Consider the following 72089-nt stretch of genomic DNA (forward strand, 5'->3'; position numbering starts at 1 on the left):
CATCACGATGGGCCGCATACACGGGCCTAATATACATCACCATGGGCCACGACCCATGGGCCTTGAATACATCACAATAGGCTACAACCCATAGGCCTCAATATACATCATAATGGGTCGTAACCCATGGGCCTCAATATACATCAAGTGGGCAGCATCAATGGTCGCACCAATGGGCCTCATATACAACGAGTGAACCGCATCAATGGGCCTCATACACGTCAAGTGGGCCACATCACATGCGCTGCACTAATGGGCCTCATATGCATCAAGGTGGGTCTTAATGGATGGGCCACAAATACATCAAGGTGGGCTCATGGATGGGCCACAAATACATCAAGGTGGCCTCATGGATGGGCCATAAATACATCAAGGTGGACCACCGTTTTAGGTGAACTATCTACACCATTCATCTGTTTTAGAGATCATTTTAGAACATTACCAAAATAAAAAAAGAATCATATCGGAAGATAATCTGGACCGCACTCCAAATAGCATCGAAGATGATGATTAGAAGATCATCTGGACCATAGCACAAATAACAGTGGAGATAATGATTTTCACCGTTAAAACTCCACAAGACCCACCATAGTGTTTATTTTCCCTCCAATCTGTGCATATGGTCACAAAGACTTGAATTAAGTGGAAAAACAAATATCATATTGATCCAAAGCTTCTATGCACCCAAAAGGGTTTCAAGGGTAGCCGTTCAATCCCCCACTGTTTACTATAGTGTGGTCCACCTTATAGATCTGCCTCATTTTTAATCTCAAGCCTTAAGACGAGCTCACCAAATGGGATGGATGGTTTGGATGCAACACATGCATCAGCGAGCCCCACAGAATTACTGACCAAATACAGCAACAATAGCTACTGGGTTAACTGGCCACCACGCCAAATACATGGATGGTAGGAATATAACACCGATCTCATGGTGGGGTCCACACGTGTGGCCCACCAATTAAATGGACGGTGTGCAGAACACATCACGGTATGCCCCGTACCACACCATCCAGATGGACAGTGTGGATATACAACGAGGTGGGTCCCACATATATACAACGAGGTGCATCCCACAGAATTGCAGCATCAAAACGGCAGCTATATAGCTGCACTGGCCAAGCTGGTTCCAGGCAGGTGGGTCTCACATGGGGCCCACCATAAATGCTATTATATTATAATATTACACACACACACACACACATATATCAACGTCCAACATCCAGGAACGCTGGATGGACGGCCTGGATGTAAAGCACATCCATAAGGTGGGTCCCACCGTCCACGGACGATGAGGAAGGCATAAATATCAAGGTGGGTCCACGTGGTGGCCCACCAAAGTTTGAATCAAGCTAGTATTTATTTTCCCTACTCGTCCAGGCCGGCTTGAAAACGAGCAGCAAAGTGCGGCCGGACGATGGCTGCAATGTGGGCCCCGATTTTCGCAGTAAGGTGGGTCCATTTATGGACAGCGGGTTGGTCTAAATGGGCAGCGTGGATAAAATGCATACATCATCAGGTGGGCCATCAATAGGGAAAAAGGGAGATAGAGGGAGAGAGGCACATAATGATGGAGGGAGCTCCGCCACTATGAGCTCCGTTCTATAATACAATACATACAGCAAGATGGGTCCCAAATACATGTGGGCCCTACATCAAAGTCAAGATCTAGTGATAAAAACACCCACCTTTGATCATGGACTTCTCCTTCCACCAATGCGTTCTAGAGCTCCAAGGGATGCATTTCAATGGTTAAGATGATCTTTGGAGGGTGGGATTAGATGGTAGGAAGGTGGGCCACACCAGCTCTCTCCCATGGAGCTTAGACGTTTCTCTTAGGAGCTTGCTTGAAAATGGAGAAATGAGAGAGAGAGAGAGCGGGGGGGAGGATGGAATGTAAAGAGAGAGAGGGGGATGGGTGTGAGTGGAGTGGTGGAGAGTAAGTGATGGGTGTGCTTGATAGGTAAGGGTTGTAAGAGAGAGAGAGAGAGAGAGAGAGAGTTAACTTTGGGGATGGTGTTGTACTTGACATTTGATGTGTGATGTGTACTTGATGATGGGATATATTCTCCTATGATTTGCAACGCACGGTGTTTTCCTCAAACTGAACACGGGCCCACATCTCCTGGCCTGGATATCACCTCAGCACGCGAGACGCGGGGACGGCGCGGTCGCAAGGATACAAGTCTTGGGTCGAGCTGACTCTTAAATACGAGATACGACTCAGGGTTGTGCACAACTGCAATCTACGCATTGCGGGTCGCGGGAATTCGACCGGGAGGACCGCGGAAGCCTACGAAACGATACGGGTTAGGATACGGGTCTCATACGACCTACCTTGAAGAGAGACCCAACCACAATCGACAGTTCGACTCTAGAAGATCGGCCTCAACCTTCTAATCTGAACATCGGCCTCGACCTTCCAATACAGAGGTCGGCCTCGGCCTTCCGATATAGAGGTAGGCCTTGGCCGCCTGTCTCGTTCTTCTCGGATCCCGACCACTCAGAAATCTTATCAGAGGGATCTCTCCATGATCTTCGTCAAGGATCTTGGAAGATAACTGTGACACGGTCGGGGGGAGATTCCTTCCTTAATACGCACCTTCCATGCAGAGGTATTACCAAACACGTCACTAGCACGAGAAATGTTATAAATAAGAGCCTCACCTACTGTGAAAGCTACGTTGAAATACACACCATAAATCCTATGTTCTACAAGACCCAATTTGCCTGCCCTAAGTTTGGCATCGGAGGGCACCCTATTGCAACGAGGGTCGTCATTATTGTTTCCTTTACTAAGGGCCTATTTGATTTTTCAAATTCATTGTAAATGCCCTGTAAATACCTACTTATTACAATTTCACCCCGTTTGGAAATAGGCAGGTACTTTTGCTTGGGAAAACGGTTCAAAAGGATTAACTTAAATTTGTGGGCCTTACCATGATGTATATGAGATATCCGTGTTGTCCATTTGCTTTACTATGACATTTTGAGGCATAAGCTGAAAAATGAGGTAGATCCAACGTTGAAGTGGCCCACACCAAAGTCAACAGTAGCCCTAAGAAGTTTTTAACGGTGGGTGTTTGATTCCCTTTTTCCTATGTAGTCCACTTAAACTTTAAATCTGGGTCATTTTTTGGCTCATGACCTAAATTCAGTTGGCATAACGGATGGATGGTATGGATAATCCACATACATCACGGTGGGCCTCACAAATATTTGGCAGGATCCTCAATTTCAGCTTTGAGAAAAGTAAGAGCCAAATCAATCATAGAAAATGATGTCGTAATTATACATGAAAAACATTATTACCTATTTACAATGTAATTAGGTTTACTTTAGAAAATCAAACAGGCTAAGTGAATGGTAGTACGAGGAGTACGCGGGGATATCAGCATGAGAGTATTGTCTACCTGAGATTTGGACCCGCATTATTTAGTACTAGAGGGGTCACTACTGAATTCGAATCCCACTGAACCCCCGTATTACAGTTCAGATTCATACAAACCTCTCTAGCGACCCTTCCGGTACAAGATCTCGGTACGGATTGGAGCTGAAAAAGCTCAGTGGGCCTCACTACGATGTATGTGTTTTATTCACGTAATTATCCATTTGGATCATTATTTTATGCATGGGCCCAAAAGTAAAGTAGATCCAAATCTCAGGTGGACCACAGTAAAAGAAACGGTGCTGATTGTGATGTTTATTTGCCATCCAACATGTGAATGAGACCACACATACTTAGATTAAGGATAAACACGGATATGAACTCTAAATTCAAAACACAACCACATCCATAGCTCAAGTGGTAGACGGAGTGAAAGATCTTGTTTCAATACTGAGGTCTTGCAATCGATCCCTCGTGGATTAGCTAACACTAAAAGTGGGCCCCACCATGATGTATGTTTTGTATCCACGCCCATCCATCCATCTAGAAAGATCATTTTAAGGTAAGATCCAAAAAAATGAGTCACATCCAAAGCTCCAGAGGACCCCACCACAGAAAACAGTGAAGAGAGTGACACTTCAGTAGCTAGTCTCGCTACTCAACCTGTCCGTATCTGATCCGCGTCCGTTCAATCACCGTCGTTCCTTTGGGGTGGTGTGCATTTTGATATGCTTCATTTCTTTATAATACCCGTCAATGAGATGTAAAAATTAATGGACGCATGCATCAAGTCCTTTTTTCTTGTGCAGTAGTGAAGATGGCGCGGATTAGGTACTAACCCCATTAGGAAATCTGGACGGGCTGAGGCTCCAAGGGCTACTTAGGGGCCACCTTTGATGTATAAATTTTATCCACACTGTTCATTAAATTTTTTTGATATCATTATAGATTATAGAACCAAAAATAAGGCAGATCCAAAGTTCAAGTACACCACACCACAGTAAGCAGCAGTGCTTAGTACGCCCACCATTGGAACCTTATTTGGGTCCACCGTGCCATTTATTTTTCATCCAACCTGTTGATATGGTCATATACACCTGAATGAAGCCATCTTGATCCAAAACTTCCATGGTACATAAGAATTTTTCAACTGTAGGAATTTAATCCTCACTTATGGTCCATTTGAACATTGGATATTCCCTGTTATTGGGATTATAATGTAAAATGCTATGGTATTGGGATTATAATGTAAAATGATATGGTAAAATGGATAGACCGCGTGGATAAATTTCATACATCGCGGTGGCCTTCGAGCCTCCGCCTCTCCCGAGCTCCGAACAGCAGGGGTAGTACCTAATCCGCGGCCGTGAACAGATGAAAGAGTAACCTGTGGCAGCAAGTTATACGCAAACTTGTTGTGCACACAATACCTTCTACCATACGAGATACGACTTATCAAAGAGTATAGCTGATGTCAGATGTCTTCTGTCTTGAATAATGTACAACTTATAAAAGAGGGAAGTGGATTGTCTGGTGTACCACACACCAGCGATATAGCTGCTGCAGGTACGTGTTGTGCAAAGACGAGCACAGACACTCCTTAAGCTCCGAGTTCTACCAACGGTTTAAAGGAGATCAAAGTTACGTGGCCCCACAGTGAAGTATTTATTATATTTACACCGTTCATCTATTTTTAGAGATCATTTTAGAGCATTATTCAAAAAAATAAATCATAACCAAAGATCATCTGTACCACAATACAAAAAGTAGCGGAGAAAATGATTCTCACCGTTAAACAATTCATAGGGCCCACCATAATGTTTATTTTCCATCCAATCTGGTAATAAGGTCACAAAGACATGAATGAAAAAGAAAAATAAATTTCATATTGATCTAGAACTTCTGTAACTCTAAAAAGGATTTCAATGATAGACGTTCAATCCCCCTCTACTTTTTGAAGTGTAGCTTATTTGATAGTTATACTTATCTTATTTTTCGTCTCAAGCCTTAAGCCGAGCAAGCCAAATGGTTGGATGGTTTGGCTATAACACATACTTAAGACGAGCCCGCCAAATGGATGGACGGTTTGTATACAACACATATGTTATATCCAAACTGTCCATCCATTTCGCAGGCTCATCTTAACGCTTGAGACAAAAAATAAGACAAGTATAACTATCAAGCAGGCTACACTGCAAAAAGTATAGGGGCATTGAACGTCTACCATCGAAACCCTTGTTTTTCCTTTTCATTCAGGTCTTAGTGACCTTACGAACAGATTGGATGGAAAATAAATGTTATGGTGGGCCTATGAATGTTTTAAGGGTGAAAATCATTACCTCTGTTGCTATTTGTAGTGTAGTCCAGCTGAGCTTTGTATATGATTCATTTTTTGGATAATGCTCTAGAATGATCTCTAAAAATAGATGAACGGTGTAGATATAATAAATACATCATTGTGGGGCCCATGTAATTTTGATCTCCGTTGAAGCGTTCGTACAACTTAGAGCTCAAGGAGCATCAACGCTCGTCTTCACACAACATGTGCCTACAACAGCTATATAGCTGGTGTGTGGTACACCAGCCAATCTGCTTCCATTAAAGAGGGAAGCGGATGGAAGTGGAGTGGCTGGTGTGTTGATGTCACCAAGTTATGTGGGTCCCATCACAAGGTGTGATTTATATCCCAACTGTTCATCCACTTGGTGAGCTGGTCATAAGGCTTGGGATGAAAAGTAATACACATGAAAAAATCAAATGGACCACATTGTAAAAAGCAGCAGAGGATTGAACACCTGCCATTGAAATCCTCTTGGAGTCACAAATTTTGAATCAATATGATATTTGTTTTTTCTCTTCATCCATAGATGTATAACCTTATTACCGGATTGGATTGAAAGCAAACGATACAGTAAGCCCTATGAATGTTTTAATGGTGAGAATCATTGTGCCACTGCTATTTGTGGTGTGGCCCACTTGAGAGTTAGAAATTATTCATTTATTTGATCAAGATCTAAAATGATCTCACCAAACGTATGAACGGTGTAGATATGATAAATACATCATTGCAGGCACATGCAACTTTTATCTACTTTAAACCCTTGGGATAACTAGTAGCTTGAGGAGCGTCAACGCTACACGTACCCTGGTGTGTGATATACCAGCCAGCCCGGCACACATCACTAATCTGACTGATGTGTTCGCGTCACCAAGTTATGTGGGTCCCATCACAAGGTTTGTGTTATATCTAAACCGTTCATCCATTTCGTGAGTTCGTCTTAAGACTTGTTCCAAAAAATAAAACAGATCCAAAGATCAAGTAGACCACACTATAACAAGTAGTGGGGGTTTGAACGTCTACCATTGAGATACTCTTGAGGATCACAAAAGTCTATGACATTATGAATATATTGAATAGAAAATAAATATTATATAAACAGGATAAATGTTCTAACAGTGAGAATCATCATCATACTGCTATTTATGGTGTGATTCACTTGAACTTTGGATATGACTTACTTTTGAGCTCATATCCCAAAATAATCTCGACAAATGGATGAATGGTAAATAATGTATTATTGTGGGGCATGTAAGTTTGATATCTTTAAACCATTTAGGCAACTGGTACACACATTAGCCAGTGGCGTGTGGTACACCAATACTCTTCCATCAAATAGTACAGATGATGTGAGATGTCTTCTGTGTGTCTTGAATGATGTGATAGACATCTCAAGATTAGCTGGTGTACCACAAACCACTATTATGACATTGACACAACCAAGCTATGTAGTCCCATCACGAGGAATGTGTCACATCCCAACAGTAAAATGTGAGCCCTAAAATAAGATAGATTTAAATATTAAGTGGACATTACTACAAGAAAAGGAGACTTTAGCCTCGGCTCAAAATCATGGCTAAAAAGGCTAAAAATTGAGGCTAAAGCCTTTAGCCTCAGTTTTACCTCAATTATTCAAATCGAGGTTGGAATCACCATGGCTAAAGGCTTTAGCCCCAGTTTTAGCAACCGAGGCTAAGATGGCTTTTATAGCCTTGGTTCTTCAAGGGATATTAAAAGAACTTTTTTAGCTTCAGTTTTCTCGAAATGAGGCTAAATCAAAATTTTAACCTCAGTTGCCTTTAACCGAAGCTAAATCTATTTTTAACCTCGGTTCTTAACAACCAAGGCTAAAGCATTTAGCCGCAAGGGTTGTGGCCACAGTTTGGATAACTAAAGCAAAATCGAGGCTAAATTTTTTATTTAGTTTAGTTATAAACTATGGTTAAAAATATTTTCTTTTTTAAAATATTTGTTTAAAAAGAATCATAAAAGCACAATACCAATAGAGCAGTTAACAGTCTATTTAAGTCTTTCAAAATACTGAAGGCACAAATAACACCAAGCATAAAAATACAATACCAACAAAATAGTAAACCATCTATTTAAACTAACAAAAAAGACAAATAACACAAAGCATCAAGTTCTGCTTCCTGTTGCTTTCTACACTAGTTTGAGAGCAGCCTTGTGCTGTAGATCTTGAGAGCAGATCAGATAACTGCCCTATAGACATTTTCTGATTTCCCCCACCTTAGTCTTTGCTAACATTTCCCTCTAGATACAAACAAACGTTCCTCACCATTGCACCCATCTGCTTCAGTCTATTTTCTTGTTGCATGCTTAATGTCGTGTTCGACTGCAACCTAAAACAAAAGAAATAATTCAGAAAATGAGATCCATGGTAGTTATGCCTATGCACTGTATGTTTTTTACATGTGAAACCATCTGCTAAGAAACGCGAATGGTGAAGCATCTTACGCTCATCGATAAAACGCCAGACCACAATCTCAAACACAAGACCATGATTTGAAGTGGATTCCACTTTACATACCTATACCTTAAGAGTCCAAAGCAAGCAAGTGGGACCCACTTCCATTGCTACCATATGTTGCTGTGATGGTGATAAGAAGACTCACGTTCAGAAAACTCCCAATGAGTGTGTTTCACAACAGATAGTTCATGTATGTTTATCCATTTAATACTAATGCCTCCAATCAAGGATCTGACCACGATGTGAAGTGGCACTTGATCCTAACAAAGTCAAAGAAAGTGGGGCATACTTTGATTCAAATCCAATCCTCACTGGATGGTGATAAGCTAAATCCACAACATGTTTTTAGGTGTCCCAAAGTATAATTCCGCTAAATGAATGTCTAATGGTAATACCTCCAGGAATTCAGCTTCTGCCTCGAGATCTGACTCCTTAGATTAGGGCATTTCAAGCCCATACGCATACACGTCTCTCACAATTGAGAAACTTTGGATAATATATCTTCCTCTTCTTCTCCATTTCTTTATCCAGCTTTAGCCTATTTGCTGCACATGCTGAGCTATTGACTTTCTGTTGATACGCTATCACTGCCTTCGTACAAATTCCTACCAAGCTAATCATGCCATATCATTAGTAGATTTCTGACGTTCAACTTCTTCAGCTATATAATCCGTCTGCATTTGAAAAGAAGTCATAGATAAAACATCTTGTATAGCTAAAGATTTACCTAAAATTCTTCATTGTGAAAGTAATTGATTGGAAATGAAAACAAACAATCAAATATACAGATATAATTTTGCAAATAACTACACCATCCATCATTGAAAAAAGTCAAGTTTAAATGCTTGAATACTACAGGTACCTGATGAGGGATTCTAATTTACACTCAGCATATAAATGTTTCAGCTGCAAATGAATTATGTTTTCTTAATAAAACCATCACATAAGGATCCTTATCAAACGCTGAAGAAGCTTATGATTTAAGAAACAAATTGACCTGGAGATGAGAAGGATAATCTGTCTCTGCTATCTATTTCTAAGTTGGTAATAACAAATTTCTCTGAAGCTCCTCTATGAAAAAGAAACGAGATTATCAACAAAATAACATGTTCTCAATTTAAATTTTCAGTGCTAAACTGTACTTGTCATGTTTTTTTTTTTAAGGCTACAAGGGAACCAACTGGTGATTTTAACCAATGGTACCTAAATCGCAACAGCATTTTTCTTCTTGAGAGAGGGTAGCTTGCTGACACTGTTTTTCAGCTTGAAGTACCTACAAAACAGGGTCGCATTGAAGTATATCTTTCAACATAGGCATAGAAAGTAATAAAATGGAAAGAAAATTAACCAATTTGCATTATTCCAGGTTGCTGAATTATAGACTTCTACAAATATGGAAGGGGATTTCAGGCGGTGAACTTGAACCATGGTTTAGAAAAACTAACAAAGGATTATCACATGTTGATTGTGCCACCGGGCCCTGCGACAGCATATATTGGAATCTGACTGTGTAACATAGCCCACATTGAAGCACCCTGACACACACACACACACACACACACACACACACACACACACACATAAAAAAAAATAAAATAAAATAAAGAGAGATATATAAGAGAAGGGGCATTTTGGGAAGTATTGGACTAAGATTTTTTTTTATTTTTTTTTACACATGCACACACACCCCACACACTCACACTAGTGGAATTTCACCACCTATGGATACTCGAACCCTTGACCGGGTGTTGAAACTCCTAAGAGTCTACCACCCGAGCAAGAGTAAGGATCCAGAATTGGACTAAGATACAACTCAAACAACTGTACATATACAACCAGGAAAAATTCTCTGCATGGTAGCTAAAGAAATGTATATAAATGGGGAATGTTGTATGACATCTGGTCATGATCATATAGAATTCTTGGGAGCATGCAATACATACCTCAGCAGTGTTGAATAGTAAAGATGGAAAATCAGAAATACGTATTTCAGTAACCTGAAACCAATTTCAATAAAACAAAGGAACCCTAAAGAATATTGACATTAGTCAATATTTCTAGCAGGCTTCATTCCCTCTCTTGCACCTTTTATCGTTTGTGGCTACAGCCTACGAGTTCAACTCACTCTCATATCTTTAATTCTTTTATCATAGAAGTTTCTCGCTCTAACAAATAATAATAATAACCCCGAATCAGGCACATCACAACCCAACTCGAGATGAAAAGAGTCAATCCGAGACTCCGAGTCTAAAAACCATGATGAAAACCATCAACCCATCATGCAAGGTGAAAGCAATTTCACTCATTGTCAACAATAGAATAATGAGAAAACATTTTCCCATGATGCTAAAGCGGCTAAGAATTGTTGCTATTTTAATGAGAAGAGAGAACTAACTCACAATGTCGAGAGACCAGTTAGTTGTCCACCAAATTGGCCACCTAATTTGCCCTGAGGTTGATTGCGACTCACGTTTCTACACTCACCACCAATACCACCGCTTAATTCTCAGGTTTCCGATATAAATTCATAATAGAATTAAACAAAAAGGTGCCAAACTTACAGGTATTTGAGAGAAGTCATCTAGGAAATCAAATAAGGGAGGCCTCCATTGAAGCTATTCCCAGCCAGATTTTTGCAGATGAGATATTTAACTGTCACCACCAAATCTTACAATGTTGTGAGAAATTTTCATTCGTGTAACTTAACAGTCGTTGGAAGTTTAGAGGAAGTTGATAAGGTATTGAGTTTCCGAGATTGTTATTGCCCATGTCGCTGTATGAATTCAACAAATCACACCCCCAATGTAAACATAAAACATGAAGAAAAAAATAATGGACAAGAAGAAGAACAGAAAAAGGAAAAGCAATTAAAAAACTAAAAACACATGAAATCAAATCAATGTATACAAATCCATATCTCTTAAGAGTTACTAACATACTGTAAAATGGTCAGGCAGGTGACCCACCCCTACTCCTCAAATCTGTTCCAGGCTAAATACAGATGAAGAATGCAGGTTGGCTAAAGACAGAGGAAGAATGGAAGTACATCAGACCATCTGCATTTAGGGACTTTACAAATCAGAAGATACTAAATCAAAAGTAGACTTTTCACCTCGGTTCCTATGTAATTGAGACTAAAAGTAGACTTTTGGCCTCAGTTCCTATGCAACTGAGGTTAACAAGTAGACTTTTCACCTCGGTTCCTATGCAACTGAGGCTAAAAAGTAGACTTTGGCTTCGGTTCCTATGCAACTGAGGCTAAAAAGTAGACTTTTCGCCTCGGCTCCTATGCAACCGAGGCTAAAAAGTATACTTTTAGCCTCAATTCCTTAGCAACTGAGGCAAAAAATAAACTTTTAGTCTCAGTTCCTTAGCAACCGAGGCTAAAAAACACATTTAGCCTCAATTTTTTCAACTAAGGTTAAAAAATTGTGGCTAAAGGCCTATTTTCTTGTAGTGCGTTGTGGATGATGAAACGTCTATCATTGAAACTATTTTGGGGTCACGTAAGTTTTGGCTTAATATGACATTTGTTTTTCCATTTCATCCAAGTATGTGTGACCTTATGAATATATTATATGGAAAATAAATGTTATGGTGGGCCCTACAAATATTTTAATGGTGAGAATCATTGTCCCCACCACTATATGTGGTGTGGTTCGGCCATCAATCCAATAGGTAATAAGATGAGGGATGGTAGACTAGGATGGATTAGTCATATGTGCAGCAGAGACCAAGAACCACACTAGTTACATGTAGTAAGGTGCCAGCCAAATATGCTATATGTCCAAACCGGACTGTGACTCTTATATAATAGAGGTACAGAAGCATAGCTACCTGAATCAGAGTTCTACCAATTCAAGTTGAAGTTTGCAGTGCAGTTTTGAGCAATCTAAACTGGAATTTGCCATGCAGTTGGTAGTTTGATACTTGTTAAAAATACTGGTTTTTTGGGGTAGGCCAAATTTTGTTCTTCTTTCAAATTATCCGATTTGAGTGTTTTGGGTTAGCTAGTTTGATCGACTAGTGAAATGCTGTCATTTGGCATAATTCAATTTAATGCGTGCATTCCGCGGAATTAATCAACTAATCCAAATTGACCAATCTCTCTCCTAATTAAGAGTTTCTTCATTTCTTATGGAAGGAAGTTCCAGAATATTGAAAAAATTACATGAATTTCTTCAAATCATACTGTTATTAGAGATTGAATAAATGGACAAAATTTGTAAACTGTAAAAAATTTGAGAACGATCTATTCATAGGACGGTCGATTAGTTCAACCATAAATAATGAATCACAGCATATCACATTGCAATTTAGTTTTGAGCGTGGTTTAAGTGTATTAGGTAACTATTTACTAAACAGTGCTTCACCCACATTTTCATTCAGAGCAGCATTACACATAGTTGGGTCTATCTCTCTATAGTCCTGATTGTTCTACTGAATGTCACCATGTATGGGTGATGGACCAAATTTATCCTCCATGGGACATTCCCAACGATGCTCCTATTGCATATATATTGTTGTTTCTTTTCTTTCTTGTTCTTGTTCTTGTTCTTTTTTTTTTCCTCTACCATTCATTTGTAGGCCAAAAATCAGATGTCAAGGATTGGCTACTAGAGAACTTCTTACTTTCAACAGATGAATGAAAGGTTTGGAATTGTGAAAGGTGGGTGTTGCTTGTGTGGAATGTATCAGATGGGGCTAATTACTACTCTATTTAGGAAAAGGGAGATCTAACAAAGGGTCAGTACACCAATTTAGTTTCATGGTGCATTATAAAAGTGGCACAACAATGAGGGTTCCACTGTGGATAAATAAGAATACAAGAGCCATGCATGCGAAGGCATGTGGAATTTTCACACACCTATTTTACACAAACATGAAATCAATCTCTATGGTGCAAGGAACTCAGATTTAAGGCCACTTAAGAAGAACAGTGGTAATTGAAAATGGGATGTTGTTCCCTTTCTTCAAGTGAGCATTTTGTTGTCTGCATCCTTGCCTGTCATGGCCCATATGAGAAACAATCTCGTTTCTTTCATAGAAATAGGAATTTCCACTTCTTTCCAGATCATTTCACATAAAAGGAAAAAAGCAAAATCATGTATATATAGGAAGAGAAGTTGAAACTGAGGCAGATTGAAAACCACCTTTCCTTTTAATTCCCTTTCAATAATGATGTTTATGTGCTAAATGCAATTGAAGTCACCTTCCTCTATCTACCTATCCACACTCTCATGGTAAAAATCCAAACCTTTATTTATTTCTTAATTTTAAAATTAAAATTTGTTTTCTTTATAGTTGGTAACAACAAACAATACACATGGGTCTTCGCGAGTTCTTAGTCTGTAGGCATATATAGACATGTGTGTATACACACTCATCATTTTCACTTGGTAGAGGATTCTTTTTATGAGAAAGTACTGTCTTGTTGTTTTTTTTTTTTTTTTATCACTTGGTAACAACCAACAACACACATGGGTCTTCTTGATTTCTTAGTCTATAGACATATATAGGCGTGTGTATACACAATCATCAATTTCACTTGGTAGAGGATTCTTTTTTGCATGGAAGTACTGTCTTGTTGGTTTTTTTAATGTTTATTTATTTATTTATTTATTTTTACAGTTGGTAACAACCAACAACACACATGGATCTTCTTGATTTCTTAGTCTGTGGGCATATATAGACATGTGTGTATACACACTCATCATTTTCACTTGGTCGAGGATTCTTTTTATGAGAAAGTACTGTCTTGTTGGTTTTTTTTTTAATTATTATTTTGGGATCTAGACAGAGACATTTGAGAAAGTGTTTACACTACCAGGCAAGTTGTATCTGTATATACATATATGTATGTATATATCCCTTTAATTTGATAGAATATTTAAAGTGGCCATTTCATTGTTGGGTATCCAAGGGATATCTCAGATGGTTGCACTAGTGTTGAGGTTTGTATACACACACATGTGTATATATGTTGAATTTTTAACTTGTAGAAAATATAAGCAGGGTTGTTGTCATTTGAGTGTCTAACATCCACCTGGAGTGGTAACTTTGTGGGTTTAGATGAAGAGATTTTGGACTGTGTTTACACCAGGCATGGGTTCAAACCATGCAACAGGCCGACTGCAGGTTGAGCAAAATGTAGCAAAACACCAACAGAAAAATGTTCAGCTAGAGATAATGGCATAGATGAGATCATTGATTGAGGTTGTGGATACCTGAAGAAAAAAAAAAAAGAGTAGAAGAGATCCATGTTGAGGGGATTCTTTTTACAAGTAGGTGATGATGTGATATAATGTCATAGGTAGCTATGAGGACTAACACTTGCAATATCTGGTGAATTGTGATGAGAGACCATAAATAATGCCCTATTGTCTATTTTGTAACCAGTCAGTCCAGTACCTGCATCTGGTCTTGGTAGGAGTTGAGGTATGAACAAGTGTCCAAAGAAAGCAACATCTCAGGAACCTCCCTACCTCCTCCCTTCTCTTCATCCAGAATATTTAAAGTGGCCATTTCATTGTTGGGTGTCTAAGGGATATCTCAAATGGTTGCACCACTGTAGAGGTGTGTATACACACACATATGTGTGTGTATGTTGAATTTTTAACTTGTAGAAAACATAAGAAAGGTTGTTATCATTTGGGTGTCTAACATCCATATGGAGTGGTAACTTCGTGGGCCTGGATAAAGAGATGTTGTACTGTGTTTATACCAGGCTTGGGTATATATGCTAAACTACTCACTTGGTATAGGATTTAGTACAAATCACAAAGACTGGATGTTGTACTGTGTTTATGCCAGGCTTGGGTATATATGCTAAACTACTCATTTTTGCTAACTGACCCCATAGTGGTTTTTGGGTTTTATTTGCTGGTTGTGATAATATCTTCTATATGAGATTGTCGAACTTCCATGTAGTAAAGGTTTATAAACTCATTTTCCATGAATTGTATTCAGATCCTACTCTGCACATAATTGGGCGGAAAGTCTCACCCTTTATATTTATTTCAGTCATATTCAATATTCAACAGGTATGTCCTAACTCATTTTCCATTTGTGGTGTCCTTTTCATTTTCCACATTTATCCAACAACAATTTTTTCACCAAATGATCATGTACATCCGCTATGTGGACATGTGCATACATAGTTGTCCTATAGATCACTATTCATCTAGAAATAGTACTTTGGATGAGCTACAACTCTTTTTACTTGTCATGGTGAAAAAAATCAAATATGGTGAGTTGATCAAACACCGTATCAATCCATTGGTTTATATTTCTTACGTCCTGGCAGTCGAAAGGGAGATTTCAAATGCATTGGGGAACTGTGTTAATGTAATATTTATTTTGACAAACTGTCTTGATGGTTTTTAAATCCACCTAGAGAAGTACATTCTTAACCCGAAGATTCAAGTACGGTTTTCAGAGATGATTTTATAGTATGTTGTATCCATAAGTGTAGGTGAGCTTTAGATCATGGATAGCGACGATGACAACACTTTGGCCGATTCCGTTGTGGTTCTTGCGGTGGTCGCATACATTGATGTTGTTGGAAAATATTGTCGTCACTATATGTTTAGACAACCGGCGCATCAAGGGCATGACGAGCGACAAGATTTATCAACTCTATCATTCTTATAAGTGACAGGGACTATCTTACTCAGTTGAGGATGAAACGAGAAAGTTTCTTCTGATTATGTAACATATTACGTGAGAGGACGCAACTTCACGATACTCGTAACGTTAGTCTTGAGGAACAACTAGTCATCTTCCTACATACAATTAGACATAATGTGCGTAATCGCATGATAAGACACATGTTCATATGTTCAGGTGAAATCGTAAGTCATCACTTTCACCGTGTGCTAGATGCGATAGTGTTTTTATACCTTGAATTTGTTAAGCAGGCCGGTACTAACACCCCCGCTGAGATTTAATCAAATCCCTACTGGGCCACTTATTTTCAAGTACCATTTTCCATGTAGGACTCTTTCGTTGTTATTTTGGAATAAGTTAACATGTTACATATTGTCTTGTGAATGAAATACAACATAATGCCAAATAGGATTGTGTTGGTGCAATTGACGAGATGCATATTCCCGCTCATGTGGAAGCATCTCAGCACCCAAGCTTTCGCAACAACAAGGGTATCGTGTCTTAAAATGTACTTGTTGCTTGTTCCTTTAACATGAATTTATATACGTGCTAGCCGGGTGGGAGGGTTTTGCTTTGAATGCAAGGGTCCTACATAACACTTTGACGCAAAGTGATGATCCACTACTCATCCCACAAGGTAATAGATTTTCACCAATAGTTCACAATGTTTTCCACCATAACATCATACTCAACACACTAATACCAAAACCACAACTTTAACATAATGTAGGAAAATATTTCGTCGTTAATGTGGGATACGCTCACTCACCTGGCTTCATGGCGCCTTATCGCGACGTACATTTATTACAATTATATCTCTCTAACTTATATCTATTCCAATATCATTTACTTACCAACTCCCCTCCTTGTATGTAGTCGCATTCGAGAGCAGAAAGATTACATGGTAAGCGAATAAAATGAATGGACAATTTAATGGTGATCATAGGTTCAGACCATGCAACAGGCCGCTACACCCAAGGAAGCAGAAACATGGCCGCATCTTCATCTCGTATTCAACGAGATCTTAATGAAGCTTGGACAGACCTGGATGATGACACCGATGTGCCTATCGATATTTCTGAGGAAAATCTGGGGGATTCAACTAGAAATTATCAATTTTCGAATGAAAGCCATCGGGCTTCAGGGAATCGCTCATTCCGCACCACTCCCAACCGAGCGACTGATTCTAATAGTAGTCGTGGTGGGAGTACGACAACAAAAAAGATGCGATCTGCTCATCCCTGTGATGTCCTTGGCTTATCTCTATATGGTGTGGTAGATGCAATTGGCAAATTTGGACTTGGCAATTCAGTCAACCGCACAAGTAAAGTCCTAGACATCCTCGAAGAGGTTACGGGGCTGACCAACCATGAGTTCATCCAGGATGGTCAGCTTCTGAGTAAGGATAAACATCTAGCATCCTTTTCGTAAGTCTTCGACCAGAGTGAAGGGTCGATTGGTTGAAAAAAACAGTATGATATGAATGGTAATGTTGGTGGGGATTCCACTTGATGGATATATCAACCTTAATTACGATATTATATAGGTGACTAAATTTGATGGGATATGTAACAACTATACTCGTATTTTTATTGAATTTGGTGACACCATATTTTATGATTTTGGATATTCATACTCTATACCACATGCATGACAGTATGTTTTGGGTCATTCTACAATGCCCTTTAAAGTGCGATTAGATTTATATGCTTTTATATATATCCATTGTATAACATGCATAATTGCATATCTTGGATTTGTTTATGTGAATGCAGATTGGTTCAAGTAAGTATTACGTCGTACTCATTGATCGTCGACCTGGCATATATATGTCTTAGGATGAGGCATGATTGCCTGTAGAAGGATACAGTGGTGCTAGACATTGATCCTTCAAATCAATCAAAGATGCGACTGCATGGTGGAATTCTAACCAAGCAAGTACAAGTAGTGAGATAATGACCCAAAGTTGTGATGACGTTGAAAAACCGACCTATGCCACTAATTCCATCGAAGATATTTCTAGATCTATGGTGCCCCCACGTATGACTAGGAAAGAGTGGCTGCATTAGTAATTGGCATCCTGGTTACATTCTTCATATTATATATAATCATTGAGATATAGGAAATGTGTTCCACCACTTGTTCTAACACAGTTGTTGATAGACATCAGATAGTTGATTCTAGTAACATTTTTCTTTGGTATGTATAACTCAGGGATATTTATATGTTTTAACTTTATAGAAATATGTATGTACTAAATACTAGCTGATCTATTTCCAGTAACATGTGTTTTCATCTGCTCATGCATTACATTCTTTTAACCATTGCCCAATAGTGGGGAGTGAAAATGGAGTTCATAGCATTTGGACCGGCTATGAGAAGACAACTTTCCAAGGACCAGGTATGATGTTCTGAAATCCTATCGATTATATTATAAGTATATATAATATGTGCACGCATGTGTAGATATACGAGTCGATCAATTGCATGAGAATGACTACCGGATCAGCGGAGGATCACGTGTTAAATTGGTATGTTTAATTTTTTTTTCCTTCTCTCAATACAAATCATCACATACTGACATATCCCGTCTTTAATAGGTAGTACACATGATCTGGTAGAAGCATATGAAGATGTTTACTGGGTCAATGTAGGATGGTTTTAATGTTAAACCATATATTCTCGTCCTCAGGTTTGACATGACTTTCACCAAATATCTACATATTCATAATTTGTGCCTAATTTAATTGAGTAAACAATTTGGGATTGATTGCTTGATTCTACATCCTTCCACAGTAAGGTCATGTAACATACAACCACGTAAGCCTACATCCAAGTCAAGGTCTTGATTCTCTCGGCATGTGTAAGTTTTAGCGAAGGGACCGGTAGATTTATATCAATTTCTTTTCTTTATTTCTTTATTTATTTCTTTCTTTCTTTTTCTTTTTCTTTTTTTTTTTTTTGCAGAATTCTTACCAAGATGAAAAAAAACAGGATAGTAATTCGACATTTATTTCGTATTGCTTTTGCAGAGAACATTTTATTTTTCCAGATGAAGATCCGTGAGGTGGCAGTCTCAATCTAATTAATCACCATGACATAAATATTATGGTCGTCTAGTAGGGGAGAGTGACAAAACATGAAAGAAGTTGAGGAATTTTTTGTGGATATTTCAGGAGTTGATATGATTCGAGCATATAACATATTTGTTGAGTCTAGGATAGGTATCAGTGGAAGAATCAATGCCTTTTGTGGTAATATTTCAACTTATGTTAGACAGATGTTAACATCCATATCTAGCTTATTTTCCATGTCCATATAAGGATGGGTTGGTGAGCAACATGCCAAATTGCATGCCCCACCTCACCAATGAAGCTCGGCTTGTAAGAGGTCCAAACGCAAATGCCCCGCCTCACCAATCAAGCTCGGCTTGTAAGAGGAGCCTTGAGCAGATGCCATTGATCAGTTTTTGCGAATAGGAAAGAGGGGGTCCTCAGATGAGGCTAATGGTGGGGCACATATGGTAGAAAGAGTGAGAGTCTCAAATGCTATGAGGACCGGGTAAGTAGGAAAAGTGTAACACACGAGTTCACCGTAAAACCATTCTTAAGCCAACACTGTAAGCACGGGAAGCTGATTGTGTACTGAGTAAACTCTGTGCAGTGCACCTTGATTTATGTATTTTATCCACTCTGTCCAATCATTTTACCAAATAATTTTAGGGATTGAGCACAGAAATGAATCATATCTTAAGTTCAAGTGGACCACACCACAGATAATGGTTCTAAATTGAATGTCTACTGTTGAAAAATTCTTGGGGTCACAGAAGTTTCGGATGAAGCTGATATTTATGTTTTATCTTCATCCATGAACATATGATCTTATGAATAGGTTAGATGACAAACAAACATCACTGTGAGCCCTGGAAAGGTTTCAATGGTGGAAATCATTATTCCCATTGTTTCATGTGGTGTGGTCCACCTGAGCTCTTGATAGGCTTAAATTTTGGACTCAACCCCCAAAATGAGATGGAAAAACGGATGGACAGTGTGGATAAACTACATACATTCATGTCGTTGCATTAAGCATCCCTATTTGCTTCCTTTCTTTAATTTGCTACTTAATCATCCAATTTCGCATTTATCTGGGTCATGTTTCTATTTCATTTGCCTATCTTATGACGACACTTGTCATCCATTGCAATGTTGTCATTCTTTCCACTGAGGCTCCTAAAGCAGTCCTTCCGTTTGACAACTCTAACATTTATGAGATGAATTTGGACTACCTCCCCGGTCAGTGAGACGAGGATAATGTTGAAGAAGAGGAAGCGCCAATGCCTACGGATACATCTATGGACAATATATTTGCGGAGTTAGAATCAGATGATGAGGCGGATCTTGACTTTCAATCGTCTTAATTTGATATTCGCCTTGGATCTTTAGGGGAGAAGGTGGTTGAATTGAAAGTTACACAGGACAATCTGGCTGAGAGTCATAGGTCTTCAATGAAGTAAATGCGAAAATATTTTCATCGCATTACTAAAGGACTTTACTAGATTGACCTGTCTATCCCACCTCCTCCTTCCTCTAGTTTAGACTAGCTTGATTTGATTTTATTTTAGATTGTATAACTTTAACTAGTGCTTGGGTTGTATTACTTAGATCATACTCTTGGATATTGCTTTCTTAATATTATCCATACTCCTGATTGACTCTTAATCGTGTTGCTTATCTTGTCATTCAATTATCTGTTTATCTCATCATTTTGCCTTCCTTTGTCAACTAGTGACAAAAAGGGGGAGATATTTATGGTTATGATTGAATGAAATGCTGGATTATGGATTGTGTGGATTAAATGTTTGAAAATGTTTGTTAATATAAGTATTCTACACAAGGCCAAGCACAGATTGAGGGGGAGTAGATTTTGTGCTGATATTGAGGGAGAGTATGTGAATTTTATTAATACAGCATTGCAAGCAAAGTAGAAATTTTGTATTTGTATTTTGTTCTAAATATGTTTTGTCATGAATTTGACAAAGGGGGAGATTGTAAGTGTTGTGATGTATAAAGCACTCTTATTTGTCAAATTTCTATGGAGCAAAACAGCTTATGATGTGGTTCACACAAGTGATGGAAAGTTCACCTTCAAGTGAATCAAGATGGAAAGTTCACCTTCAAGATCAATGCACGAAGTTGGAAATTGCAAGTTTAAGAAAAAGACATGAAGATGGTTACTTCAAGTTCAATATATTCAAGCTCTACTTCACTTCAAGTTCAAGATCAAGCTACAACTATAAGTTTACTTCGAGTAGAAGATCCACTGAACACTACTGAAGATTCAAGTAGAAGTTTCAAGGTATATACTTCAATGTCCAATAATTTCAGGTATAATTGATCCTAAAGAGACCTTACACTTAGGTTTTTTCAAATGCTAAACATATATGAGTTTTTATACTTTGGCTAGGTTTTAGTTCGACTAGTCTAAGCCTTAGTTTGACTAGTCCAAGCTTTGGTTCAACCAGTCTAGGGAAAGTTTCAACCAGTCCAAGATTTGAACTGAAAAATGGATTTTTTCTGTTGGTTCCTCAACCAGTCAAAGGGTGCTCGAGTCGAAGTCCAGCAACCATTTCAAGGCACCCTCGACCAGTCGAAGGCTATGCTCGACTAGTCGACTAGGGCCCTCGACCAATCGAGCAAGGCCTTCGACCAGTCGAAGAACGGTTTTATCCGATCGCGCATAAAATTTGAAATTTGGTTGATTCTTAGACGAGTCGAAGGAGACCTTAGACTAGTCGAAGCAACAACTTTTTAGCTGATAAATAGAGGCCTTTTCTCACTCTGAAATTACTCATTCAAGCCACAAAAAGCCTTTACTTTGAGAGAGAAAAGTCCCCATCTTCTTCAAGCTATTGCACGATATTTTAAATCCTTTTTAATATAGCTTTTTGTTTTTGTAATTCCTTAATCTCTTTTATGAATTTTATGTTATAAAGGGAGTTTATGCTCTTCTTTGTGAGATCTAAGGAATTATACTGTTTTTTGTGAGATCTAATTAATTCAAACAAGTAGCCTAAGGTTTGAATTACTTTAAAATCAATTTAGAACCTAGAACCCTTGATTGTGCTATTGGACATTGAACATTTCTACATCAAGTGAAGTGGTTCTACGGACTACATCAAAGAGTGCCTTCAGAAGAAGATAAGTATTATTCTTTATTCATTTTTGGTTTGTTTAAGATATCCAGGAAATCTCATGTATTGGTTTTGACTAAGATAACCAGAAAATCTCAGCGTAGGGTTTTTATTGTGATAGCCCTTCTAAAATCACAACTGTATAGGTTTTAAAGTGAACCTGAGAAAACCTTGATTATTAGTGAACGCCAATATCACATGGGTTGTGATTATTGAGAGTGGAGTAGGTGTAGCTGTTTGAGAACAGTTGGTGTACACACCGAACCACTATAACTCCTGGCGTTTTGTGGTGAATGGTTGTAATTCTTTTATGTACATGTGGTGAATGCTTGTAATAGATAGCTTTCTTTCCTTTTCCTCTTTTTTTAGTTTGTGATCTTGATCTTACTAAGTTCATGAAATCAGGTTATCCTACCTAAAACCTTGGTTTTTGGTGTAAGGTTGTTCTATGAACACAGTTTGAATCAATTTCTCAATACTATTACAATTGAGATCTCTGATTAGTTCTGATCTATTAATCTTTCAGTTCTTTAATTTTTAAATTGGCATAGTCCTATTCACCACAAACCACCCCCCACACCCCCCCCCCAAGGATTAATAACTCGCCTCTTTCAGTTCTCCTGTCCTAAAAGGATCTGAATCAATCCCATTAAGGTGGGCCAGTAATAGAGCAACCAAGAAACTCAAGACATCCAATCATGATAGAATAGCTAAGAAGAATGGTGGAACCAAGACATTAAGTGGACCACAAAGTGGGGATTGAACATCCACCATTAAAAATTCTTGGGAGCTGTAGAAGTTTCGGATCAAGCTTATATTTGTATTTTCACTTCATCCAGATCTACATGACCTTATGAATAGGTTGGATGGTAAAAACACATCACGTTAGCCCCTAGAAAGGTTTCAACGGTGAGTACCATTATCACTTCAGCTTCCTTTGGTGTGGTCCACTGGAGCTATGGACCTCCCTCATTTTTAGTATCATGCCCCCACGATGGGCATCATAAATCTATGCCTGGATGGATTACCGTCCATCTGGGTGGGGGTAGGACATAATCTTCTTCCTTTTTAATCCTTCCTAAATGGAATTGGAAGGGCAATTAATGCCATTCCACATTGCCAAAACTTGACATTGTTATAATCAATGTCAACCAGAACCATGGCCCAATGAGAAGAAAAGAGAAAGCAATGACAGATGGAATGGATTTTGGAATAAAAACAGGGATTTCGAGAGAAGCTCACCCACAGCAGGAGAGATATGCCTGAAATCCTTCAAAGATTCAGAGCTCACCCACAAGCGGAAGAAGAAAATGAGAAACCATGCAAAGGCAGAGGGCGTCATTCGAAATAGGATTTGGAAATCCCTCTTCTGAAATGAGATCTTACTTTCAAATCTGCAAATTGTGAGTTTTTCACAATTTAACACATCAACTACAGTAATAGACATACATTTAAGGTACCATTTACTGAATGATTAAGATAGTTTTATATAGGAAAACATATAAATATTAACCATTAACAACTAGACCTATTATTTAGATGGTCTGGATAACTCTATATCAATGCCACTAGTATTATGAATGAGTCACCACTATTTTACATCAAACACAAAACTCACATATTGCATCTGTATAATAAATAACGTCACTTGCACTTTGGACCCATTTCTCAATATCATTTTAGGGTCGATCCCAAAAACTGAGATCTATATAAATCTCGAGTGGACCACACCATAGGAAAATAGTACAAACTGAATGTCCACCATTAAAAACCGAAGCTTTGGCTACGAATTATTGTGTTTACGCTATGGATTTTAACCGATGGCTAAAAGCCGTAGCTGAAACAGGCACAGGTCCATTGGCTTTGTCCTATTTTTTAGTAGTGTAATAGCACTATCTTAGCTTCGCCAATCTGTCATATAAACTTAGATTAATAATCACTCAGGTAATCAAACATATCAATTGCATTACATTAGATTAGGCTATTGCAGTTTGTTGTTGAAGTCGTGTGATGAGGGAGTATTGGCATTTACGAAATAGGTATTGAAGTCGCTTATGAGAGAGTGCTGGATTATAAGGGGAATACATCATTTCATAATCTTATTCATGCATTTAAAATGAGTATTTAGGAAGTGTTTGTTTACCTGCTTTATCATTACCTATACTGATTTAGTTGATAATATGAGTAACTTACAAATGGAACCACTAAGTTAGGTACTCGTTCCCACCTGGGACAGTGCTTTAAAACACCAACCTGGTTATATTATTGATGCAGGTATTATTGAGATTTCAAATAGGCGGGCTTAAATCGGACTGCACCACCGCTGTTATGTTTTGGAGGATTAGGCAAAATTTGAAAACTTTATACTATAATCGTTTTTGGGTATGTATATTGTGGCTTGTATAATTTCCATTTGGGCGAACACCACTTTTAGAATTGTACATTTTGAATATTCGCTATATATTTTTGGGTTTAATTATCTCTACTTAACTTTTGATACCATTGATTTAAAGATAGGCTGATTTTGATCATATGTGAATGTTAACCGCATTATGTAGGGATGTGGAGCTCGCCCATGTGCGTTTTCTCTAGGTTTACACCTAAGAACTCGGAATCAGACTCTCCGTACTCTGGTGCCGATTTTTGGGGTATGATAAGTTGGTATCAGAGCAGAGTATTAAGATAAGCAGGACCTTGAGAATGATTACTATATAAACCACAATAACTAGGTGTTGAGACACTTAAAATTAGAAGTTCGAACCATAAGGGGATCTTCCTAGTTTTAAGAGTATCCGACAGTGTAAGAAATCTAGTAAATTAGGAACAATGAACCCTAGAACCAAAACCCCCGACTTGCTATGATTCTAAACTTAAACTTATAAATGATGAACAATAGGATCAAATCCATGATTTTATGCTTCTTCCATACCTAAGTCTAGAAATCTAAACATAAGCACCACTCCGATTAGTTTTATCACATACGAAGTGTTTGGGTGCATGTAATTCCAACTTAGAACGAGTAAATTCAGTGAACTGTAGCTCTAGGGAGTAAGATTTAGCGTATGGTTTCAAAGAATAAGTAGGATGGGTGATCTGGGCTTGGTAGAAACCCAACCAACAAGTGCAAAGTTCAACTTTTACAAAAATGTATTAAAGATCAGTGCCACCAAGTGATAGTTAAGAAAATTTATAAAAATAGGAGAAATGAATGAATTTAAAAAATAAAATAATGAATGAATAAAAAAATGATGATGAATGAAATGAATGGATGAATGAGAAATGAGGAATGAATAAAGAAAGAAAGAAAAAAAAATAAAAAATAAATATATATATATATATATATATATATATATATATATATATTAGAGATTCTACTGAACCTAAAAAAAATATTGCGGTAGCTCCAACACTGGAGTGGGGGTGCCACTGCCGGAATCGGACAGGTAGCAACGACTCCACTGCCAGATTCGACAGACAGCGGCGGCGCCACCATCGGAGCAATTACTCCACCACCAGATTCCCCAGAGAGCGACCTCTTCACCACCAAAGTGGTGGAAAATGGTGACTCCACCACTAGAGTGGTGAACAGCGGCGGCTTCACCACCGGAATTGGACATACAGAGGCGCCCTGTTCAGCAATTTTTAGTTTTAATGTGTTGACTTCAAAAATTCATATCTCCTTCAATACAAGTCCGATTAGGGTGATTCAAAATCTAGATCGAAGCTTGATAAGTTTAGTTTTATATATATATAAATTTAAATTTAAATTTAAATATAATTAATTTTAGGATATTTTAGAATCTATAGAGGAATTATTAGTTTTAGACAACTATTACTTCTGGAATTGTACTAATTTTTTTAGAACTTGAAACAAAATGAATTTTTAATGATAAAATTGAAATTAATTATGAATTAATATAAAAAATTATCAAAATAATTTAATAATTAAAACTATAAGAAAATGTTACAAGAAATAGAAACATTTTGGAATTATATAAAAATTGTTGATTTCGGATAGCTTGTATTTCTGGAATTTTAATAATTTTTTTAGAACTTAACATGGAATAAATTTTTATATAACAAAATCTAACTTAACGAAAAATTAACAAAAAAATTATAAAAAAAATAGAGTACCTGAAAGTGATAAAGACATTACAAACAACAGACATGTTGAAACTGATAATTTATGCAACTGCGAGTTGTCGATGGACTAGAAGTATCTTTTCCATATTAAAGTTTTAGTATTCAGCATATTTTTAGAAATTATTTTTAATCATTCTAGGAATCATCATATATGATTAAATTATTTTTTTAGTATATATATATTTTTTATTTCAAGTAGTTTCTAGTACAGTTGAATTAAGACCATTGAGTAGGGTTGAGTTTCATTATTTAAGACAATAAGTTTGTATTCGAGGCAGACTTCACTAAAATATTTTGAGTTTCTTATTATCTTGTTGATTCAAGATTCATACCAATTTAAGGAGACGATGTTCTTCTTATTTTCTTTTCCACGCCATTTCTTGCATCACCAACCCTCCAAACCTCCGAAATATTTTAGAACTTCTTATTCTTCTTTCCCCCTCAAAATTAACAAAATTGAAGCATGGTTTGCTCATAACCCATTAGCCTATGGATCAAAATGGCAACATTTAGACCTTGAAAAATCCTTTTAGTATAGTCGTTTGACTATAGGCACTATGGAAAATTCATTACCCACAATGTTGAACATAAATTAAACAAGAACACCCTCTAAACTTGACCCAAGGTGGGCAATCTTAGAAATTGAAACTTAAACTTCCTAATAACTTATGATATTCCCTAATTGTCTAGAATGATTGGGAACACTGACTTACATAACCAAAACTAGGCGAAGCAGTCACGGTTTGATCCAACTTCTAAATCCTAAGCGATTACCAATGAACTCAATGTCCTGATTAAACAGAAGATCTGGAATCACCAGAATTATAAAAGGATAACAATGAACTCACTACCTGGTTTAGGCAGAAGTTCAATATATCAGGCTCAAACCCACTACAACCATATTTCTGTATTAACCGAACATTGAAAACAGAAATTTTTTACTTTGGATAGTAGCGAACTATCATCATGAATCCAAATCCTTTGAATTTTTTAAAGAAAATATTCAGGGTGAAATTTTTTGAGGTGGGTAAATCTTCATAATAACCTGAGTATCTACCCACACGCCAGCCTATCATGATGAACTCAATGAAAGCTCAGGCATAAAAAATTGCGATGTGCTTAGCAGTTTACATAACAAAAAAAAATGTTAAGAAATTTCAGGGATTAAATTTGTTTTAAGGGGGGTAGATTGTAATCCCCAAGATTTCTATTATTTTAGATTTTAAAAATTCTTTAAAAAAATTTATTGTAATTAGCTTATGTTGTCACTTATTGACCCTTAAAACTCGATGTTAGCATATAAGCAAGTATTATTAGTAAAGAATAGCACAAATTCAAATAATTAACCGTAGGAAGGTAACGAATCTGCCTGATCACTTGAACCTCAAGTCTAGCCTCGTAATTTATTCATTTATGGCGCAAATCTAGCTGACCTATTACACAACCCTAACTAAATAAAGACCTACTTAAAGCCAACACAACTAGGGGTCGAATCTTAATTAATAGACCAAACTGACCCAATTACTCTTTTAGTCTAAAACCTAATGGTTTAGGGTGATTAGTATCGAATTGCCATTCTTGCTAATTATGAATAGGCCACACTATGAATTTAGCTAATCCAAACCTTCATTATTGCATTAAGAAATGTCACTATGCAATTCATTTCATAAATTCCTTAAGTATCCAAACAAGTTCTAGACCACTCATTAATGGGCCATAAAACTTAAGACTATAGAAAGACGTTCAGCTTAGTGAGCTTGACGTCCATCATAAGATATCGAGCTGAGATTATGTCTCAAATTGCTCAGCTTGGACTCACAAGCCTAGTATATGAGATGTGTGAATATTCTTGAAATTAATCAAGAACTTAAGTTAATTGTTTGTATTTAGTCTTTACCAAAGTTGTGGCTTTTGGACCATTAAATCCTGATATCGCCAAGTGTGTCCTATTCACCTATAACGATCATGCTTTAATATGACTCTGCCAAATTATCAAATCTCACATGAATTTTAAGGAAGACCATACAACACCCTAGATCCGTGGGAGTGGATTAGGTGAGCCCCAACCTCACTCAATACGTCACAACCCTGACCATGGAGCCCACCTTAATGTATGTATTGTATATCCATGTTGTCTATCCATTTTGCCAGCTCATTTTAGGGCAAGAGCCTAAAAATGAAGTAGATATAAATCTCAAGTGGACCACACTATAGAAAATAGTGGTGATTGAATACCCACATGTATAAACTTCCTATGACCTACCTTAATGCCCACCATAATGTTTATTTTCAATCCAACCTGTTCATGTGGTTTCGTCCACCTGAGATTTGGATCTGCTTCATTTCTGGGCTCATGCCTAAAATAGGATTGAAAAAAGATGGATGGTGTGGATATATAATACATACATCAAGGTGGGCCTCGTAATCAGGCCCACACGATGTTAGGTGAGACTAGGCTACACTTACTATGACCCCAAATCTAGAACGGGGTTATTTCTATGTAAAATTAACTCCAATCAACTATTTCCCCAGTGCATAATTATCACACCTCAAAATCCAAGATCTGGTACTAACATAAACCCCGAATTCCTAGGTGTCACTTATAAATGTGGAAGAGTAGTTCAATAATCAAATTTCATGAGTCAAGGTTTAAGGAAAAGGTAAACCAAAGTAGTATATTAATATATATGTAAAGAAAGTGTATCATACATAAAAACACAAGTCAAACCACACAAAGTCCACACAGAAAGGGGACTCAATATGTACATGTCCAAAAAAATATAACATGTGAAACTATCTATCCTCTCATCCTCTCCAAAAAAAATATATATATAAGCACAGTCCAGCAGCCTACAACTATTCATTAGCAAACTAAAAGAACGACCCAACCAAACATGGGTCTAAATATTCCTCTTCTTCGATTGTTTCATCTAAGGTACCTGTGACATAAGTATCTAGTTGGTGTTTTACAATACCATTCTAGGAAGGAGTGACTGATCAACTCAGTGTTACCAATCGCTAAATTAAGCATGTTATCAACATAATCAAGTACAGGTAATGAAGAAAACATCTCATCTCATCTCTAGTCCAGTGGATTAATGCAATGCATGCTAAGAGACATGTAAAAATGGTGGGGTTGCCAAACTTGCCACCCAAGATACAAATAGTGGGGTTGCCAAACTTGCCACCCAAGATATAAATAGTGGGGTTGCCAAACTTACCACTCTATAGAGTGGTGGAGTTGCCAAATGCACCACCCTAATATTTTATATGAGTATGATTAACTAGCCATTATTAGTCCAAATACATCCAACAATATTGGTGAAGAGAAAACACCACGTCTTGGTTACAAATCATATAAATGGGGAGTACATGGCTCCTCACCAGGGTCCTCTGGTCCATTCGAGATTCGTCACCTGATATCTATAAATCAATCATTTCATAGGCATGGTGATTGCCAATGACATGCGAATAGAATGATATTAGTTGTCACCCAAATCAATGATGGTAGGCTCGTCACCTCCATCAATGCTCAAGACTCTCTGTATGATTGCCAAATTAGTACAAGTCAAAGACAACACAAGCATGGTGTCCCATACCACCATACATGGCCCACAAGCTATAATGAGTAAGCTTGTCTGAGTCACATATGACTTATGAATGGTAACTTTTTCTCAATGGTAGCAGTGGTGCTTTAAATTCCATAAGGTGTCAGCAACAGTGTCACAACATGCGTTATCCCTGCTTGACTCTAATTTAGTGGATTGATCGAACAACGACAAGATTGGTCATGGGTGTGTAATACAACTTGAGTGGCCCAAACCAGAATCGGTCCATCAAGTTCCATCTCCAATCAACTAAATGGGTCCATGACGAGCAAACCTAAGTAGCAGTCACTAAACTTCCAAGTTGTGAAGACAACCTTGATCCATCAAGGCATATAATTCTAAGCATGCATATGTACACAAGAAGGACATAATATCTCAATATCATGGTTCAAACATTCCTTCAAACACTTGTCGTGCATAAGGTGGCACTACACGAATTGACTTAAATAGGCTAAGTCACTTAGTTCACACACAAGAGAGAGTAATCAGGTAATCACTTCAGCATATATGGCATATGAATCATTGTCACACCAAAATCCTAACAATCAGAAGAAGAAAAACCTTTATAAAATGGTAAATTCATTAACTGGAATTATTATGGGCTGATAAAAGTTTAACTTTTAAGAATGGTCTTCACCTACAGGGGTGAAATCACTAACTAATGGTGTCTAGAATGGAAAAGCTCAGAAAAATCCTAGCTTTCTAACTTAATTTCATCAAAATCCTAGGTTAAGCGCAAGAAAACTCAAATCACATTCCAAATCTAGCAATAGAACATTACCCTACATTCAATTATTACTTTGTTTTTATCAGATGGAAGGATAGGCAAGAGAATTGAAAAAGGTGAGCTAACAGTCCTAGAGGGAGGGTGAATAGGACTATGTCAAATAAAACTCAAAGAATTGAAATAATAAATAAATCAGAACAAATTACAGATCTCAAGAGCAGTGGTATTGAGAAATTGATTCAAACTTAGTTCGTAGGATAACCATACACCAAAAACAAAGTTTTAGGTATGACAACCTGATTTCACGAATGTTTGTAAGGATCAAGACCCCAAACTAAGCAAGAGATAAGAGAGCTATCTATTACAAGCATTCATCACATATACATAAATAAATTACAATCATTCACCCCATATACAAAACTTAAATCAATCACCATAAACACCGGGAGTTATAGTGATTTGGTGTGTACACCAACTGTTATCAAACAGCCACACCTACTCCACTCCCAATAATCACAACCCACATGATATTGACATTCATTAATAAACAAGGTTTTCACATGTTCACCTTAAAATCTATACAATTGTGATTTTAGAAGGGCTATCACAAATAAAACCCTACGCTGAGATTTTCTGGCTACTTCAGTCAAAACCAATGCATGAGATTTTCTGGCTATTTCAGTCAAAACCAATATATGAGATTTCCTGGCTATCTCAAAGAAACCAAAATACAAAGATATAGAATGATATTTATCTTCTCTTTGAAGATGTTTTTGATGTAGCTCGTAAAACCGCTTTACTTAAAGTAGAATGTTCAATGTCCAGTAACACAAATAAGGGTTCTAGGTTCTAAATTGATTTTAAATTAATTCAAACTACAAGCTACTTGTTTGGATCCCTTAGATCTCAAAAGAAAAGTGATTACTCTCTTAAAAAATATATGATTCATGAAAAGAGATCAAGGAATTAAAAACAAAAGCTATATAAACAAAATACAAAATATCGTACAATAGCTTGATGATAGTGGAGACTTCTCTCTTTCTAAATGAAGGCTTTTCTTAGCTTGGATGAGTAAATTTGAAATGAGAGAAGGCCTTTATTTATAGGTTGAAATGTTGTTGCTTCGACTCATCTAAGGTATCCTTTAACTCGTCTAAGATCTAACTAAATTTTAAATTTTGGGCACGTTCAGATAAAAGTCTTTTGACTAGTCGAAGGCCCTGCTCAACTGGTTGAAGATCCTCTTCGACTGGTTGAGGGTGCTAAAAATTAGTCGCTCGACTTCGAGTCGAGCACCCCTCGACTGGTCAAAGGTGTCTCTTTGATTGGTCAAGCAGTCTGCTCGACTGGTCAAGAAACCACCAGAAATATCCAATTTTTTAATTTAAATCTTGGACTTGTCAAAGATAATCTTAGAATGGTCGAGCCACAACTTAGACTATTCGAATAAAGCCTAACTAAAGTATAAAAACCCATATAAGTTTATCATTTGAAAGCACCTAAGTCTAAGGTCTTTCTAGGGTCAATTATACCTGAGAAAACTGGGCATTGAAGTGTAAAGCTTGAATCTTCTACTTAAATCTTCAATAGTGCATAGTTGTTCTTCTACTTGAAGTACAATAGAAAGTGGAACTTAATCTTCTACTAGAAATGTAGTAGAACTTGAATTCATTTGAACAATCCATCTTCATGACATGTACTTAAGCTTACACTTTCCAACTTCATGGCTAGTACTTGAAGGTGAACTTTCCATCTTGATTCACTTAAAGGTGAACTTTCCATCTCTTTGTGTGAACCATATCATAAGTTGTTTTGTCCCATCGAAATTTGACAAACAAGAGTGTACTTTATACAAAATAGCACGTACAATCTCCCCCTTTGTCAAATTCGTGACGAAACACTTAGTGTAAAATTTTAACATTTCTGCTACTCCCCCTCAATGTGAGCTTTGCAAAATTTCATTATTTCTGCTACTCCCCCTCAATGTGAGCTTCTCTTTGCTTTGTACCTTGTATTACACCTGTATTATAACATATGCACAGTTCCAATAGATATCGACATTTTCAATGCATTCATTATTCAGATCAACCATTCATTATTCACATCATCATCCACATCATTCTAGCATTTTCTCCCCCTTTTTGTCACAAATTGACAAAGGAAAGAATCAACAGAATAAGAACTAGAAAAATGCATAACAGAACCAAAACATAATCATCATAACTAAGTCCAAGAAAGGAGTAATGAAAGCATTAAGAGAGCATAAAGAGAGTGTATGATCTAAGAGTTAACAAGTTAAATACACATAGTTAAAAGTTATACAGCCCAACATGAAAGAAAAATCAACCTAATCAGAACCAGAAGAAGATGGAGGAGGTATAGATGGGTCAATCTGGTAAAGTCCTCTAGTAATGCGATGAAAGTATTTACACATATACTTCATTGAAGATTTATGACTTTTAGCCAGATTTCCTGTATTACCTTCAATTCAACCATCTTCTCCTCTAAAGATCTAAGCCGATCATCAATCTAAGAAGGCTGAAAATCAAGATCAGCTTCATCATCTAATTCTAATTCAACAAAAATGTCATCCATAGTCGTGTCTTCAGGCAAAGGCGCTTCCTCTTCTTCTACATCATCTTCATCTTGCTGGCCATGTAGGTAGTCCAAATTCATCTTGTGAATGTTTGTGTTATCAAAACGTAGGACTGCCTTAGGTGCCTCAAACGAAGGAATGACAACGTTGCAATGAATAACAAGAATTGTCATGAGATATGCAAATGGTATAAAACCATGACCCAGATGAATACGAAATTGAATAATCAAGTAACATATTAAGAATGGAAGACAGATAGGTAAGACAGATACAATGGCATGAAGAACACGAGTCATAAAGGGAGTAAGTTCAAACTTATTCCCGAAGTGAGGATACACATTTGATGTAAAAATACGATGAAGTACTCTAAATCTTGGAATCATCTGGGTGGCACGAAGAGCATTACCAGAACTCCATTCGGCATTAAACCAACATAGTTTCAGGGTAATCTCCCGACACTCAAATTCACATCAAGCAATCCTGAGATTAAGTGTCTATTAATCGAAAATGTCCCTTCTATAAAATTAATAGAGAATGTAAGGTTTTCAAGAGACAATTCTCCTATTGAAGCATGCATTCCTTGAGCTATGGAGCGGTATGCTGTTCTGCCCCAACCTAGAATATTTTCTCAACCGACGGCAGAAAGAATGGGCAAAAGTTTGAATAGACCAATGTGATTAAGATTCACAGTCATTTCTATGATTATAGCTCTAGTGCAGAGATCCCTTACATGCTCTGAATCTTCTTTGGGAGCTCTTAGGGTTCTCACCCTAATTAAAGTCGTCCAGGAGGAGGAGCCACTAGGGCCCTTACGTGAAGCCTTCCTCTTAGAATGATGCTCCATATAGAGTTTGCAAAAGAAGATAAAAATGATGGGTTTAGCTTAAATCAAATTTTTGCCCAAAACCCCTTTATGGAAAGGATGCGAATCTCAAATCAATCACAAAATGAAGACTAGCTAGTATCAAATAACCCCAATCTAAAAGGAAATAAAAAATAAATCACTTATAATGACTCTATGAAGATGGGTTTGACAAGTGGAGCCACGACTAGTCGAAGAAGAAGAAAGAAATGGGGTGAAAAAGGGGTTTTTCCCTCTTTTAATGGGTCAGCCTGTGGTCCACGACCAGTCGAGTGCTGTCCTCAACTCGTCAAGGGTTGACTGGTCGAGGATGTACTCGACCCATCGAGCAAATGAAAAAGAGACTTATTTTTATTATTTTTAAATATTTTGTAATTTTTATTAATATGCAAATAAAATAATAAATAAACAACATGATTTAATTAATTAGAAATACACATACAAATATCATGTTTTAATTTGGAATATCTATTCCTGTCAACTAGTTCATTCATAATGTCAACAAGCTGATTTTCAGTCTAGATATATTCTAATGAAATGCCTTTATCCTCAACCAGTTCTCGAATATAATGATATCTATGTATATATGTTTCTTACGATAATGTTAAATAAGATTCTTTGAAATATTGATTGTGCTAGAATTATCACAATAAAAGATCATTGTATGTTGCGCAATTCCGTAATCAGCTGACATTCTTTTCATCCAAACCAGCTATGTACAAGAATTACTCATTGCGATGTATTCAGCTTCAGCTGTAGATAAAGATATAGAATTTTGTTTCTTGCTGTATGTCGAGGGTCAAATATTGCATATTGGACCCCAGTTATTACTTAGTTTTATGAACATGATACTGCTTAATGTTCTATTTTAATCATGTTTGTGTTGCTAGGTGAATTTAAGAGCTTGGATTGGAAAGGATGTTAAAAGCATGGATTTAAAACTCAAGAATCACTAAAGTCAAGATTAGATCTGATAAAACCAAGAATGAAGAATGCACATACTGAAGATCCAAGAAAACCAAGTCAAGAATGAAGAAAATCGAAGTTTTAAAGTGAAAATCAGCCATCTTCGATTAGAACTGGCTCCGGTTCGACTAGTCCTGGGCTCTGCTCGACTGATCGAAGCTCGAACGGTCAAAGGTTCTCGACTCGAACTCGAGCGAGTAAAACAACTAAAATTTCATCCTGCTCAACTAGTCGGGGGTGTCCCATGACCAATCGAGTGTTACGCAAAACTTGCGCGGATTGCGTAAATTTGAGGCGGTTTCCAGAAATTTCCAACTCGGTGCGAAAGGTTAAGGCCAACAACTATAAATAGGGGTCCCTAGGGCATCCCTAATCATCATTTAGAATTTAAGGAGTGGAACAAAAGTGTGGAGAAGCCGTCGGTAAGAGTTTTTCTTCCCTTTCCTTAGTTGTTTTTATGCTTTTATTAAGAGATTCTAGTTCAATCATGTATATGGCTGGCTAAACCTCTTGGCTAGGACTAAGAGGTGAAGCTTGTAATGTGATGGGATGCTTTTACTGCTTTGATTCATATTTATATTGAGCTCTCTTTGATTCTAGTTTGATTATAAGGAATACTTTCAGTTTTTAATGGTTTGTTGTGACTCAAATTACAATAGATCTGTAATAGCTTTGAGTATGTTTTTTTTTTCATGTTTTGAGATTGTGATATTAGGAAATCCTGTTATTCACCATCGTCCCTTGGGCATGGTTGGGTGATGGAATCCTCCTTAACTTTTACAAGTCTCTCAGATTGGTTGTAGGATTGGTAAATCCTGTTGTGAACCATTGTCTTATGGGCATGGGTTTCTGATAGAATCACTTCTAGTTCTCATGGCTCTCATCCATTGAGAACTAGTTCAAAGGAAGTTCAAATTTGATTTTACAGAGATATCTTCCAATTGGATAGGATGGGACTCTGATTCCAATCGTGTGACTTGAATCAAGAATCGATCTCCTTGATCTCTACAAGTGGATCCTTGGAAACCCTAGTTTCTCACCTTTGAATTTTTTTAAGTTTTTCATTAAGTTTCTCACGATTACTCTCAAATATTCCAGATTTAGATTTTCATCTTTTTCTAGTTCTTCTTCTAGTTGCTTTCAAAAAATACACGAGATTAGTCCCTGTGAATTCGACCTCGGTCTCATCGAGATTATACTACATCACAGCCCTACACTTGGGGTTGTGAACAAGTTTTTGGCGTCGTTGCCGGGGATTAACGGTTGCATTTTTTTGAGATTAGCTAGTTTTAGAATTAGGTTAAAATCAGGGTTTTTCTATTTTTAGGATTAGAGTTTGTTTTCTATTTTTAGAAACTTTGTAATTCTAGGATTTTTTTTTTTAAAAACTTACTTTCTAATTCTAGGTTTAGAAACTTGCCTAATTTGATTTTAGAATCTAATTTTTTTTAGAAACTTTCTATTTTTCTGTTTTTAGAAACTTTCCTTTTTAGCAAGTAGTTTAGTTTCTTAATTTATTTTTAGAATTTCTGTTTTTAGAAATTGACTTATTTTATTTTGTTTTGCAGGATTTTAATTAGGAACTTCTAATTTGGTAATTTCTTTCTAATTCTCTCTCTCTTTCTATTTCTAGAATTCCTTTCTCTCTTTTAGGTTTAGGTTAGAATCTGAATTGAGGGTTGAGAGTGTTTAATGCCCAAGTGGGTTCGTGACAACACTCGATGTCTTTTGAGAGAAGAAGGATTGGTTGAAGAGTTATCTATCCATCACAGGATTAGACACCACTCGAGATCCTCAGAGTTAATTGAAGTGATGTCTGCAAATCAACCGGTTAATTTATCGAGAAGACAACCTCAACCTAGGGGTGAGGAAGTTTAGGATGAGAATAAGGTGCATCAAGCACCCCCGCCTCTTACTTTGCGAGATTATTTACAACTGGCGGGGGTGAGCACGCCCTCGCACATGGTTTTACCAGAAAATATGGGACACATGGATATTAAATCAAGGGTGATCCGACTCCTTCCAAAATTTCATGAACTTGAATTTGAAAGTCCATATTTGCATCCGAAAGAGTTTAATGAAATCATAGCCACTTTATATTTTCCAAATGTGTCTGAGGACATAGTCAGGCTGAAACTCTTTCCCTTTTCTTTGAAAGAGAAAGCTAAGATGTGGTTGCATTCACTACGTCCTAGATCTATTAGCACATGGAATGATACGATAAGAGAGTTTATAAAGAAATTTTTTCCACATCATAAAATGAACACCCTTAGAAAGTCAATCATGAACTTTGCCCAAAACGAGGATGAAACATTCTTCCAATGTTAGGAGCGGTTCAAGGATCTTGCCAGTTCATGCCCACAACACGGTTTTGAAATGTTGCACATTACACACTTTTTCTATGATGGACTAACATCTTCCATGTGCCAATTGGTTGAGATAATGTGCAATGGGTAATTCATGAATAAAAATATTGATGATGTGTGGGACTACTTGGTTAGACTTGCTGAAAATGCACAATCATGGGACACCTACCCAAAATCAAGCACCACTTCTAAGCCCACTCAACCAAAGGAAAAGGGTAGATTATACCTTCTAAAAGAGGATGATGATATCAATGCTAAAGTGTCTAATCTCATAAGGAAATTTGATGCGATGGAACTAAAGAAGGATAAGGTTAAGGAAACTGTTTGCGGTATTTATGCTTGCAACGTTCACACAACTGAAAAATTGTCTAACAATATCTACCTTTCAAGAGGTGTTGAATGAGAAATTCAATGCCATGAACAATTACCAAAGACCTTTCAATGGACCTACCTCCAATACATACAATCCTAGTTGGAGAATCATCCGAACTTCAGTTGGAGGAATGTACAAACTACTACCCCTCAGGGTTTCTTTAATCAAATTCCAAATCAAGTGAAACCTCAAGAGGATCCAATTCTAAAATATATTCAAAATCAAGAGCTTATTACTCAGGGTATATTGCAAATCCTTCAAACATTTCAAAGGCCATACAAGGGCGTGAGACAAAAAATTCAATTGGGGAAAAAGGGATTCTTCCAGCCCAACCTTTTCCCAATCATAAACCGCAGTATGAAATAAGTGATCAAAGCTCTTCAAATCAAATGGAGCAAGCTAAGTCTATCACCACTCTTAGGAGTGGGAAGATAATTGACAAATCTATTCCGGCAAGGGCTGAAAAGCCTAAGGACGCAGAAGAGGACAACAATGATAGACTTAACATTGCTCCACAAGAATTGGAACTAGAACTTCAAGGCAAGTCGATTACCCTATTCCCCCAACGGTTGATTGCACCAAAATCTCTCTCTAACTCTCAGGACATTCTAGAGGTGTTGAAATAAGTGAAGGTCAATATTCCTTTACTAGATGCGGTAAAACAAACACCTTCATATACCAAATTTCTGAAAGACTTGTGTACGACCAAAAGACGGCAAAATATTCAAAAGAAAATCTTCTTAACTGAAAAAGTGAGTACTATCCTAAAGTAAGATGTGCCACAGAAATTCGAAGATCCCTGTAGCTTAACCATACCTTGTGTAGTTGGGAACTACAGAATTGAGCACGCACTTCTTGACTTAGGAGCAAACATAAATCTGATTCCCTACTCGGTCTATAAACAGTTAAGTTTGGGTGAATTGAAACCCACCTTAACCACATTCCAACTTGCTGATTGCTTAGTTCGTGTACCAAGAGGGATAATTGAGGATGTGTTGGTCCAAGTTAACAGACTCTACTACCTGACAAATTTTATTATCATGGATATGGAACCCATCAGTAACATGAGCATTCAAATTCCCGTCATTCTCAGTCACCCATTCCTTACCACTTCAAACACAATCATTAATTGCAGGAATGGAGTCATGAGTATGTCTTTCGAGAACATGACTTGGAGTTGAATATCTTTTTCAATACAGGCAAACGGTTGGAGGATGATGAAGATTTCCACGACAATAACATGATTGACTCTTTCATAGAAGATAGAACACTTTTGACCTTATCCTCTGACCCTCTAGAGACGTGCCTGGCCCACTCCCATGATTTTGATGATAACATGATTAGGGACACGGGTGTCATACTTGATACTGTGCTAGTACTTAAAGTTAATTGGTGGAGGCCACAATTTGAAGAGTTACCCCAAACCAATGTAATACTTCTACCATCTAACCTCAAAGCACCGAAGCTTGACCTAAAACCTTTACCCTCTGATTTGAAATATGTCTATTTAGGTTAAGATGAGACATACCTGACGGTGATTTCTTCCCACCATGAGCAAGAACAGGAGAGTATGCTCATCTCTACTCTCATTAAGTATAAGGAAGCCCTTGGATGGTCAATTACGGACCTCAAGGGAATTGATCCTTCGATTGGTACTCACCACATTTATCTTGAGGATAATGTGAAGACCCCTCGGCAATCACAACGTAGACTAAATCCAAACATGAAGGAAGTGATTAAGGCTAAGGTTCTTAAACTATTGGATGTGGGTATCATATACCCGATATTCGATAGTTAATGGGTGAGTCCAACTCAGGTGGTTCCCAAGAAGTCTGGAATCACTATCGTAGCTAATGCCAACAATGAACTCGTGCCAACTAGAGTTAATATTGGTTGGAGAATGTGCATTGACTACAGGAAGTTGAATACCATCACGAGGAAGGACTACTTTCCTTTGCCCTTCATCGATCAAATCTTGGAAAGGCTAGCTGGTCATTCCTATTACTGTTTCCTTGATAGATATTCGGGCTATAACCAGATAGAGATAGCTCCTGAAGATCAGGAAAAGATCATGTTCACATGTCCTTTTGGCACCTTTGCTTACCGAAGAATGCCATTCGGACTGTATAATGCTCCTGTCACTTTTCAGCGATGCATGATTAGTATTTTTTTCTGATATTATGGGGCAATAATTAAAGGTCTTGATGGACGACTTCTCTGTCTTTGGTCCATCTTTCAATGATTGCTTAGAGAATCTTAAATGTGTGCTAAAAAGATGTGAAGAAAAAAATTTGGTACTCAATTGGGAGAAGTGTCATTTAATGGTTTGTAAGGGAATTGTTCTTGGACACATCATCTCATCCAAGGAAATTGAGGTAGATAAAGTGAAAATTGATCTTATCTCTAACCTACCTCCACCCAAGAACATACGAGACGTGCGATCCTTCTTAGGACATGCCAGGTTTTACAGGAGATTTATAAAGGACATTGGTCACCGCTCTCATCCTTTATGTAATCTACTTCAAAAAGGATGCACCATACGAGTGGACTGAGCAATGCCAAAAGACTTTTACTAAGCTCAAGGGCATGTTAACCACTGCACCTAACATGCAGCCACCTGACCAGAGCCTTCCTTTTGAACTTATATGTGACACGTCTGACTATACTCTTGGGGTAGTTTTAGGCCAGAGAAAAGATAAGAAGCCCTACGTTATTCATTACGCAAGTAGAACTCTAAATCCTACCCAAGTGAACTACTCTACTATGAAAAAGGAACTCTTCACCGTAGTGTTCGCTCTAGACAAATTTAGGTCCTACTTGATCAGATCCAAGATCGTCATTTACATAGATCATGCGGCACTCAAGTATTTTCTTTCTAAGAATGATGTTAAGCCCTACCTAATAAGATGGATCCTCTTACTCCAAGAATTTAATTTGGAAATAAAAGATAAAAAGGGAGTAGAGAATGTAGTAGCTGACCATCTTTCCCGCCTTGATCTCTCTGATTCCCTGGAGACGACACATATAAATGACATGTTCCCTAACGAACAATTGTTTAAAATATCCCATTCACCTTGGTTTGCTGATATTGCTAATCATCTTGCCACAAGTTTCATGCCGACACATTGGACTGCGCAAGATAAGAAAAAATTCTTCACCGAGATCTTAAGTTCTTTTAGGATGATCCATATTTGTTTAAATATTGCCCAAACCAAATCTTAAGGAGATGTGTGCCAGACAATGAACATCAAAGTGTCATCTCCTTTTGTCACTCTTAGGCCTATGGTAGTCACTTTTTTGCTAAAAAGACCACGGCCAAGATTCTGTAGTATGGCTTTTACTGGCCCACTATGTTCAGGGACACTCATGAGTTTTGCAAAGCTTATGAGCGTTGTTAGAAGTTGGGAGCATTGTCCCATCGAAATATGATGCCTTTGAACCCCGTTCTGATCATTAAAGCATTTGATTGCTAGGGTATTGATTTCATGTGATCGTTCCCCTAATCTTTTGGGAATTTATATATTTTGCTCGCCATAGACTATATCACTAAATGGGTTGAAGCGATTCCTTGTAGGAACAATGATCATTAAATGGTCATTAAATTATTAAAAGAGAACATCCTTTATGAGACCCGTATCCTAGTCCGTACCGTTCCGTAGACTTCTGTGATCCTCCCAGTCAAATTCTAAAAACCTGTGACCTGTAATCGGCATTTGCGCGTGACCCTAAGTCATATCCCGTAGATCTGAGTCAGCTCGACCATAGACTTGTACCCTTGTGATCGTGCCGTTGCCACAACTCTAGTGCTGCGTCTCGCATGCCAATGCGATACCCAGGCCAGGAGTTGTGGACCTGGGCATATTTTAAGGAAAACATCGTGCATTTGCAAAATCTAGGAGAATCTCTACTAAATATCAATCAATCAATCAATGTACAAGTTAAGTACATATCCCATCACACCCATCCCTCTCTCACCCAAAAGTCAACACAACTCATCACTGCATCCATCACCCATCCCTCTCTCCTTACATCACCACTCCTCTCTCTCTCATTTCTCACTCCATCCCAAGCACCAAGAGAGAGTGGACGTTCAAGCTTCCCAAGGAGAAGCTAAGTGTGGCCCACTTCTTACCCCTCTCATCTCTCATCTCCACCCTTCAATCTTCATCTTCTACCATAAAAAGGGAAGCTAAGGAGTTAAGGAGCCATGTGACCAAGAAAGAGCAAAATCGGTGGGTGATCCACTGTTGATTTTCATTTGAGGGCCCACTTGTGATGGGACCCATTTTAATGTGTGTTTTAAAAAAAGAGGGGCCCATAGTGGCGGGGTCCCTCCACTACGCCGCCTCTCTCTTTCTCTCTCCCTCTCTTTCATTTCTTTTGTTGATAATGTAGCTGTGTGGCCCACCTGAATGGACCCCACCATGAAGTATGTATTTTATCCATGTCGTCCATCAAGTGGGCCCACCTGGTAGTCCGTTTGGACGGGCCTGATTAAAGGAAAACACAAATATCAGTCGATCCAAATCTTTGGTGGGCCACCACATGGATCCACCTTTGATGTTTGTGGTGTACCCGCACCGTCCAGACCCCCTGGACGGTAGGTCCCAGTAGCCACAGTTGTTATATATCGTCAGCAAGTTCTGTGGATCTCACAGTGATACATGTGGTCCTAGACGGTGTGACCCACCTCTATATATATATTCTTATATATATATTAATATAATATTATGGTGGGCCCCACATGGGACCCACCTTACTGGAAGCGGATTGGTTGGTTTACCGTACATCAGCTATATTAGCTGGTGTATTGACGTTGGGGTCTGATCATCCAGACCGTCCATCTATGTGGACCCCACCTTGATCCAGACTATCCGTCCCTATTTGGGCGTGAGACCCACCCACATGTGCCACACGTGTGGGGTGGGCCCACCTTACTAGAAGCGAATTGGCTGGTGTACCTTACAAACAACATGTAGCTGTTGACATTAGAAAGTTTTATGGGCCATCATGATGTATGTGTTTATATACCATCCGTCCATCCATTTTTGGTTGGACGTGGGCCCACCCCCACCTTAATGTATTTATTGTATATCAGCACCATCCATTTAGACGGGCTGTGTGGGGCGCACCATGATGTATTGTATATCCAAGCCTTCCATCCATCTAGACGATACTGTGGGATGCACCTTGATGTATCTGATCCATCCAGCCATCCATTTGGACGTTTTGCTGGATGGGGCCCACCTTGATGAAAGTGTTATACATTCACACCATCTGTCTGTCCTATATAGGGACGTGGGATCCTCATGAAATGTATGGTTTTCCACACCGATCCAACTAAGGGGATTCAAATCTCAGGTGGAGCCTACCTGGATGAAGGGAAATGTATATATAAGCTTGATCCAAAGCTCTGGTGGGCCACCACGTGGACCCACCTTAATTTATGCATTTTATCTCCACCGTCCATTTGGACGGTGGGACCCACCCACAATGCATGTGTTGTATCCATACCATTCAATCATCAGTAGAGATCATTTTGTGGCATTACAATGAGAATGAGATAGATATAATTTTCAAGTGGGACCCACCGTTATGTATTTCATCCATGCTGTCTAGCAGCTGTGGGTCCCAACGTGATGTATATGTTGTAATTCGCACCATCCAGCCATAGACGGTGGGACTCATTTGATGTATGTGTTTTATATCCACGCCATCCATCCATGTTGTTGGACATGCAGGGCCCACCTGTTGTATGTGCAGGGCCCGTTGTGGCCATATGTGAAGCCCATTGTGGCCATATGTGAGGCCCATTATGGTTGTGTGTTTGAGGCCGACTTGAGACCTGTGTATGCGGCCATTATGATGTATGAGGCCCATTGTGATATGTATTATGCCCATGTGATGCGGCCCACTGTGATGTATGAGGCCCATTGTGATATGTATTAGGCCCATGAGATGCAGCCCACTTGATGTATATGAGGTCCTTGTATAAGGTCCATTGTGATATGTATTAGGCCCATGTGATGTGGCCCATTGCGATGTATTTGAGGCCCATGTGATACAGCCCGATGTGATGTATATTAGGCCCTCATGTGAGGCCCATTGTGATGTATATTAGGCCCTCATGTGAGGCCCATTGTGATGTATATTGGGCTCTTGTGTGAGGCTCATTATATTGTATGTGAGGCCCTTATGTGAGGCCGTGGGCCGCACTATATGTTTGGCCCTATGAGGGCCACTCCTTGGGAGCAATGTAGCTTAAATGTCCACATTGATGGGCAATGATGGTTAAATGTCTACATTGTGACCTTCCTTTAGGCCTTGTTACGTCCATTCTCATTGATGTTGATTATCGATGCTGATTATCGGTGCCAATTATCAAGGCCGATTGTCGATGCTGATTATCGGTGCCGATTATTGAGGCCGATTATCGAGGCCGATGCTGATCATCGATGTCGATTATCAATGTTGATTATCAGTACCGATTATCGACGCCGATGTTGATCATCGATGCCGATTATCGAGTTATCGATGTTGATTATCGATATCAATTATGAGTATGTGACAACATAACACCATAATACATGCTCATATGCATCATTCGCATGTTTGTTATGAGATGCGATTGACCATCACATATGCTATAGGGTAAGTTGTTTATGAGACTCCCTGATAGGCGAAGTCGTCCTACATGAGCACATGGTATGCGCAGGATTGATGCATGATTAGACTGTATGACTTATGCATCTCACAGTTTAGGATGTGAGCGACATTAGGGTTGTGGCCTCCACAGGCATGTCATGGATGGCCAAATGGGACACCAAAAATGTTTGGTTTGAGTATCTGGGCACGTTGGATGTCCATGGGTGAAAGTCCTTAAACCTCCGTGGCCAGGAGATGCTCCAACGTCTAGACCGAGTAGATAAACATGAGCGCCCGAGTGTCGAATACCAGTAGGTTGCATCTCCCACTGTGTCATACTTGGTCGGAAGGGGGTGTGGCCTTATCCGCCTAAGTGAGGGGGCTATAAGCTAGGCTGAGTTTGACCAGCTTCCAAATGGGTCTGCTATCGATGAGTCAGGTAGGCATTGATATACTACTAGCAGGCGGGTAGTGAGGTTTTTTCTACTTACATGGTTGTGCGGTTAGGGAGGCGGCAGCCAATGTGAAGTGTACTAGACCCCGGTGATGATCCTTAAAATGTACGATACTGATATGTGGACTTACAGAGTAGCAGTTGTGTACTCAGCATTTGATTCATTCATTTATTCACTATCCACTCGGGCTGGTGGTGCACAACTAATTGTTGTGTACCTTCACAATGGCCAGGATTTCGGTTAGGGCGCGCGACTAACCTGAGATCAGGAGTATACCGCATTGAGTTTGGCTATTCAAATTTATGTATGAGACTAGTTTGGATAGAAGCCCCTTATGATGAACCCCATAGCCTGTGATATTACGCCCCATCATCCCAACTTCACATTCTAGCTTGGTCATTTCCTTCGCACTATATATTGCATTACATTTGCAGCATATGACATTCTGGGTTACTATGTTTCTGCATTTATATGGCTTAAATACGGCTGACGGTATTCCTAGACTTGTCAGGATTTGCATATTGCATTGCATCCTCAGTATATGATATTTGTCTTATTATGTCTCCACATTACATAGTTGTTCTACATTATTTCCTTAGTATATGATATTGGCTTATTATGTTTTTACATTACATAGCCTAAATAAGGCTGATGGTATTTATAGACTTACCAGCATATTTTCGCATTGCTCTAATATTGCATACTTGGCACTTATCTTGGGCACACACTTATACCACCCTCTAAGCTTTCTATAAGCTTATGCACGATAGATGTGTGCAGGTGGCGTTGGGTTGCAATAGCGTTGAGCTTGAAGCATGCAGCGGTCTTTTGGAGCTTTAATTTTTTATATATGTATTTTTCCTTTCAGCACTATAATCAACTGTTTATATTAATGGATATGTGATGATGTTGTTGCCTTTGTGATTTGGGTAAACTTATAGTTGTGTTTATTATGAAACAAATGTACGTTGAAAATCCTCCTTATAGGATCCCAGGATCGAAATCTGGCGTATGAGTGCTGGAAGCCCAGAATAGGGTACTACGGAGGCTGTCGGCATTGGATTCGATAATCAAAAATTTTGTAAGCCCGATTTCTGAGTTTGGGGCATGACATCCTTTCCCGGTTTGGAACTCCTCATGCCATCATTAGTGATGGGGGCTCACATTTTTGTAATATGCCATTTGCGAACTTAATAAAGAAATATGGCATCTCTCAAAAGGTGAACACTCCATATCACCCCCAAACAAGTGGGTAAGCTGAGATTTTAAATAGAAAAATTAAACATATCTTGGAAAAAATGGTTAACCCTAACCGTAAGGATTGGTCAATCCGATTGACCGATGCTTTATAGGCATACTGTATTGCATATAAGACCCCTCCCTTTAGACTTGTCTATGGGAAGGCTTGTCAATTGCCTGTGGAGTTGGAACATATAGCTTACTAGGTAATTAAAAATTTAAATTTCAATATGGATAACGCTGGCTCGCTACACAAACTTTAATTGAATGAACTCAAAGAGATCCTGAATGATGCATATGAGAACTCGAGAATTTACAAGGATAGGATGAAGGTGTTTCATGATTAACACATTTTTCAGAAATCATTCACACTAGGTCAGAAAGTCCTCTTGTATAATTCTCGGTTATATCTCTTCTCGAGCAAACTTCGATCTCGTTGGACCAGCCCTTTCATTGTTACCAATGTTTATCCTCATGGGGTTGTTGAGATTCGGAATCCAAACAATGGTAATGAATTTAAAGAAAATGGACATCAATTAAAGCCATTTGTTGAGAAATTTGATTCAAAGGACATGTCCATACCTCTGCATGATCCTATTTATCAGGATTGATCTCCTAGTGTGATGGAGGTATTGTTAGGTTTATTGCTTTCATGTTATGTTTAGGATAGTTTGCTTTCTGTTTGTTTTACAATAGTTTATTTTTTATTGTTAAACTCTTGTGCTAACCGCATTCAAGCTGAGATTCTTTGGAAAAAGCCTCAAAATTTCTTCATCAGGTCCTATCTTTCCATCCCTTCTCTTTCAATTATATTATCACTTTTGCAAATCATGCTCACTTCTTTTACATTGAGGACAATGTAGATTTTAGGTTGGGGATGAGAGATTAGGTAAACTAATTAGCGTTTTCATAGTTTTAAGAAAAATTTGCAAAAGTTTTGAAAAAATTTCAATGTTTATCTATTTGAAGAGCGATAAGTTGTGTATTTAAGACTATTTTGAGTATGATAATAGGATAGAAATAGAATTTTGAATTGTTAGAGTTGGAACAACTAAGTAATTTATCACTTATGGTTCTTACATTCAATTGATTAAGAGTAAGTTTGAATATTATGTTATTTATATTATTTTCAGTGAATATTACTATAATTTTTTATTGTTAGTATAATAATCATTGAAAGATATTAAGAACCGAGTCTGAAGAATTTTATCCACCTTAAAAGAAGAAAGAACCAGTTAAAAAATAGGAGATTGACAAAGAGGTTAGAATGAATGAAGAATGACAACATCTTTGAGGGGAATGAAAAATATCTTTGAAAAGGATGTCATGTCTAAAGAACAGGAATAAATACAAATAACTATCAATATAAAATCAAAAACTGGAAAAAGAAGGAAAAGGGAACAAGTTCGGAATCAATACTTGTGTTTTCAACCAATCTTGAAGTGATGAGCATGGCTAACATTATAAAAAGATAGTATTTTCACTGAGCACTTGAAAAACTTAATATGCGAACTATGCTCTGACCTAATAGATAAAGGACTTATTTAATTGATTTCTTATGTAATTCAACTCTAGGTTTTCAAAATCTCAATTTCTCATCTTGAGTCTACTGATTCATACTTGATTACACAAAAGATCATTTTCTTTGAAAGGTTTGAACATTGCGCATTAAAGTTCATTTTCGCATACTTTACTCGGGACTAGCAAAATGCTAGTTGGGGATTATGTAGAGGGTCAAATATTACATATTGGACCCCAGTTATTACTTGGTTTTATGAACATCATAATGCTTAATGTTCTATTTTACTCATATTTATGTTACAAGGTGAATTTAAGAGCTTGAATTGGAAAGGATGTTAAAAGCATGGCTTTAACACTCAAGAATCACCAAAGTCAAGATTAGATCTGATGAAACCAAGAATGAATAATACACATACTCAAGATCCAAGAAAACCAAGTCAAGAATGAAGAAGATCGGAGTTTTGAAGTGAAAATTGGCCATCTTTGACTAGTCCTAGCTCCGATTTGACCAGTCCTGCATAGGCTCAACCAGTCTTGGGCTCTACTTGACTGGTTGAAGGTGCTTGACTCGAATTCTAGTGAGTAAAACAACTAAAATTCTGTCCGGTTCGACCAATCGAGGGTGGCTCACGACCAGTCGAGCATTACGCAAAACTTGTGCGGAGTGCGTAAATTTAAGGCGGTTTCTGAAAATTTCCAACTCAGTACGAAAGGTTAAGACCAAAAACTATAAATAGGGGTCCCCAGGGCATCCCTAAGCATCATCTAGGGTTTAAGGAGTGGAATAAAAGCATGGAGAAGCCGTCGCTAAGATTTTTTCTTCCCTTTCCTTAGTTGTTTTTATGCTTTTATTAAAAGATTCTAGTTCAATCATGTCTATGGTTGGCTAAACCTTTTAGCTAGGGCTAAGAGGTGAAGCTTGTAGCATGATGGGATGTTTCTATTGCTTTTATTCATATTTATATTGAACTCTCTTTGATTCTAGTTTGATTATAAGGAATACTTTCAGTTCTTAATGGTTTGTTGTGACTCAAATTACAATAGATCTGCGATAGCTTTGAGTATGTTCTTTTCATATTTTTAAATTGTAAAATTAGGGAATCATGTTGTTCACCATCGTCCCTTGGGCATGGTTGGGTGATGGAATCCTCCCTAACTTTCACAACTCTCTCAGATTGGTTATAGGATTGGTAAATCCTGTTGTGAGCCATTGTCTTATAGGCATGGTTTTGTGATGGAATCACTTCTAGTTCTCACACCTCTCATCCATTGAGAACTAGGTCAAAGGAAGTTCAGATTTGATTTTACTGAGATATCTTCCAATTGGATAGGATGAGACTCCGATTCCAATCATGTGACTTGAATCAAGCATAGATCTCCCTGATCTTTACAAGTGGATCCTTGGAAACCCTAGTTTCCCACCTTTGAATTTCTTAAGTTTTTCATTAAATTTCTCACAATTACTCTTAAATATTCCAGATTTAGGTCTTCATATTTTTCTAGTTCTTCTTCTAGTTGCTTTCAGAAAACACAGAGGATTAGTCCCTGTGGATTCGACCTCGATCTCACCAAAATTATTACTGCATCGCAGCCTTATACTTGGGGTTGTGAACACTATACTAGGAAACTAAGAAATTTTCAACATATAAACATCCACCACTAGTAGATTTTCTATCATTAATGTTTCCTACCCAGTCAGCATCAATATATCCACCTAGTTGAACAGTTTTATCATGAGGATATGATAGACCAAAATTAGCAGAACTTGCGAGATATCTGATTATACGTTTGACAACAATGAGATGAGATTCTTTTCGATCAAACTGATATCGAGCACAGATTCCAACACTTAAAGCAATATCTAGTCTATTAGCAGTTAATTATAATAGACTGCTAATCATACTTTGACATAAGTGAGAGTCTATACTTTTACCTGTTTCATCCTTTGAAAGTTTGAGAGTTGTACTCATATGAGTATCAAACATTTTACCGTTCTCGAATCCAAATTTCTTTACCAAATTTAAGGCATATTTGGTTTGAGAAATGAAAATACTATCTTCTTATTTTTTTTACTTGTAAACCAAGAAAGTAATTCAATTCTCTAACCATACTCATTTCAAACTTGGATTTCATAAGCTCTGCAAACTCAATGGACAAGTTAGCGCTTGTACATCCATAAATAATATCATCAACGTAGATCTATACAATTAATATGTGCTCATTATATTTTTTTGACAAATAATGTTTTATCGACACTTCCCTAGGATCTTGTTTTAGACTATAAAGTGCCTTTTTGATGCGATACACATGATCTGAAAATATAGGGTCTTCAAAATGTGTAGGTTGTTCAGCATAAACTTCTTCATGTAGATCACCATTTAAAAATGTACTTTTAACATCCATTTGATATATTTTAAATTTTATATAATAAGCATTGGAAATAAATAATCTAATGGATTCAAGACGTGCAACTAGTGCGAAGGTTTCATCATATTCAATCCTTTCTATCTAAGTATATATTTGTACAACCAGTCGTGCCTTATTTCTAATGATATTTCCTATTTCATCAAATTTATTCTTAAAAATCTATTTAGTTCCAATTATAAGTTTATCAAATGGTCTCGGAACTAAATACCAAACATCATTTTTATAAATTGTTTTAACTCTTCTTGCATGGCTACTATCCAATTTTCATCGGCAGGTGCTTCTTTTACATTAGCCAGTTCAATTTGAGAAGTGAAGCAAACGTAATTACAGATGTTCTCCAACTATTTTCTTGTTCAAACTCTAGTAAGAGGGTTACCTAATATCAAATCAGTAGGATGGTCTTTGACTGATTTTAGTTCAACATTAACAGGATTGGATAAAGAGTTACGTTTCTCAATAAAGTTGACCTCATCATCATCTAGACTTGGTGAGGGTGTGATCAAGTGATCGTCAATTACAACATTAATAGATTCCTGGATCACTCCTATTTTCAACTATTCAAAGCATAACCCAAGAATATTCCTTCATTACTCTTGGCTTCAAACGTCCCTAAATTTTCTCAATCACATAATATAAAACACTTACTTCCAAAAATTCAAAAGTATTTGACAGTTGGTTTCTTATTGAACCATAACTCATAGGTTGTTTTATCTTTTAATTTTCTAATATATACATGATTTATAATGTAACATGCAGTATCAACAGCTTTAGCCTATAAGTTTTTTGGTAAATTCATGCTATTTAACATAACATTGGCCATCTCTTGTAATACTCTATTCTTCCTTTCAACAACCCCATTCTATTAAGGTATTTTAAGAGCAGAAAACTCATGTGATATGCCATGATTTGTACAGTATTTTTTAAAATTGCTATTTTCGAATTCAGTACCATGATCACTCCTGATCTTGATTACATTTACTTCTTTTTTAGTTTGAATTCATTTTAGTATTCTTTTGACTTCATCGAGAGTCTCAGATTTCTCTTTCAAGAAAGCTACACAAGTATATATGGTAAAATCATCAACGATAATTAGAAAATACTTATTTCCACCTCTACTCTCCATTCTTTTTGGTCCAACTAAATCCATATGGAGAAGTTTAAGAGGTTTGGTTGTGGTTAAGGAGTTCACTTTCTTGTGATTACTCCTCGTTTGTTTGCCAATTTGGCATGCACCACATATCTTTTCAACCTTTTTTAATTTGGGTAGACCTCGAATAAGATCTATTTTGCTTAATCAATAAATATTTTGGTAGTCAACATGTCTAAGGCATTTATGTCATAGTTCCATTTCATCTATTTAGACCATGTAACATGAAAAGTTAGAAGAGCATGACTCATTTATGATATAGCAATTTTCGTAAGTCCTACGACCATTTAATATCACACAACCTTTTTCATTTGTAATCTCGCATCCATGATTATTAAATTTTACACTATGTTTATTATCACAGATTTGAGAAATGCTTAATAGATTGTGCTTAAGACCTTCAACATATAAAACATTTTCAAAAGGAGGAAGATTAGAGAGTTGAATAGTACATTGGCCTATAATTTTGCAGTTGCTTCCATCACCAAAAGTAACCGAACTGTCATTCGTTTCTTTGAAGTTGGTGAATATTTCTTTATCACCTGTCATATGTCTTGAACATCTACTATCCAAGTACCATTTCGAATGGCTAAAAGCTTTGAAGGTAGTGTGGGCAATAAGACAAGTAACTTTTGGAATCCATTTCATTATGGTTATGGGTTTAGGAGTTCCATTGGTTTTTCTCTGTTTACGAGAGCTAGAATTTCTCTGTCTATTAACTCTGATTTTATTTGAGTTAGATTTAAGAAGCTCTTTAAGTAAGTCCACTATTTTTTCAGCTAAAGGATTATATCTTTGATTTCTATAGCTGATGGCATTAGAATTAATCTTAAAAGTTTGAAAAGATTTTAGATTTTTGAAATCGTTTTGGCTATAGTTTCTCAAATTCTTACCTTTTAAGTTTGAGGATTCTCCTTGTACAAATATAGGAGCTGCTTTTTTATTTTTCAGTTAATTATCTTTGATATAACCCAGACCTGATTTATCGCCACATTTTCTGCATGCAGTTAATAGCTTTTCCAGCTTAGGGTCTCCATGGGCATATCTCCAAGTGTCCTTAGAACTCAAAAGAGAAGAAACTTCAAGTTTTAAGTTCTCATTTTCAAATCTAAGTTTTTTTAACTCTGAGGTTTTGAAATTTGAATCAAGTTTTGCTTTTTCAAAACAATTAAAAAGATGAGATTTTTCCAAAATATTGTTTTCAAGTTCTTCTTTTAGTTTAAGATATTTTTTCTTTTTTATTTTTAGTTTGCCAGTAATTTTGCAACTTTCCCTATATAGGGCATTGTAGGTGTCTTGAAGATCATTTTCATTCTCATTTTCACGGTCAATCCTGAGATTATCATAATCAGATAAGTTATAGCTATCTGAGGAGGTGACTCTGGCTATAGTCATTAAGGTTTTTCCTTCATTTGAGTTCTCTTGATATAATTCATCCTATTTAGAAGAATTTTCAGAGCCGGATGATTCATCCCCAGTAGCTATCATGCCCTTTCTTTTTTATTTATCCCTTTTAGGACATTTATTCGTCAAATGCTCGTATTTATGGTAGTTGAAACATTGACTGTCTTTTACAGATTTCTAGGTTTTAGATTTTCCTTTTCTTTTATCAGATGGTTTTTGAAAATCAAATCTTTTCTTATTTTTAAAAATTCTGTAAAATTTCTTAGCAAGTAAAATCACATCATCTTTTGTATCTTCAATATCAGAATTATTATAGTTATCTTTTAAAACAGATTTAGATGATTTAAGAGCAATGGACTTACCTTTAGGAGCTTTAAAATTTAACTCATACATTTGTAGAGAACCAACTAACTCCTTAACCTTCATTAAATCAGTATCTCTTAGTTCCTGAATGACAGTTACATTAGAATTAAATCTCTCATGAAGAGATCGTATTATTTTAGCACAGACCTTACTTTTTAGGATTTCATTTCTTAAATCTAACATATAATTTACTATATCATTTAATTTCGTATAGAAGTCTATGAAGGTTTCATTTTCTTCCAGATGAATTTCCTCAAATTTTGTAGCGAGGATTTGAACTTTAGATTTCTTTACTATAGTAGTTCCTTCATGTGTCATTTCAAGAATATCCCAGACTTATTTAGCTATATTACATGAAATGATTCTTTTGAATTCATCAGGTGATAGAGCACAAGAAATGGTATTTAAGGCCTCATTTGCACCACTTTCGCTTTTCTGAGTTGGAGTCCATAAATAAAATGGAGTTTCTTTCAAAGATTTGGTTCCATCACTGCTTAGAACTTCAGACAGATGTGGTTTCCATTTTGTTACCATGGCTTGCCACATGCTTTCATCTAAGGATTTTAGAAAAATCCTCTTTCTGGCTGTCTAATATGCATAGTTAGAGTCATCAAAAGGTGGTGGCCTGGTAATAGACAAGCTATTAAAATTTGACATAATGAAAGCTCTACGTCTTTAAACTCAAGGAACTTAATCCAAAAAATATGAGCAACTTAGCTCTGATACCACTTGAAAAGGGGGAGCTAACAGTCCTAGATGGGGGGTGAATAGGACTATGCCAAATAAAAACCCAAAAAATTAAAATAATAAATAAATTAGAACAAATTACAGATCTCAAGAGCAGTAGTATTGAGAAATTGATTCGAACTCAGTTCATAGGACAACCTTACACCAAAAACAAAGTTTTAGGTAGGACAACCTAATTTCACGAACATTTGTAAGGATCAAGACCCCAAACTAAGCAAGAGAGAAGAGAGCTATCTATTACAAGCATTCACCACATGCATAAATAAATTACAATCATTCACCAGATATATAAAACTTAAATCAATCACCACAAACACCAGGAGTTATAGTGGTTCGGTGTGTATACCAACTATTTTCAAACAGCCACACTTACTCCACTCCCAATAATCACAACCCATGCGATATTGGCATTCACTAATAAATAAGGTTTTCACAGGTTCACCTTAAAACCTATACAGTTGGGATTTTAGAAGGGCTATCACAAACAAAAATCCCATGCTAAGATTTTCTAGTTATCTTAGTCAAAACCAATACATGAGATTTTCTGGCTATCTCAAAGAAACCAAAATACAAAGATATAGAATGATACTTATCTTCTCTTTGAAGATGTTCTTAATATAGCTCGTAGAACCGCTTTACTTGAAGTAGAATGTTCAATGCCCAGTAACACAAACAAGGGTTCTAGGTTCTAAATTGATTTTAAATCAATTCAAACCACAAGCTACTTGTTTGAATCCCTTGGATCTCAAAAGAGGAGTGATTACTCTCTTTAAAACATATGATTCATGAAAAGAGATCAACGAATTAAAAACAAAAGTTATATAAACAAAATATAAAATGCCGTATAATAGCTTGATGATATTGGGGACTTCTCTCTTTCTAAATGGAGGCTTTTCTTAGCTTGGATGAGTAAATTTGAAAGGAGAGAAGGCCTCTATTTATAGGCTAAAATATTGTTACTTCGACTCATCTAAGGTCTCCTTCAACTTGTCTAAGATCTAACCAAATTTTAAATTTTGGGCGCGATTGGATAAAACAGTCTTTCGACTGGTCGAAAGCCCTACTCGATTGGTCAAAGGCCCTCTTCGATTGGACGAGAGTACTAAAAATTAGTTGCTGGACTTCAAGTCGAGCACCCCTCGACTGGTCGAAGGTGTCTGTTCGACTGGTCGAGCAGTCTGCTCGACTAGTCGAGAAACCACCAGAAATATCCAATTTTTTAATTTAAATCTTGGACCGGAGATAATCTTAAACTGGTTGAGCCACAACTTAGAATAGTCGAACCAAGGCTTAGACTAGTCGAACTAAATCCTAACCAAAGTATAAAAACCCATATAAGTTTATCGTTTGAAAGAACCTAAGTCTAAGGTCTTTCTAGGGTCAATTATACCTTAGAACTGGACATTAAATGCAAAACTTGAATATTCAATAGTGCACAGTCGTTCTTCTACTTAAAGTGCAGTAAAAAGTGGAACTTGATCTTCTACTACAAATGAAATCGAACTTGAATTCATTTGAACAATCCATTTTCATGACCTGTACTTAAGCTTGCATTTTTCAACTTCATGGCTAGTATTTGAAGGTGAACTTTCCATCTTGATTCACTTGAAGGTAAACTTTCCATCTCTTTGTGTGAACCATATCATAAGTTGTTTTGTCCCATCGAAATTTAATAAACAAGAGTGTGCTTTATATAAAATAGAACCTATAACAATCGATGAAATCCCTAAAAACTCCCTTTCTAAACCCTAAAATCAAGATTTTCTAATTTTCTAAACATTTAGGAATTAATTTCCTATTTATAGCTTTTTGGTGATAAGGCAAGGTGAGTCACACAATTCACACTCTCAGGTTTCGATCAAAGTTTTGCAATTTAGAGAAGGATCATAGAAATCTAATTTAGGAGAAATAACATGTTGAAAATTTTGGTTTTGAAAAATCAAAATATTTGAAATTTTTATTTTCCCACCAAAACGATGTTGAAATTTTTAATTAAAAAATACAGTTTTTCTTTAGTCCCACATTGAAAAGGAGGAAAGATATTTTTTTCTTTATATGTGGATGTGTGTGTAGTATTCTTACTTAGAGATTTGGAGGTTAATATGCTTGGGTTATATGTTTCAATGTGTAACACTAAAATGCACACATGTGGGCTCGGGCACAGGCACAAGCATGGGTGTAGGAATGGGCATGGGCGAGGGTAGGGGCGTGGGCAGTGTGGCTGTAGTGGATCCAAAATCGTCAGCCATTTTAAGAACGAATAATATCCTTAAAAGCCACAATGGTTCGAAAATGGACGGTCTTTGATGATCCAACGGTCAGATCGTTTGATCTAACGATCTGAAACGCCCCAAATTAAATATCAATGGTCAAAAACATTTTTCAAACATTCTGAACCATTGATGACTACTTCCGGTCCAAAACTATTCAACTCCAACAAATCTCATACAAACCATCAGATCTCACCAAAAACCTTCTCCTAATTCTAAGAATATTGCTAGACGACCGCGAATCTAGTCTACCAGATGATCAACTACATTGAAAAAGTTCCTAAGTAGATCCTTTCATGATTGTTGCACACATGATCTAGATAGAAGGTTTTTCTTATCTTGAAACCAATTCACCTATAACCCATCAACAGGGGCAAATCAAGCATTAAGGACAGCGTATTTATACATGATTCAAATTGGTTCTAAAAAGAAAAAATTTTATTTTTTCAATTTTCTAACATAATTTACAACAATCTTAAACCTTGATTATGGATACTGAAAGTGTAGCATCAGACAAAATGATGAACCAAGATCTGATCAGACTAAACTGATTCCATGGTATGAATTTCACCAGGTGGCAAGACAAGTTAAAATATTCTCTACGCGCTTTCCAATTGGTTGTGCGATTTGTACACAGGAACTACCATAGCAAAGAAATCTGGAGTGCAGTGGAATACAAGTACATGCTGAAGAAGAAGGAACACAGAAATTTTTAATTGCCAGGTACTTCGATTTCACGATGGTAGACAATTGTCACACCCCAGACTTGGTAACCGGACTCAGAAGGAGCTCGATGGCCGGTTCTGGCCGCAACATCCTCCGTAGTACCCCATTCTCAGCTCCTGAGGCAGGTTCCGATCCTGGGATTTTACAAGGAGGATTTTCATAATAGTATAATCATTCCAATACGAGCATACCCAAGATCACACCAAGTATATCTGAGAATAACGAAGGGCACACATCACAAAATCCACTAAGAATTTGAACTTTTATAAGTTTACATCAGGCCCAAAAAGACACATATGAGATAATAGAAAAGGAGAGAAAAGTCAGCAACACTGGATCTTCAAGCTCAGCTCTAATCCATGCTCTGCTGCTCTATGACACCTGCCTAAGATCACCTGCATGCATCAATCGTGCATAAGCTTATAGAGCTTAGAGGGTGGTGAAAGTTTGTGTCAATGGTGCACAGAAGAATAGTAAAAGGTACAAGGAAAGAACATGCTCAATGAAAATATCACTAACCTTACAAACGCTTATCATGATTACCATGCAATGAGTACTGGACATCATACCAAGGCAGTGCATGAAGGAGGCTTACACAGCCAATGCTAATGTGATGCAAATAATGTCAGTGCTCATATCCAATCCATATATTAAATACATTTTCAGTTATAAAAAAATCACCGGGGTCCATTACACTGCTGAATGACTACCGCTCTACAAACCCGCACAGTCAAACGAGCGTAAGAGACCTCACTACTTGCCTGTGGATAGTTAATCACCAATAAGGCCTGACGGTAGCAGACCCATTTCACGAGCTGGTCAGACTCGGCCTAATAATGCCCTCCCTCATAGGCAAAAAAGGCCACATCCCTATCCAACCGACTACATGACAGTGGGAGTCACGGCCTACAGGTGTAAGGCCCTCATGCGCTCATGTTTTCACCCGGTCACGGCGTTGGAGCAGATCCTTGGTACCATGAAAATTTTAAAAATTTCACCCATGGGCATCCTATACACCCGGTATGCTTAAATGTCATTTTCGGTGTCCACATGTCCAACCATCCACGAATATCCCTGTGGAGGCAAGGCCTGATGAAGTTAGGGCGAATGTCGATTACACTATGCAATGTCAGATGCATGAATCACACAAACAGTCATGCATCATACCTAAACATCTAACGTGCTCAAGAGGGAAAAACTTCATCTCTCATAATATCCTGACCAATGGCATAACCATGACCAATCACATCTCAGCCAAGCATGTATATGATGCATATGGGAGTGGGCCATGAAGATGAACAAGAAATGTCAATGCAATGAAGTTCTCCCCTCCTCACTAGTAGGGTCTAACCAAGGGCCCAACTACTCATACATTCTAGCCCACTAGCCCAACAGAATACCATGGAGAATACGGCCCAAGAATCCACTGGGCCTATCTAAAGGGTTCCAGCCCATTTGGGCTTACAAGGAGTCCAAAAATCTGGTTACATATAAATACCCATATAGCCCAAACAAGGTGAGCCTCAACGATGCATTAATTAAACCAAAAATTTAAGGTGTAAAGGTATGAATTATTCTAAAAAAATCCTCACAATATGGTGGGTTATACAACACATCTAGGTGGGCCCATAAGGTAGGCTGGAGGGCCAGCCAAGGCTGGACGCCCCAGCCTAGGCGTCCCTGCCTGATGAGCCACTCCAGGACTCACTACCAGCAGTACAAGGGCCTGATGGCTTTGAAATTTTATAGAGTGATACTTTCATAGGTGGGACACACCTTCACAAAATTTTAGGATTTTTAGATACCTATAACTATTTTAATGAATATAAATAAAACGGTCTATCGAGAAAATCGGACGGACCTGGATGTCCCAACGTGGTGGGCCAGTCCAGCCCTTTCCACAGTGTCCATAGGAGTCTAATGGCCCCAAAAATTTGTATATGGGTCTCACCATGGGTAGGACACCACCTTGTAAATTTTCATAATTTTTAGACACCCAAAAGTATTTTAATAAATTTTGGAATTCCAACCTGTCCAGGGTGGAATGCTGCTGGAAAAATAGCTGTCCACTGTCCTGAATTTGGGTCATCCAAATGGGTGGGTTCTGGGCCTCCAAAATTCTTGAAATTTGGGCCCAAGGTCCCTAATCAAGCTTAAAACAAGGTGAGACCCAGAAATATGGCCCAGATTCTGAGAAAATTTTTTAAAATTTTATTTTTATGGAACTATGTTGCTGGACTGCACAACAGGAATTTCTGGCAGCCCACTATGTTAGCCCACCCTTTTGGATGCCCCCATTGGCCCTAAAATTTTTCCGTTAGGTCCTACCATGGGTGGGTCACATCTTTGAAAAAGTTTAGAATTTTTAAGATAGTATAAGTATTTTATTTAAATTCAGAATTACAATCTGTCCAGAATTTCTGCTAAGTGCAGAATTCTGAATAGATCATGGTTGAGCACCCAATGGGGTGGGCCCTGGATGTCCAAAACTTGAGAAAATTAAATTTAAACATTATCTCATATATGTAGTACAATGTGGGGTCCACCAAATTTGTCCACCTGATCAGAAACTATTTTAAAATTTTACATTTCCAAATTACAACCTTGCTGGAATTACAGCAGAAAACCCAGCAAGTATCCATATTGGCCCACCCTTTTGGGGACCCAAATGAGGTCAATTGGGGCTGGAATTTGGCATGCTTATAGGTGGGATACCCATATTAAAAAAATTATATTTCACTTGGTATAAAATTTCTCACTAAAAGCCCCAAATTCTGGCCTCAAGTTGGCCCAAAAATCTGTTCAGACAAATTTGGACAACAACATGTAATACAAAGAATTAAAATATAAACATTGTTTTTCATGGGATTTAACCCCAGGAATTTGTGTGGTGGACCACCCCAGTGGGCCCTAAAAATGTTCAGACCTATCCCATCATCAAATACCCCTTACATGTATCCCATTTAGGTGGATTTTGGGGCCACATGTCTAAGGATGAATCGCTATGGGCGTCCAAGCTCCATGGTTGGTCTAGATTTTTGTTGGCCTACAAGGTGGGCCACACATGCAAGATCAGAATTCTATCATAAAATAAATAAATAAATAAAGAATCGGCCACAAGAAGAGGGGCTCCGTCACATTGAGGCCCTCCCCTTCATCAATCACATCATACATTCCTTCTATTCATATGTTACAACAAAGATCCACCACATGCATGTCCTAGATTCAAGATCAATTGTTGGGATGCTATCCCAACCATGATTCTAAGGTCTAGATGACCTATCATGCCATAGAATCCAAGTAATCCTCCATAATGGGGGCCCATAGAGGGAAAACCCCATGCATGGGCATGCATGCATCAAATAGGCCATTTAGCCACAACTAAGGGATGATGTAGGATCTCCACCATTGAATGGTGGGTCCTACACTTTCCATTAAAAAAAAAAGAGATCTAAGAACATGAAAATAGAAATCCTAAATCTTATGAGTACACCCACCTTAGATTGCTCCAAACTTGGACATCCTAGCTCCTAGTGCACCAAGGGATCCATATCAATGGGTGAGATTGGATTTAGATGGTTAGATTTAGAGGATTAGAGGGGAAATGGGGCTGGAATGGAGGGAAGATGGGCTGGAATAATGGAGAGAAGTTGCTAGGGAAGAAGAGAAGAGAGAGAGAGAGAGAGAAATGAGAGGGAAAGAGAGAGAAACCTCTTTTAAGCTAAGTAATCATTATTTTCTTACCTTGGTCAGAGAGGAGAGATGATTGTAAGTAGGGAGTTACAACCAAAGTTGTAGGTTTAATAGGTTAGTAGGCAAGTGGGTGGTGTTTGGGTGGCGGGTAGTGTAGGTTATGGAATTTTGGGTGGTGTTTGGTAGTGTGTGTTGAAACTTGTGCATTAGAGACGAGACCATCTACGAAAACGTGCACACCACTCCTAGGTAGGCCATGCGATCATGATCAAGGACTATAACATGAGATACACACAACTTATGATCTATACAACGGATGGATACATAAGATGCATCGTTGGAACTACAACGATGATGTGATCGCAATGGCATAGTTTTCAGGTCGATCCGAGTCGGGTTTACGTGACCGAACTCAAGGATGACCGCAAACACTACCCAAAGGTTGTGGGTCACCGAAATTTGACCGGTAGGACCGCGGGACCCAAATAAATGAAATGCATACTCTCACACACATGCACACATGCGAACTCGGGTCGGGTCTCACAATCCTCCCCACCAACAAAGAAATTTCATCCCCGAAATTGATAAAACTGAGACAACAAAATGCATAATCATCATCATATAGCAATCATCAAAAGAGAAGGTAATACAATCTACATATATCAATCAACAAACAAATGGGGATAACGCTCTTTAATCTCGGCCTCGCGTTCCTAAGACGCCTCGCCCTCTGAATGATGACCCCATTGAACCTTCACCAAGGGAATGACCTTGGTCCTGAGGACCTGCTCCTTCCGATCAAGAATATGAATCAGCTGCTCAATGTAGAAAGCATCCCCACGGACCTCAAGTGGTTGCCAATCAATCATAGGAATAGTGTCTGACCCAAACTTCCGCAACATAGAAACATGGAACACGTCGTAGATCATGGACAACTCAGAAGGTAAGCAAGTCTATAGGCCACAGCGCCTACGCGCTTGGTAATCTCAAAAGGTCTAATGAATCTCGGGGTAGCTTGCCCTTCACACCAAAATGAACCACGCCCTTCATAGGCGAGACCTTGAGATATACCATGTCCCTGACTATGAACTCAAGGGGTCGATGCCGACGATCAGCATAACTCTTCTGCCGGCTCTAAGCTGTGCGCATCCTCTACCTGATAGCATCAATAGCCTCTAACGTCTTTAACACAAGCTTAGGACCTAAGAGACGACGCTCTCCAACCTTAGTCCAACAACTAGGAGATCTGTATAGTCTACCATAAAGTGCCTCAAAAGGAGCCATGCCGATAGTTGCCTGATAGCTGTTTTTGTACGCAAACTCGGCAAGGCACATATGATCATCCCAACTGCCCGCAAAGTCGATTACACAAGCCCTAAGCATATCCTCAAGGATCTAGTTGACCCTTTCGGTCTACCCATCCGTCTGCGGATGATAAGCGGTGCTAAGATGCAAAGTGACCCCCAACGCCTGCTAAAAACTCCTCCAAAACTGAGACGTAAATCTGAAGTCTCTGTCTGAAACGTTCGAAACTAGGATGCCGTGCAGTCTCACAATCTCCTCAATGAACACCTTTGCAAGCCGATCCATCGACCAGGAAGCACGCACTGGAATGAAATGAGCCGACTTCGTCAGACGATCAATGATAACTCAGATGGTATCGTGACCGCGCTGAGTCCTCGGCAAACCTGTGATGAAGTCCATCGATACGTGCTCCCACTTCCACTCTGTAACGCTCAATGGCTACAAGGGACCAGGGGGTCTCTGATGATCGGCCTTGACACGCTGGCATGTGTCACACTCGGCCACAAAACTCACAATCTAATGCTTCATCCCTTGCCAGAAGTACTGCCTCCTCATATCACGATACATCTTCGTGGTGTCCGGGTGAATAGTAAGTCTCAATCGGTGTGCCTCGGTCATCAGATCACGACGCAACTCTGACACGTCCGGGACACACAATTGGCCTCTGAAGCACAACCCACCATCGGAACCAATCTGCCAATCTGACTACTCTACAGATGTGGCCTCTGCTCGGTACTCCTGAAGTGACTCATCCGCCTGTTGAGCTTCGATCACCCTAGCCACTAAAGACGGTTGAATCGACAAGCTCGAAAGTTGTACAATGGAAGACTACAAACCGAACTCAAAGTTATACTCTGAAACATCCTCGAGCATTTGCCACTCATGCACCATCATCTGTGCCATCAAGCCTCGTGGCTAACGGCTGAGTGCATCTACCACCATGTTCGCCTTACCTGGGTGGTACTGAAGGTCAAAATCATAGTCTTTCAGTAGCTCCATCCATCGTATCTATCGCAAGTTTAACTCAAAATGTGAAAATAGATACTTCAAACTCTTATGATCCGAGAATAGCTTGAACCTGACCCCATATAGATAATGCCTCCACACCTTTAGTGCAAAGATAACTACTGCGAGCTCCAAATCAAGGGTAGGATAGTTCAGTTCATGGACCTTGAGCTGACGTAAGGCATACGCCACTGGTTTCCCATGCTGCATCAATACCGCACCCAAGCCAACTCTAGAGGCATCGGTGAAAACAACAAAACCCTCACTCCTGTCAGGAAGAGTGAGAACAGGAGTGGACGTGAGGCGGTCCTTCAACTCCGTAAATGCCTTCTCGCATGTGTCACTCCAGACGAACTCGACGCCCTTCCATGTCAACCAGGTCAGCGGTGCTGCAATACGAGAGAAACCCTCGATAGATCATTGATAATATCCCGCTAGACCAAGGAAGATGTGAATCTTAAACCCATTCGTGGGTTGGCCCCACTGACGCATTGCATCAACCTTCGAGGGGTCCACAGCCACACCCTCCCTCGTCACCACGTGACCAAGGAACTTCATCTCCTCCTGCCAAAACTCGTACTTCTCCAGCTTTGCATACAGCTGGTGGGCATGAAGGGTCTTAAGCACAATCCGTAAGTGCTCAGCATGGTCCTCTCGGGTCCTCGAATATACAAGAATATTATCAATGAATACCACCACAAACTGATCGAGGAATGGCCGAAAAACCTCGTTCATCAACTGCATGAATACGGCAGGTGTATTGGTCAATCCGAACGACATGATCAGAAACTCAAAGTGACCATAACATGTCCAGAAACCTGTCTTCGGAATGTCCTCCTCTCGGACCCGAATCTGATGGTAACTGGAACGCAAGTCTATCTTAGAAAATTACTTTGCACCCTGCAACTGATCGAACAGATCATCAATACGGGGAAGCGGGTATCGGTTCTTGATGGTGACTCTGTTGTGCTTGTGATAGTCCACACAAAGCCGCAACGAACCATCCTTCTTCTTCACAAACAATACCGGGGCTCCCTAAGATGAACTGCTAGGATGAATAAAACCTAACTCCCAGAGCTCATCCAACTTCTCCTGCAGTTCTCTCAACTCCAACGGTGCCATCCGGTAGGGGGCCTTTGACATAGGTACGGTACTAGGTACCAAATCAATCTGGAACTCCACCTGCTGATGCGGCAGCAAACTCAGAATCTCCTGAAACACATCCAGGTACTCACAAACAACTGGCAGCTGCTCGATACTCTCTACCATAGAATCATCAATGACCAAAGCCAAGAGACTAGATAATGGCTCCACTTTAGGCTCGACGACAAACTGGAATACTGGCAAGCCTGGAATATAAAATGTAACTGTCCTCGCAGTACAGTTTAAGATGGCACCATACTTTGCAAGCCAGTCTATACCCAGAATAACATCGAATCCTGTCATCGGCATCATGAACAAATCGTCAGGAAAGAACATCTCGCCCACTAAAACCGGGTAAGAAGGGCAGCGACAGGTTAATACCATAGACTTCCCAATGGGAGTCGAAATGGCAAAGGCCTTAGACATGAAATCTAATGGAATACCAGTCAATCGGCAAAACTGCTCAGCCACAAAAGAATGGGAAGCGCCAGAATCAAACAAAATATGAACAACACAAGCAGAAATAAGAAGAATACTCTCAACAACTCCACCAGTCAATGACTACGGGTCCTAGCCTGGCGCCTGCTGCGCGGAATAAAAACGGCCCTGAACTGGCAAGGGAAGCAACCCAAAAGACTAAGGGTCCTAAGTCTGTACCTGCTAGGTTACGATATATACTAGGCCTAGGGACCGAACATACGGATATCCCCTCTATTGGTGTTGCAGCTACTATTGTCTCTGCTGAGAAGGTCTACCTAGCTACCTTTGCTGCTGAGGAGAAGCCTTAAGAGCAGAGGGTGGAAGCTGTGCTCTCTGCTACTGCTGAGGAGGACGAGGAGGAGGCAACTGTGGTAGCATTTGCTTCTGAATGGGGAGAGGGCAGTCACACCTCTGATGCCCTGCCTATCCACAATCGAAGCAAACACCAAAAAAGGGACCAAAAGATGAAGCGGCTGGCGGTGCTTATGATGAGGAAGAAGCTACTGTCTGAACCACGGGCTACCGAAACCTCGATCTTCCCCTCCGTCTTTGTTGACGGTGCTGCCTGGAACTACCGGCTGGTGCCCTCCTCTTCTGGTCTCCACTGGAACTCTGCTCTCTTGATATCTGGGTCATAGCCCAATCCTCCTCATAAACCAGTGCTTGATGAACGACCTGGTCGAACGTCTCCAAACAATGCCCTACCACACGACTACGAAGGGTAGGATGCAACCCAGTCACAAAACAACGAGCCCTCATCTTCTCATCGCTAGTGAGATGAGGAGTAAATAGAGACAAGGCTAAGAAACGGGCCTCATACTGAGAGACAGACAAATCACCTGCACTAGGGTCTCGAACTCGGTCGCTCGCTGGATCTGAATGTGCTCAGGGAAGAACTTTTGGTCGAAACGAACCACGAACTCCTCCCATGTCCAAACAAACTGAGGCACAACCATCCTGGATACAGATGACCACCAATAACGGGCCTCACCCTGAAGGAGATAGGTCGCAAGGGATACTCTCTAGCCCATAGGATACTGTATAATGTCAAAAATCCTCGCAACCTTAGTGCGCCAAGCCTCGGTGGCAGGATGGTCAGGGTCACCACTAAACCTCGGGAGATCATGCTGTCGGAACTCTTGAGCTATTGCACTAGCACGTGGTAAATCAAACTACCCAGAAACCTCGGCAGTAGCTGGTTGATGGGTCTACAATGCGGTGGCAATAAGCTACATCAGCTGCTGAAAATGCTCAGCTCCTATAGGTACTGTCGGAAAGGCAAGGGCGACACTCACCTCAGGTGGAGTCACGGGTGCGACCGGCGGAGCAGGAGCCTCCGAAACCAGAACAGCAAACTGAGGAGGGGGAATAGGTGGAGGAACTGGAGCAACTGGAGGAGCGGGCACTACAGGCTCAACTGGAGGAACAAGCTGGATCGGGACCTCTGGAATCGGATCCTCAACAAAAAGAGCAAGATGTGCTCGAGTAGGACAGGTATATCGGGTGCCTCGTCCACGGGAACCACAACCACGGGCACCACGGCCACGGGTGCCTCGACCACAGGCGCCACGTCCATGCAGCATCGTCTACAAAATAATGATGACGCAAGGAATCAGGACAATTATACGCTCAATACGGAGTGAAGGGAAGAATCTCGGAACACTACTTGTCCTATGTTCTTGGCAGACATGCGATGTTATCCTGAGTCATCCCATAATTACTTGCTATACTCTGATACCAACTCCTGTCACGCCCCAGACTCGATAACCGGACTCATAAGGAACTCGATGGCCGGTTCTAGCCGCAACAGCCTCCGTAGTACCCCATTCTCAGCTCCTGAAGCAGGTTCCGATCCTGGGATCCTATAAGGAGGATTTTCATAATAGTATAATCATTCCAATACGAGCATACCCAAGATCACAACAAGTATATCTGAGAATAACAAAGGGCACACATCACAAAATTCACTAAGAATTTGAACTTTTACAAGTTTACATCAGGCCCAAAAGGACACATATCAGATAATAGAAAAAGAGAGAAAAGTCAGCAACACTGGGTCTTCAAGCTCAGCTCTAATCCACGCTTTGTCGCTCTATGACACCTGCCTAGGATCACTGCACGCATCATGCATAAGCTTATAGAAGCTTAGAGGGTGGTGAAAGTATGTGTCAATGGTGCACAGAAGAATAGTAAGAGGTATAAGGAAAGAACATGCTCAATGAGAATATCACTACCCTTATCAAGGCTTATCATGAATATCATGCAATGAGTACTGGATGTCATACCAAGGCAGTGCATGAAGGGGGCTTACACAACCAATGCTAATGCGATGTAAGTAATGTTAATGCTCATATCCAATCCACATATTAAATATATTTTCAGTCATAAGAAAATCATCGGGGTCCATTACACTGCTGAACGACTGCCGCTCTACAGACCCGCACAGTAAAACGAGCGTATTAGACCTCACTACCTACCTGTGAACAGCCAATCATCAACAAGGCCTGACAGTAGCGGGCCCATTTCATGAGCTGGTCAGACTCAGCTTAATAATGCCCTCCCTCATAAGCAGATAAGGCCACATCCCTATCCAACTGACTACACCATAGTGGGAGTCACGGCCTAGAGGTGAAGGCCCTCATGCTCTCATGTTTCCAGCCGGTCACGGTGTTGGAGCAGATCCTTGATACCATGGAAGTTTTGAGAATTTCACCCATGGGCATCCTATGAACCCGGTATGCTTAAATATCATTTTCAGTGTCACACGTCCAACCACCCACGAATATTCCGGTGGAGGCAAGGCCCCAATGAAGCGACGGCGAATGTCGATCATACTATGCAATGTCAGATGCATAAATCACACAAACAGCCATGCATCATACCTAAACATCCAACGTGCTCAAGAGGGAAAAACTCCATCCCTCACAATATCCTGCCCAATGGCATAACCATGACCAATCACATCTCAGCCAAGCATGCATATGATACGGATGAGATTGGGCCATGAAGATGAATAAGAAATGCCAATGCGATGAAGATGTTCTCCCATTCTCACTAGTAGGGTCTAGGTACTTAGATCGTTTCTCAAAAGGAATGTAACCTCAATGGGGGCCCAATAGCTTGGGGTAGCCCACAAGACTAGATGGATAATGGCATGGGCCTAAATAATAAGAATGGGCCTAGCAATGGTCTATAGTGGACCTTTAACCACCCATAGAAGCAAGAATGGGCCTAACCAGGGCCTAGAGGGGCACATCAAGGTGGGCATTCAACCACCATTGTCCCCTGAATGCGGCCTAATAATAATCTACCCAGGATCAAGGCCTGTGGCCCGAGCATCACCATAAGAAGGACATGGGCAATTATATACATATAGATACATCACATGTTGGGCCTCGATAAAGTGGTTCAAGGCTACACATAATTCATAGTCCCAATAGGGACAATATACATCCAAATCCACATGCAATAATATGGGCCCATAAGGAAGGTTAGGGCCCAAACATAAGGGCCACCAAGTCCATACATTGTGGTGGGCATAGTGGGCAGCCCATTACTCCAAAACATGGGCGAGAATCGGCCTTACAACCTAGCCCAAGAATTTAGTTATTTTGGTGGGCAACCAAGGGCCCAACCACTCATACATTCTAGCCCACTAGCCCAATAGAATACCAGGGAGAATACAGCCTAAGAATCCACTGGGCCAATCTAAAGGGTTCCAACCCATTTGGGCTTACAAGGAGTCTAAAAATCTGGTTACATATAAATACCCATATAGCCCAAACAAGGTGAGTCTCAACGATGCATTAATTAAACCTAAAATTTATGGTGTAAAGGCATGAATCATCCTACAAAATCCTCACCATATGGTGGGTTATACAACACATCTAGGTGGGCCCACAAGGTAGGCTGGAGGGCTAGCTAAGGCTAGACGCCCCAGCCTTGGTGTCCTTGCCTGATGAGCCACTCCAGGCCGCACCACCAGCAGTACAAGGGCCTGATAGCTCTGAAATTTTACAAGGTGATACTTTCATAGGTGGGAGATGCCCTCACAAAATTTCAGGATTTTTAAACACCTATAAATGTTTTTCTTAATTTAAATAAAATGGTCTGTCCAGAAAATCGGACAGACCTAGACGTCCCAACGTGGTGGGCCATTCCGGCCCTTTCCACGGTGTACACAGGGGTCTAATGGCTCCAAAAATTTGTAGGTGGGTCTTAAAATGGGTAAGCTACCTCTCTGTAAATTTTTATAATTTTTAGGCACCCAAAAATATTTTAATCAATTTCAGAATTCCAACCTGTCCAGGGTGGAATGCTGCTGGAAAAATAGCTGTCCACTATCCTGAATTTGTGTCATCCAAATGGGTGGGTTCTGGGCCTCCAAAATTCCTGAAATTTAGGTCCAAGGTCTCACATCAAGCTTAAAACAAGGTGGGACCTATAAATATGGCCCACCTTTCGAGAAAATATTTTTAAAATTTTGTTTTTATGGAACTATGCTGATGGACTGTACAGCAGGAATTTCTGGCAGTCCACTATGTTAGGCCACCCTTTTGGATGCCCAAATGGGTTCCATTGGCCCTAAAAGTTTTCAGATAGATCCTAACATGGGTGGGGCACCTATATGAAAAATTTTAGAATTTGTGAGGTAGTATAAGTATTTTATTTAAATTCAGAATTACAATCTGTCCAGAATTTCTGCTAAGTGTAGAATTCTGAATAGATCATGATTGAGCACCCAATCGGGTGGGCCCTGGATGTCTAAAAATTGAGAAAATTAAATTTAAACATTATTTCATATATTTAGTACAAGTTGGGGTCCACCAAAGTGGCCCACCTGATCAGAAACTATTTTAAAATTTTACATTTCCAAATTACAACCTTGCTGGAATTACAGCAGAAAACCCAGCAAGTACCCATATTGGCCCACTCTTTTAGGGACCCAAATGAAGTCAATTAGGCCTGGAATTTGTCATGCTTATAGGTGGAATACCCATATTCAAAAATCATATTTCACTTGGTATACAATTTCCCACCAAAAGCCCCAAATCCTGTCCTCAAGTCGGCCCAAAAATCTGTTCAGACAGATTTGGACAACATGTAATAGAAAGAATAAAAATATAAACATTATTTTTCATGGGATTTAACCCCAAGAATTTGTGTGGTGGACCACCCCAGTGGGCCCCACAAATGTCCAGACCTTTCTCATCATTAAATACCCCTTTCATGTGTCCCATTTAGGTGAATTTTGGGGCCACATGTCTAAGGATGAACCGCTATGGGCGTCTAAGCTCAATGGTTGGTCTGGATTTTTGTTGGCCTACAAGGTGGGCCATATATGCAAGATCAGAATTCTATCATTAAAAAAAAAACAATAGATCATAATTTGCATATCAAGTTTTTCAATGTGCTAAGTGAAAATCAACTTACTTCCTATATGAATACTATTAGTTCATCATGTTAGTCATACTCATCACTTGAAGATCAGTTTGAAACTCAAGTATTGATTTCGAACTTACCTCTTTTCCTTCTTTTCCCAGCCTTTGATTTTATATCAACTGTCAATTTTTTATTCATTCTTTTTATTTTTACATTCTTTTCTATATTTTTTATTCTTTTTATTCTTTTTCATGAACTCTTTTATCATACCCCGGATTCGATGATCGGAACTCCTAAGAATCCCGATAGCCGACTCCAGTGCTGACAACCTCCATAGTACCCCATTTTCGGCTCCTAACACCCATTCACCTGGTTCCGATCCTGGGATCCCATGAGGAGGATTTCTATAACATAAGTCCAATCCATAAGAGCATACCCAAGGTCATAACATAGTAACAACATGAAATAACTACAAGAACACATTAAAAGATCCACTAAGAATTTAAACTTTTCAAGATACATGGCGCAAAGGGAAATACAAAGTCTATATAAAGGTAACTTCAAAAGGATCAATGGCATGCCCCTGCTCCTGCTCCGCTCTCTGGCTTAAAATCACCTACACGCATCAATCGTGCATAAGCTTATAGAAAGCTTAGAGGGCGGTATAAGTGTGTGTAATACCAGTGCCGGAATGAAATATCAGAGAATGTAGAAGCTCGGCGTGAACCATGAACATTATCAATGCCACTAGCCATACCAAAGCTAAGTTATGACAATCATGAATGCAACAAGTCATAATAAGGCTATGCAAAGAAATACATGAGTACTGGGCGCCATACCGAGACAATGCATAAAAAGCCTATAAAGCCAATGCCAATGCAATGCAATACATGCTAGTCTTAATATCAAGTCCACAATCATATACAGTTCCACCATAAGGAAATCATCGGGGTCAAATACACTACATGCTAATTGTCGTTATCCTGTCCGCGCAGACCAGCAAGCGTAAAAGACCTCACTACCCACTTGTGGACAGCCAATCACCAACAAGACTCGACGGTACCAGACCCATTTACGAGCTGGTCAAACTCGGCCTAGTATACGCCCTCTTCACCCTGGCGGGTAAGGCCACACCCCATCTCAATCAACCATGCTACAGTGGGAGTCGCGGCCTGATGGTATAAGGCACTCGGGCACTCATGTTTTCCACTCGGTCTCGGCACTGAGGCATCTCCTGGTACCATGAAGGTTTAGGAGCTTTCACCCAAGGACATCCTACGTGCCCTAAATGCTTGAGTAACATTTTCGATGTCCAATACGGCTATTCATGATACTCCTGTGAAGGCTACAGCCCTGATGAAGCAAGAGCGAATATAAAGCATGTAATGAAATACGAATGTATGAATCACGCATACCAGTCATGCATCAGCTCCAAGCATCCAACATGCTCAAGAGGGGAACTCCATCCCTCTGGGAAACCATCATTTCTACCCAATGGCACAACCATGACCACACACACACAATGCCAACCAAGCACACAATGATGTATATGGGTCATGAAGATGAACAAGATGCATCATGCGGCAATGTGCGATGTCGTATGCTCCCCCTATCCAAGTGGGGACTAAGTCTAGGTACTTAGACAAATTCTCTTATGGGGCCTAATAGTCTGGGGTAGCCCACAAGGCTAAGGAAGGACAATGACATGGGCTTAAATAAATGAAACAGACCTAGCAAAGGTCTATAGTGGACCTTTAACCACTCATAGAGGCAAGTGGGCCTACCTTAGGGCCACAAATGTGGACATTCAACCACTATTTATCGTAAGAAGGTAGCCTAAACAATAATCTTTCACGCATCAAGGCCCAAGGCCCACACATCACCATAAATAAGAGAAGGGCGACCATAAAATTCTACATACATACCATATTGGGCCTCAAATAGATGGCCCACGGCCTACTCAAACATGGGTCCAAGAGTCCACCAGGCCTAGCAAGAAGGTTCCAGCCCATTTGGGCCAAAAGAGTCCAATAATCTAACTACATACATGGTCCCAAATAGCCCAATCTATGGTAGGCCTCAAGGGTGCATTAATTAAGCCCAAATTTAGGGATTAAGGGCATGAATTAATCCCTCCAAGGTCCTCACAGTGTGGCGGGCCCCACTCCTTAAATTCTCAGCCCAAAGGCAATGTACATTTACAATATATTGCTGGATTTTTGTTTCACCGGTTTTTATGGGCCTGTTGGACCCTAGAAAATGGTCCATCTGATTGGAGTAAGGATCTAGAGTGGTCCAACATCAGATATAGGGGCCCCACCATATAGGGAACACCCTAAATACATCAGAAATAGGTGGACTACACTACTGGACCAAAGGTCCATCAGCAGTCCCACCATGGGCGTCCCACATGGGCCTGGGCGT

At 38.9% G+C, this 72089-nt stretch overlaps 1 long non-coding RNA gene and 1 other non-coding gene across 3 annotated transcripts; both read right to left on the bottom strand.

Annotated features, from left to right (window-relative positions):
- Positions 1 to 7719: 7719 nt before the first annotated feature.
- LOC131229585 (uncharacterized) lies at positions 7720 to 9764 on the bottom strand. Of its 2 annotated transcripts, XR_009163454.1 has the most exons (4): positions 9660 to 9764; positions 9418 to 9487; positions 8610 to 8888; positions 7720 to 8086 (listed from the first exon to the last, which is right to left on the bottom strand). It is a non-coding gene; the product is annotated as an uncharacterized LOC131229585 (long non-coding RNA). The 2 variants fall into 2 exon arrangements; XR_009163453.1 differs by lacking the exon at positions 8610 to 8888.
- Positions 9765 to 37239: 27475 nt separating this feature from the next.
- LOC131230089 (small nucleolar RNA R71) lies at positions 37240 to 37346 on the bottom strand. Its single transcript, XR_009163814.1, has one exon. It is a non-coding gene; the product is annotated as a small nucleolar RNA R71 (small nucleolar RNA).
- Positions 37347 to 72089: the final 34743 nt, after the last annotated feature.

The sequence above is a fragment of the Magnolia sinica genome, chromosome 16, assembly GCF_029962835.1.
Source record: "Magnolia sinica isolate HGM2019 chromosome 16, MsV1, whole genome shotgun sequence".
NCBI classification, from domain to species: domain Eukaryota; kingdom Viridiplantae; phylum Streptophyta; class Magnoliopsida; order Magnoliales; family Magnoliaceae; genus Magnolia; species Magnolia sinica.